The sequence below is a fragment of the Calypte anna genome, chromosome 2 (assembly GCF_003957555.1).
Source record: "Calypte anna isolate BGI_N300 chromosome 2, bCalAnn1_v1.p, whole genome shotgun sequence".
Taxonomy (NCBI): Eukaryota; Metazoa; Chordata; class Aves; order Apodiformes; family Trochilidae; genus Calypte; species Calypte anna.
The window spans coordinates 87,441,932-87,514,020 of record NC_044245.1 but is presented as its reverse complement, the minus strand read 5'-3'; the positions used below and the strand labels follow the sequence as shown (position 1 = coordinate 87,514,020).

General features: G+C 36.6%; 2 long non-coding RNA genes across 2 annotated transcripts; one reads left to right on the top strand and one right to left on the bottom strand.

Moving 5' to 3' along the window:
• Positions 1–35,111: 35,111 nt before the first annotated feature.
• Positions 35,112–44,132, top strand: LOC115597868. Its single transcript, XR_003987210.1, has 3 exons — positions 35,112–35,315; positions 42,657–42,760; positions 43,856–44,132. It is a non-coding gene; the product is annotated as an uncharacterized LOC115597868 (long non-coding RNA).
• On the bottom strand, positions 37,314–44,934 carry LOC115597869. The gene is made up of 3 exons (XR_003987211.1): positions 44,854–44,934; positions 37,544–37,634; positions 37,314–37,385 (listed from the first exon to the last, which is right to left on the bottom strand). It is a non-coding gene; the product is annotated as an uncharacterized LOC115597869 (long non-coding RNA).
• Between the last annotated feature and the right edge of the window lie 27,155 nt (positions 44,935–72,089).

Sequence of the window (72,089 nt, the reverse complement as noted above, 5' to 3'; positions counted from 1 at the left end):
GCATATATTTGAAAATGAGAGAACCTGTAAAAAAAATATCAGTAGGCAGAGAAAAAGAGCCAAAAAGAAGACCACAGAAAAGATTAAAACCAGCAACAAATGAAAGTGTGTTTTCTTCCCTTTGCAGTAGTGTTGGTTCAGAGAGATGAATGAATGAACAAAAATATATCCCAATCTTTACCTGTTCTCTGTATCTGACCTCACTTTTCAAGGTACAAGTAGAAAGGAGACAAAACTTTCAGTGTTAGCTTCTCGCTCTCAAAAGGTAATTTTCAACAGCATCTGCATGCAAAGATGTGTGAGGACTTTATATCTTCATGAGCATCTGACTGGACAGTATGTGCAGAGTCAGGTTCTGAATTGCACACAAGTCTAGTATTTCAGAAGTTATTTTATAAACTTATTGTATTAGTGAAAGGATGCAATAAAGCTCTGAAAAGCAAAGTTCTCATAGTGGTAATCTTCAGTAGCCAGAGTCAGGAGATTCCTTCTTTGGCTGCCCTTGAGGGTAATGGTTTCAGTGACAATTGCAAGAGTGTGGACCCTGTTGTCAAAAAAAAAAAAAAAAAAAAAAAAAAAAAAAAGAGCTATTTTATACTGGTCATTAAATAAATTTCACATTGATACCAGCTTCTATGTTTCGGCTATCTTTCGTTGTCTTAATATTATCTTTTAAAACCACAAAAATAAACATTTACAGCTGATACACAATTTGTAGCAGTATATTCTACCAGTACAAAGTCCATGAAGCTGAAAAATTTAAGTATTCCATGTAACAGTTGTGAAAAAGTTAGAAAAATGTGTTTATCTAGGACAGTTAATGATTCTTATTTCGTGCAGATTAGTAATCAAAGCTATCTTTGAGGAGCAAGAAAAGTATTTATAAAAATGAATGAGACAATTTTTAATTGTTTTAAACTTGTAGACATCTAAAAGAATTAATGTCCTACTCACATACATTTTGATATAATTTTATAGCTGCATTCACTAAAATGTCTTGAGAGATCTAGTCACATACGCTTACAAATTATAATAAATATTATAAATTGAAAAAATTATTATTATTATGTGAAAACAACAAAATTTCTAAACACAAATTTCAAAGAATTACTTTCCTATACCTATAATCCAAATATTTGGACTAGCACTCAGGATGCAATCAGTGTGACCTAAGAGCATATTTAAAAAATAAGAATATAGACTCAACAATAACACATCTATAAATGGTCTAAATATAGACCAATCAAAGTAATGTACATTATTTCCTAGCTATTGTACATTCCTTTGAAATTTATATAAATGTATGCTATGCTTTTACTTGTAATAATCTTATCAAATAATTTTATTCCTCCTCAGTGAGAAAATTTGGAGATGGTTATTCATACTTTAACCTGTATATAACCCTGAAAAGCAGGGTTTGAATGTCCCGATCTGTGCTGTCTTCAAGACAGTAATCTTACCTGTCGCTTCATGTTCTGATCCTGCTATGAGGATCAGTGACAACTTGGTGACCTAGGTCACTGATTTCTCCTGAAATAAAACTATTGCTCCCAGTAAAGAAAATCTATCCTTTCTCTTTTTGTTTAGAATTTCCATTGGTAATAAAAATTGCACAGCGATTAAAAGCAGTGATTGTATCTGCTGTGCTCTGCATGGGTACTTCTTCATGCATTAGTTATACAGGTATTCAATAAACCCCTCATCTGCTTTCAACTGACAATTGTTTAACTTTTCTTTACACAGAGGCTCATGTTCTTTTTGCAGTATGACAAAGCTTAATGGAGGTGTTGTGAAATGCTTTCATTGAAGATCTTCTTTAATTATAGATGTCCTGCGTGACAAGTTCTTCTTTAGCATATGTTTCTTCACTCCAAGAACATCAGTTTAAGTCAGTGATCAAAGTGTAGTTGAGAGAAAATCAGTATATTAATAAATCCAACCCCACTCTTCATTAACTTCTCCCTTTCCCTGAAATTCAGCCCCAGCTCACCTGAATCAATCAGCATAATTGAAGCTGCCATTCATACCAGGCACAGCCCATTGAAACACCACAGAAATCAAAACTAAGTTCAAATCAAATTCTTACAACTTAATAAGTAAGTAATTCTTCTAAGTTCTATGGAGAAAAAGTGAATCTTGTATAACTGCTCACTTTAAAATTAAAAATTTCAGTTTAAATATTTTCAATGCATCTGTATATATTTGGTTCTTTGCAATCCATTTTTCTTCAGATTCAGAATGACTTTTTAAAACGAGGTGAAATCTGAAAATCTTTTCTACATTTTTCACGCAGCTAAATATAAATGAATTTAAAGTCTGCGTAGCTGTTTTTACAATGTTCATGAAGTTAAGTATTGAATGCAGAGACACTGGAAAATGTTTCAAACATGTTTATTCCAATTGAGAAAGGTTTATTCATTCACCATGGTAGAATCAACTAAGTATAGTGTGACTTAAATGGATCACATAAATCTGCATTTTTGCCTTACATTTGCATCACATAAGTGATTTATGTGAAAGTAAGGGAATGCTGTCCTAATGAGTATTCAGTCAACCTGAGTAAGAAAATAGTTCTGAGAGTATTAAATTGCCTCTGCCCGTTTTTATCAACAAGTTATCAATCTAAAGGGAAAAGGAAGAAACATCCTCTTAAATATGTGTATGGTTAGTTCACATGTTAGAAGGGCTATGTAGGTAATGATAAAGAATAATTGCAGATGCAAAAGACATGCTGGTTCACTTTATCAAGTAATATGGCTGAGCTTACATGTGGTTAGAAACTGATCTGAGTTTGGGAATTGTTTTGGGTTTTATTTCCAGTGCTTTGCAGCTTTTAGTGCTGACAGTAAGCTTTGCAGAATGTCATAAAAGGTCAGTGGTGGAGTTAGACCTCACCCGTAACTGTATCTTAATGATGATGTAGAGGTTGCAGGAACATGTACATGCAATTTTTAATGTCAATATAATTTTATTACCTCTCTGGTTATTAGGAGGAATATGTATTACCTAGAGATGGTTACACTTCTCACCTAAGAAGTTATATATGATACATTCTCTAAACACACTCTTGTGAAAGTTCTTGTATTATTTGCTTCCAAATCCAAAGATACATTATACTCTACCAGCAGTCTGAAATCTTCACAGAAGTTCAGTTAAAGACTTAGATTTTGAAGAGATAGGGTTAAGGTTTATTTCCAAATCCTTGAATGATAATGAGTCAGAATTCCCTATATGTTTCATCTATAGATATACAGTCTGTTCTGAACAGTGTCAGCTAGTCAATAAAGGAACCCAACAAAATGAACTTTCACTGCAAATATATTTTTTATTTAATTTATATGCTTAATTTTCAACACAACTATGCTTAACTGTTTGGCAGAAAAATGTTTGAATAGTGAAAGTAACAAAACTATTACAAAAAAGATTATCTCTCTTTTACCCAGTTAAATTCTTACAGAAAGTATAGTGAAGTCACAGGTAGAAAAACACCTCATATTTATTGATCACATTTGTGTAAATTAATCACAGATTTATATGAAAATAAAGTATTAGTATTAAATTTAACATTAATTTTAATTTTATTAATTTAATATTTAATGGTATTAATATTTGAATTTAATTGGTAATTAAAGCATAATATAATTATATAAAAGCTGAAAATTATTAACTTAACTGGGCAAATATTTACTGTTATTTTAAAAAGCAGTGAGTATCCTTAGTATGAAAGTGATGTTGCTCACCTGACTTTGGCAGATACATACAGGTTTCAAAAACTGATGCTGCAGATTAATGCATTAAAAGAAAAGATGTCTTTTAACAAACATTTGATATACTTTAACATCAATTTATTTTAACTTTAGCAGGATGTATTCCATCTTGTCTTGCCTTGAATGTATTTCATATTGAAAGACAGCTTTACTGTCCAATGGGAAGTCCACTAAGTGAACATTTTTAATAATTTTTCTCACCAAATAAAATAGAAACTTAAGGTGGAAAATCAAGCCTTTTGGCAGAATAAAAGGCTGTGAGAAAATTCAAATCAGAAATGCTTAGATGTTTATCACAGTATTTTTTATTTACACAGCATTTTTTTTTCATGCTTAAGCTGAAACACTTTCACAAAACATCCATAATATCCTCAGGAACAAGTATATGTGGTCAAGGGCAACTGTTCAATTTTAGATGGGAATATGGGTAAACTGGAGGAGGTCCAAAGGGCAATTTCTTTTACAAGATCCTAAGCAGACTTTAGCACTCTTGAGGTTTTTTTCTTTTACTTCTTTTTTTGTTATACTTTTTTAGACTCAGGTCATTCCTCTTTCTATGTGAAACAGTTTGTATACGTAATTTTGGACCTTAGGTTTATAAACTTTATTTCTTCTTTTTTTCATTCGAAGTCCGTTCACTCCCTTTTTACTAACAAATGTTCTTAGAACACATCTGAAACCTCTGCATTTTACTCATCCTCACCAGAAAACAGAAAGAACTATTGTATTTTGTCTATTTTTTTAAGCTCTTGTAAGAAGAGGTGGAGATTTAAACAAGGGCAGAATTGTCATTATAATAATAAAAGATAGATGGTCACAAGACACTGGCCCATGTGAAAAGTTCACAGGAGAAAAAGACAGACAGGTTCAGTTCCTTTTCTTTGTTAGCCCTGTCTTCCTTCCTCCAGACAGTTTACTTTAAAAAACAGAGAAAAAAATATGCCAGGTTTACCTGATTTGGAAGTGTAGTCAGTAAAGTGGTTACTAAATAAGGTGTCAATGTGAAGTTGCAGGTTATATAGTTTACCAGACCTGTTGAACCATTCTTTCCCATTGATTAAAATCTCATGCCTTTTCCACAAATAGTTATTTTCTGTCCTGTAACAGCAGCCCTCAGTTTGTTCAGGAGGTCTGGTTGAGTCCACTCTGTTAAACCAGATAAAGTTTAAATATTTGACCTGATGAAGTTTTCTAAACTCTGTAACAAAAGTGGCAGAGAGAAATATCTCCAGAGGTGAAACCTCAACAAACCAAGGTGGAATGTGTAGAACTTGCACTAGTAGATGTCTTTTAGTGGAATAACAATAGTGAAGACCACATTTATTTTTCATACAGCTACAGCTGGGCTGATGAACACCTATACTGATTATCTGAATGAATCATAAGGTAATAATGCAAAAAAAAACCCAAAAAATAATAAAAAAAATTATACATTCTTTGGCTGTTTTGAAGAGAAAATGACCTGTGTGAACTTCTTCAGATGGCACGCTACTCTCCAGTTCCTCTCTGTCCCACAAGAACAGACAGGAGAATGTGAATGCTTCATGTTTCCCATAAAATTTGTATGTTACATATGCAATTTTGTGTTGCATTTTGGATTTGAAGAAACAAGATTAATTAAAGTAATTAATCAAAGTTAACTTTTAGTGACATACTTCACAGAACTGTGGTTAGTCATCATAATGCTTATTTTTCTCTGAGTAGACATTTTTTTCTAAGACAAATCCAGTTGAGCCATATTTTTATTCTTCTGTTGCATTAGCAAAGTTAAGATAGATTGATTATTTCAACTACATATTTTTAATTTTTGAATGGATTCCAGCTGTAACTTTTATAATGAGCAATTGTCAAAATCTATTCTTTTCACTCTTGATGTGAATTTAGTTTGATTCATTTTTCACTTATGTGTGTAATATGTCAATATATTTGCTTACAAAAAAAAGCCCTCCATGTCTCTCCTCTGTTTTAGATCAGTGCAGACCCAGTGAATGTGGGTATTTTGGCTCTAAAATGAAAAAAGAATCGTTTCTTATGTGTTTACTCCAGAATTTAAAGCTTTGAAATTTTTACAGTGTGTTGCAGTAGAATTCAGACTGCTCTCTGTCCTGTTCTAATGGTTTTTGTAAACAGCAGCATCCTGATATGCCCTGATAGTCTTCAGCACAATGTTCAAATATCTGAAAGAATAAAAACTTCATATTGTGCATATGTTTTTGTTGTCTGTGTTTTTCATATTTCTCATGTCTGATAGTTATATTAATACTAATGTGTTAACTTCAAAGGAAAAAATGCTATATTAATAATATTTAATATGGATAATTAGCTTACTTAGCACTATAATATTAGGAAATTTGGTGAGTGATTTGTTTGCATGCGTTGATTACAAATTTAAATATTTTTCCTTCCAGCTCAAATACTTTATTAAAGCTGCTCTACATTTTTTCCAAGTTTAATTTTATTTTGTTTGATGAGCAATTATTACTTCTAATGCACTTGCAAAATGTTGTCATTAAGTACATGATGAAAATATTGTATCTGCTTTGATGTAGCATTTGATTCCCCAGCTGAAGAATCACCATTTAAATGTGTTAAACTATATGTACTTAATGCAAAGGAAAAATGTAAATATGAACAAGAAAGAAGGATTGGCTGTCTAAAATGGAATAAAAACCTGCCTACTTATTTTACACATAAAAGCATTAGCACAGATTAGTATTTAAATAATTTGGTTCTGATTTACAGGAAAGTATAAGCAAGGAGGCTTTAATAGTTTAATGATACATCTTTTCCATGAGCCACTTTTTTGCCTTGACAGCTGTGTGCTGTACATGCATGACAAACTCCAGTGTAGATATTAATGATAAATTGCTTATACACATGAAAACTTAAGGCCTCCTGAAAATTAGGTCAGTGTGAACAAACAAATGCTGGGTGTTAGAGTGAAAACTTTGACACATTTCTCTGAATAAGGATGCCTTAATATGACAAAAGCTTCACCTGCCTTCAGTTCCATCTTTGTTTATCTTCTAACTTGCTATGAGTTTTAAAACATAGCAAATAGTTTGGGGTTTTGTTTGGTTGGGGTTTCTTCTGTTTTTTGTTTGTGTTTGGTTTTGGTTTTGGTTTTCCACCGAAGATGCTGATAAAAACCAACATTCTTTTAGATCTAAAAAATGGAGGTCTCCTTTGGTCAGTTGGTTTCCTTTTACACTGTCCTGCAGTCTCTTTCTACACTCCCTTACCCTTTTTTTACCACTGGAAAAGTCTTAAGGAGAATGCTTTATTTTTTCTCCATGTGATCAGTGTTTTTCAGAAAGTTGATCTCTCTCATCTTTTAATTTTTCTTGTACCTTTTGTCTGACTCTATTCAGTTTCCTTCATCCAAGAAGTGGTTCACCAAAACTGCTGACTGCCTGAAGCCAGTGTAAGAACAAGTGCCTCACTTACTGAGTTTCCAGTCAAATGAAATGACTCTTCCCTTAAGAAGACCAAAAAAGCTTTCCAAGTCTGAAAGCAATCTTTTATATGAAGAAGAATGACAGCAGTTCCCTGTTAAAACCAGAGAATACTCAGCAGAAAGCAAAATGTATGCAAAGAAATCTTGCTCTGCTCCTTGTGTCCTTGCACAGAAGGTTCTTGCTTCCAGGTCAGCTTTCATTCAACACAGTGGCTTTCTCAGCTGTGGCAAATTCTGCATAATTCCTTCATTCCCTAGGAACTTCTTTTTTTTTCTGTCACTCTTCAAATTGTGCTTGCTCCTTTATCCTCTGAGATATTTTGGTCTTGAGCTGCACACACTAATATTCTCATGAGTTTTTCAGGATTTTCCTCTTTTTTGGAAATATACGTTGCTCCAAGAATAAACAGAATCAATCCCTCTCATCAAATGCCATCTTACCTAGTGACTTCCTCTTTTAAGGACGTGCAAGTCACAAACAAAGAACAGATTCAGCAAACAGGTGATCTTTCTCACACATAATTTTTAACAACATTGAATATGTTCATTATTAGTGGAAGAATAATATAGTTTGTAATCCATGGTGATTGCCTTCCACATCCACTTCCTTGCCATTTTTGCCTCCAGTACGAACAGAGAATCAAGGTTTCAGGAAAAGCTTGCATAAAAAGGGGTAAGGAGTTTGGAAGGAAGGAAGAAAGCTTTTAAATAGTTTTTGTTTGTTCTTGAGTCAATGAATATTTCCCTCTACTTCAACTGGTTAAAATACTTTTAATAATTACTTAGATTATGCTGGAGTTATTTTTCACTATATATATTCTACCTTAGAGACAAGGAAACATTCTGCTACTATTTTGTTTCAACAAATTGCAACCTACAAGGCAAAGTACTTCAGTTGTTGGGTGTGATGGACCATCTAAATAACATAACATGCTGTTGTATATCTTCCTTGACAGGTAAAATGTAAAGCCTGGCAAGCAGAAAATTTTAAATACTAAAAAGCAAACTTCTGTACATTCCTATTCAGTATTTGAACGTGGTGGTTATGAAGGCATCCAGAGTCTGGAACTGGAAATGCTATGACTTTGTCTTTGAATTAAGTGTATCAGAAAAAACAAACAAGGTCCTGTTTCTCTCCAGCTACCTTTTATTATAATAAACTTATGCTGTCTGCAGTCTGCTCACATAGTGGATGGCTCCCTACTCCACTCTAGCTTCTGTAAACCAACCTCAGCCCTTTCCTGGATTCAACCAACTCCACAACATCTGTAGTGCTTTCCCAGATTCAGCTCTGCTGCCTGCTTCTCCCTGACCTGTTCTTTCCAGTCTTCTAGCTCCCACAGCATGGCAGACCCTATACCAGATTTTTCTCTCTCCACCTTGCCTCCTCCACCCAGAAAACTCCCTCCCCATGGGTCCATTGAGTTTTCCTGATGAAGAAGCATTCTGCCTCTCCTTTCAGAGGTTCAACAGGGCACTACAACCAGAGATAGGAAGTAATCTTCTTGCTGCCTAGACAAAGCATATTTAATAAAATATATGATCTACGATATTTACAGAGTAAACATAAGCCAAACAGTTATGCCTGCCTTTACAGATTTATTTATGTAAAGGTAGTAGAAAGAAGAGTAACTGGGGGTTTCGCTCCATACTTATGCTTAACTTTTTTCTGAAGGACAAGCCACAGTTTTCTCTTTTCAGGAAATTTTTGGAAAAGGTTCAGACTTAAGCCTCAAGATAAGCATGTGTAAAAGCACACAAAGTGGATGTTTCTGTTTCCCAGGCATATCATACAGAGACTATGTTAAGAATAGCAATAAAAGGGACATATGCCATTGTAATTACTATAGGACACTGAGGAGTGTAAGATATTTTATGGATATGCTTTAAATAGGAGCTATTACGCTACGTGTGTTCTTCTTAGGCTGCTAGTGTTAATACTTTTAAAGGGTAGAGTTTCAATGCAAGAATCTGTGGAAGAAATCACAGGTATAGTAAAAGGGGCAAGTTCCAAAATGAAAGGGAACTGCTGGGATAAAATTCTCAAAAAATTCATAATGTAAGAATTAAAACTAAAAGTCTGAAGGAAAAGTCAAGAGCATGAAATGAGATACCCAACAAAGACGCTCGTATTACAGTTTCTATAAGAAACTACACTCCCTTGTAAGGTAAATAACTGCACAGTAAAGTAGTCAAATTTGAAAATTCACTATGTGACCTGTTTCCCATGATTTCCAGGTTCTTTTCAGATTAACTGCCTTCTTTCCTTTATATATGAATGGAACTTAATCTCTTCCTAGATAAAGGGCACTGTGAAAATACCATTTGCTTGTATGTGCTGCTCAGATTATTCTTTACAAGGGCATATATGTGAAGCACAGTGGAGATGTGTTGGTGTCATGACATGACATGTTCCTACTAACTCTAAGAAGTAAAGACACATATACACAACTTTTAGTCATTAATGAATCTCCTGCAGTAGTGTCCTGTGGCACATAACATGAATGTTAATGCATGCTGAAGTTTGCACCACTGCTTTACAGTGTTTTCCATATCAGTTGTCAGTATGTTACTCATCAATAGTGCAACATATTCTTAACATATTTAATCATAATGAGCCTAAGAGAAGTGAAGTTGTCTTTCACCCACAGCTGTCCTTCAGTAGGCTATCTATGGGTTCCTTTCAGCATGTTAAAATGGATGAATTCACAGGTTTCTATCCCTGTGAGAGACATCAATCCGCCATCAATGAGAGGTATGAGGAAAATATTTATTGAAAGTTACAGCTAAATGGAACAATTGCTATAAATGCAGACAGTTTTGAAGATGAAGAAAAACAGCATATGGCAGCAAGAGTATTGCTAGATCTGAAAACTGTAAGAACTTTTCTAATGAACTGATTTTTCTTCTTTTTTGTCTTGTGATTCTCCATTCAATATGCTGTTTTGCCAGGATGTATGTCAGGCTGGTCTCACTTTATATCCTGTACATGAAGATGGTGCCACATGGTGCAAATCAATTCTGAAGAAGGTTTCAGACAGGAAAATACAGCTCAGGAATTTGTTGTTGGATGCTTGGAAGGATTATCAGCTGCCAGGCAAAATAGCCTGAGTTCTACAAGCAATGTAGGCAAGCTGCCAACACATCCCAAAGTGAAACCAAGCTCCAGCATATTCACTTGCTCTGTCTCCTGTACTGATACAATCGAGACCTGGCTAAAGGATTTGCTGTAAGCGACAACTAAATGATACATCATTGGAGATATGATCTAGCTAAATTGATTTTTTCATGATTTATTAATTCATAATGAGTAAATCTCTAATAATTTAAACCTACAATGCTTCAGTTTGCATCATGGAACTCTCTAAAAATACATGAACTAGATTTGTTTTCACTGATGTTAAATGGAGAAACAAAATACAGGAGCTCACCTAGTATTTTCCATCTGGTAAAAGGTACTTTTTTTCCTTTTAAATTTACCTAGAAATGAGTCAGAATTAGAGCTTAAAATGCAGAGAGTGTGGATTTTACATCCTGAATCCAACTGTTTACTTGAAGTCATCTTATTAGAGTAAATTAAATTTCTATCCTTGAAAAATTTAGGAATGACATTGCACATCAGCTGTTCTAATACTTCTTCCAAGGTATGGTGTCAGACCCTCTCTCCTGTAAGTATTTGGGCTATTTTTACCCCTTTAGAACATTGACACCATATTGGTTCTGCTCCTGATAACCATTAAAAGCAACACTAAACATGGAAAGAGTATTCTTTGGTCAACCCTATGAAGCTCTTGTCCAGGCTGCTTGTGTCTGCTTCTGTTGCAGCTGGATCTCCAAAACCTTAGGCTGGACTGGGCACATCTTGTTCAGCTATGTTACAAATACAAAAGAGCTCCCAAGTCCAAGCTTGGTCCAAGAGCTACCTAACAACAGCACTGCCTTTGGTCAGCCAGGAACAAGAAGGTAGAGTAATTGGAAGAAAATCTACTCTAGTGACTTAGAGTAATAGTTCTCTTATTCATATAGTTTGTAACAATCGCCGAAATATTCAGATTATTCCTTGGATGAATACTGAGTTACATAACTGAAAAGTGGATCTTTCTTCTACTCGATCTGATGAAAACTACATCTTGTAAGTCCTTGTAGATTCTGGACATGGAGTTACATACATATACGTACAAATATATACCTGTAGAGTGTACACACAGTGAGTGTAATAAGTGATGTTTTTAAAGTTCTGAATCTTTATATAAGCATCTCAGACATTCAGACATTGAACTACATTAAACATTGGGACAGTGCAGCCTGATAATACCTCAGCTGCACGACTGACATTTTTTAATGGTTGTTTTTACTGCTTGGTCAAATCTTGTTGATACTTTCAACAGCACTTTAAAGACTCCTTTGTAGAAGTTTCAAATCTTGCATCTGGGTAACTTACTGAAAATGTAACCTGACAGCAGAGTGGAATCTGTCTTAGCTTCTTTTCGTAAAGGGATCAATAGCACTTTACACCTCATCTTTATTTCAGCTTTTAGGCTTTTAATGCATTTGCTCTCTTTTGACACATAGGGAGAAAAAAGTGCTACAAAACAACAATATAATTTTTCTGTCAATGTAATTGACAGGAAACTTTTTATTTATCTCTGTGGAAAGAAAAATCTAAGAGTTAGGGTCACAGAAAACATTTATTTTGTTTTTCAGAAGACTAGGCATAGGAAATGACTTTTCAATCAATATAAAGCTAGTCAATCAGAGAAAAAAGACAAAAAACAAAAAAACAGTGCAGAGGAAATTGAAGGGCCTTTTGCACTCTATGCACAAGGGTGAAGAAAGCATTTTCCCTAGACTATGCATGAGCAACTGCTCTGCTAGTTGTCTTCCCCCATCTGAATCAGCAGGAGCCAACATGGGGAGAAAGGGAGACAAAAGATGCTGTGGGTCATTGAGTTAACCAAGCTTGTCATCATTAAAGACTTCTGTTTAGGGTCTCCCTGTGTTCCTGCATGCCACCCTGACCACAGTGGAAGGGATTCTTGACATTTGAACTACGAAAGGAAGTCATGGTCTGGGAATTTTTGTCAAATAAAAGAGTCATAGTGAATATTTTATTCAGACATGTTCTAGCTTTCCACTAGGCCTGGTAGGGAGAGGATTTTTTTTTTTTTTTCTGATTTTGTAAAGGTATGTGAGGGTAGGAATGTGGCCAATTATTCACATTACAAACATACCTAGATGACCTCTAAGTTACTTAGCACACTTTGGAATTTTGCAACACAACAAAACACTGTTAAACTTGTGACTGGTGAAGTCAAAATTTTCTTTATAAACAAAATTGAAGGCAGGAAGAAACCAGAACTGTTTCTGCAGCAGGCAACTAGTTGAGAACATTATCAGGTGTAGCTCAAAAAACATCCAACCCTTTGAACTATGTGAGAGTTCTTAAGTTCATTTAGGTCTTAATTTATTATTTTCAAATACAAGAAATTCAATGCATGAAATCAAAGAATACAGAGCAAAAATAGCACAACATCACAGAGACTATATGAGAAAATGAATGGTGCTAGAGAAAAATGAGAAACTATCACTGCTGAAATAATGTAACTAGCATTTTTTGATGCTTCTCTTAATTTTTATGGAATTATTTTACTCATATGGTAATAGAAATCCAAGGCATTGAAATCTAAGTCCCATTTTTTACTTTTCATATAATTCACTGTGGTAAAGATGGTTTTCAACCACCATTCCTGAAGGGCTGGTTCATTTCCCCAGTAGTCAGACTTGAAATCCTTGATAGCATGTGTTTGGAATTAGAGGACTTCGGATAAAGCAAATTGCCCTTAAGTGTGACAGACTCATTTTTCTCCAAGAGTTTGAGAGTAATTTGGAAGTCCTTAAGTATCATCCTTATCTCTACCTTGCTGGTATTAATCAACTTTCACCTTTTTTCCTCAAGTAGTGAGGAGATGGAATAAACCACTGCTTCAGTCCAGGGCAGGTATTCCATTCCCTAACTAACACACTTATGTCAGTGTACCCTTTCAGATTGACTGTGCTTCTGGACCATCCCACCACAGCTCCTGCTTTTCCACTGTCTAGTCTGCAGGTAGGATTTCCACTGGTGCAATCCAACAGGAGCTGCACACCTGCCTTGCATCTCCTTTGCTGGCATCTTCTGAGGCTGTATGGTACAAACCGTCAATGCACATAGTGTGAAAAGAGAGATGTTATAAAATGCTTCCACATAACAAGTTTTCCATACTCTGTGGAAAAGAAATGTGTTTCTTTTTAGTGCTCACAAGGTGGTGGAAGGTGGACTGTGGGCAGCCAGGTCACAGCTACCACTGAAATCCACCTCATCTGGTGCATCTCACATACAGTGAGCAATGATTTAAAGTTTCATGGTCTTGTTAGAGCCTTTAGAAATATGCATGGCTGCTCAAAGCAACTTTGCTAACAGGGAAAGGAAACACTGTACACCACAAAATGTGTGTGTGGGGTGTTCAGTTACTTCATTTAACTGGAAAACTTAGGTAAGTTCAGGAAAAGGTTATGCAAATGCTGATCAACCCTCTATCCCCTTGCAAGGCATTGTGTCCTGGATTAATTTGCTGAGAAGAAAAGTCTGAATGGAACCTCAGAGAATTTACTCAATTTTACTTAATCTAGGAAGTTGAACTGAAGAATTCCAGATAAGATACAACTAAAAAATGAGCTAATATAGATTTTAAAACAGGAATGGGGAATATGACCCAGAGAGGGCAAATTTAAGAATATATATGCCAATATTTCAGTATAAATGCTTACCATTAAGCAGACTTTCTAGCCCAATGCAAAAATCAGATAAAAGCTATAATTTGAAATACATTACTAAGGAAGAGGTGAGAAGTTAAACAGTGCAAATAAAAAAATGTAAATAAGCAAACCAAGGAGACGGAAGGAGATTCTTCATGAATCCTGATTTAAGCCCACCCTTACAGACTCTTATATTTTTGCATTGACCTGCTTGTTTGGGCATGTGTTATTAAGAGTTTTAAGCAGTTTTGATAGACTGAGATGATCAGCTTCAAAGAAATGGTCATGACTACAAAGTGTCCCCTTTAGGCATCTTTGAAAGTATTGGCTTAAACCAGGATTCATGAGGAATGTCCTTCCATCTCCTAGATTTGCTTATTTACATTTATTAACCATCTGAATCCAGAAAATCTGCAACTGTTATAATCTGCCTAAGGATTTGCTTTCCAGCCTGGAAAGTAAAGGTGACACAGGGGGTGCATATTGTGTAGCCTTTTTTCATATGTTTCAGTTCTTCCCCAGAAAAGAAAGATTTGAAATTATAGATGTTGGATTAGTCATTAGGTTTTCTGGTTGTCCTTCCAGATTGCCAGCAACAGTCCTTCAGGCTGTTCCTAAGGCAGCATTTATTCACAGTTCCTCCTTGTGTCTTCCCTGGTTATGTTGTTTGGTGAAGACGAGGGCCTTGCCTTTACTCAGATACATTGACTGGCAGGGAAGACCTTGTGCAGGTTGCACAGTAAAGAACATTCCAGCCATCAAGTATCTCTGCATTATTTCCTTATCCTTATATCCTTCATTATATCCTTATCTTTATTTTTCCTTATTTTTTTTTCCACTGCCATTTTTCACACACTGTAATAGTAGACAACATGTCACCAGGCTGGAAGATTTTTTTTAAAGGGCTTGAGTACAATGTTCTTCTGTGAGTACACAAATCACAGCACTAACTACAGGGCAAGAGTATACAGAACAGAGAAGTAATTTCCACAGAAAAAAAGAATTTCTCCAAATGACTTATGACAAAATTATTTCCTACAAGTACAGGTCCTAGAATTATGTTTATGTCCAGGTAGTTAAAAACTGCATGCACAAATGTGTCTGTGTGCACAAAAAGAGGGCCTTTAACAAAAATGCATCACTGTATTTCTACAGCCTCTATAATTGATAGTGTTCAGACTCATTTCTAAAGAGGACTAAATAACTTCTGTATCATTGAGTGATTTATAGGCTTTATCAGTGCTGATAAAGATGTGTGTGAATTAAAATCCTTCCGTTTGATGTTTGTAGACAGAGGAGGTCCTGAACTTCGTTGTTTATATAATTACATTTTAAAGCATTATCTTTTGAAGCCATTGGTTACTTCTTAAAATAAATTGATTGAAAAGGAAACAAACTCTTCCAGGACAAAAAGTATAGAAAATAGATAGAATATCAATCTTAAAACAAAAGTTATTTTTTCTAACTCTAAATGATTAAAATTTCTGTGAAAACTTGTCATGAAGTAGAATACACATTGAAAGGCTTGTCATATTCTCAGTGCTAAAGAGCATTCTTTCCAGCATTGTCATACATATGAGAGACTAATTGTTGTAATCTAATTGATCCTGAACCTTACTTCCTTAAATACTTTTTACCTTTGAAAATTATAATCTATAAATAATTGTATAAATAGATTAAAATCTTTTTTGTGTATCATAGTTTGTACTTCGTAGATAATGATTGATTGTGAAAAATGAAGACTAGATAGGTAGACTCTAGAATGTCCCAGTACTTGAGTTTTGCAGTGAGGCAGTGTATGCAAAATTATAAGTAGACAAACTTATAATTTAAATAATAAAGGAAAACCAGAATTACTATCCTGACAATCAGCAGAAGTTTATCCATTTGTTAAGGTGGTCATTATCCAGCCAAAACCTACAGGAAAATTTAGCAACACAATTGCAATGGGAAGTCTGAGAAATAAAAGGGAGCTACAGGAGATGGTTTTCAACTGGATTCTGGAGCATTGGTGAACCAAAATAGATTATACATGTCAAGAAAAAGAAAATCTATTTCCAGATCGGGTCTCTTCAGTAGAGAATGTTTTTATACATTGTTCAATTACAGATGTTTACCTTAGCAATCTAAGGTGGGAATAACACTGAGAAAGTTGGAGAAAAGAGTGCTTCTGTGACAGGCAGTCACAGAACAGGGACACAGAATCACAGAATAATCAAGTCTTGAAAACATCTCTAAGATCATCAAGTCCAACCATGCACCTTAAACCCCTAACCCTGAACCATCCTCATCTGCCTGTTTTTTTAACACCTCCAGGGATGATGCCTCTACTACCTCCCTGGGCAGCCTGTTTCAAAGTTTAACCACTCTTTCTGTAAATAAGTTTTTCCTAATATCCAGCCTTAACCTCCCCTGAGGGAGAAGAAGCCAACATCTGTCTCACTACAACTTCCTTTCAGGTAGTTGTAGAGAGCAATGAAGTCTCCCCTCATCCTCCTCTTCTGCAAGCTGACCAGCCCACTTCTTCAGCCTGTCCTCATAAATCCTGTTCTCCAGTCCTAAGTTCCTGCTGGAGCCATCAGACAGTCTCATGGAAATGTTAAACAATTTGGATATCTTTTTAGTTTCCTATACGGAATTTGCAGTATTCTGGGTTTCTAGCAGCAGACTTCTGAATACTATAGTTGCACATGTATTCCAGTTATCCTGATAAAGTCAATGCTGGTTTCTCACTTTCTGTAGCAGTAGATTCCCTGGGTTCCCTATATTTAGGTACACAACAATTTGATATTCAAAACCACAGCACTACTACACAAATGGGCAACACTAAATAATGTCAGTGTGAATGTATCACTGCATATAAGCCACTGTAAAGTTTGTCTCAAAATCTCATAAAGTTCTTTTGATTTCAGTGTATTTAAGTGTTTCACTTCCTATTTTACTCCTTTCATGTAATTCCTGAAATATCTAGGCTGAACCGTGGGACTGTAATGAAATGTATATATATTACAGAGTACTGCTGCTGCAAAAAGGGTTTTTTGTTGATATTTTGGGGTTGTTTTTTATTTGTTGGTTGGCTTTTTTTCTTCCTCAGCCTACTGAATTTTATAAAATGTTTACTGAGAGATGCCCAGTACTCTCACTTCAAATAAAGCAATCAGTTCTAAACTGCATTGACTCAGGGGATAGCCCTCAGCGATAAGCACTAGTCTATTTAGACTGTTCTCTATTCTGTTTAGGCATTTCTTCATTTCAGACTACATGGGGTAAGGGCAGGAGTGAGCACAATGATGTGGCCTCTGTGCTAGGCCTCAGAGCACACCCTGTGACATGGCCCCAGGCTCTTTTCTATTAAGCTGACCTTATGTCTCAAAGCCTTATGACCTGTGACACCACTCAATTGTTATTTAATCAATTCAGTCAAAATTAAAAAGGTGTATTTTTATTTGCCTTAACACCTTTTCTTTCTGGTATTTGTTTTGGTGACCTTTGAGTATTGGATTTCAGCTGTCGATAACACAGCACATGCCAGATTGGTTTTTCTAATAAATAATGAAGCAACTTCTGAGGATTATTTGGATTGCATTGATGTGGGCTAGAAATAGTCCGCAAACATAGCCCAAAAAGAACAATGCAACTGCATATTCTGAGACCATCTAACAGGACACACAGCAGGAGAAAAAGGCTGTAGACACCATCTAATATCAAAACTCCTCAACTTTCATACAATAACCTGTATATTTTTTGCAGCTTGAGCTTGGGTCTCTTGCTTGTTAAAATACAAAGACAGGAGAGATCAGATATAAGCAGCAAAACCAATGCATTTAGTCATATAGCTCATTATGTAGAGAGGCTAAAAAAAATGTGGTATCTCCAATAAATATTGATGGTTTTACACAACTCTTCTGGGGACAAAACCATAACTATCTTTCTCTTTGTGTTTTAGTGTACTACATTTTTTAAAAATGCAGTTTTTCAGCTATATTTTATACTTAGGTCCTGGTTTAGAGTTGTATTTATGGCAATTGTTATAAATGTGTGCTAAACACTGTATCAATATGTGATAATTTCTTGCCTCAGAAATGTCCAGTCTTTAAAGAATAAATTAAAATGAACCATGATTTTTAGAAATTTCGTAGCAATGGCTGTGGAACAGATGAAGTCACAAAAAACATTTACATAGTGCTGCATCTTGTTGACTTTCCCCACACATACACTGATAAGGCTTGAGACCAATCCAGACATCAGTGTCTATTTTTTTAAATTTCATCTGGTGACACTTTCTCTTTTTAGGCATTTCTATGCCATATTACCCTCTCACCCTGAGTTGCAATGTGGAATTAAATTCATGCATTAACTCCAATTAACTGTGATTTAAGTGACATATAATCTTCATTTCATTGATCTGGTAACTGTGACTCTGAATTTAAAACCTTCCTGTCCTGCAGTTCCTCACATACAGAAATACATATTGTCTGCCTAGCATGAACTCTAAGCTTTGGAAAAGCATCAGGGATATGGCTTGTGAGAAAAATTATGATTCTGGTGCACCTGATGCACCTGAACCTTTTTGCTCTCCTTATTTAGAGAAAACCTCAATTTTATAACAGTGGCAGCAAATAGTAAGTTCCAGAGCTGCTCTTTTCTGATCCTAGACTGTATTGCACTGTGAATGGTAAGTAATAGCTGCATGTCCTGGGATTTGGCAAGAGCAAGTTTCAATCTCTTTGAGCATCCCCAGGAGCTACAAATGGGAGTGGGAAGAGAGAGGATTGCACCCCTGTTGCCCTTTCCCCTTCACAGTCTGTGCTCCCCAGGGTAGCACAAGTATTTATAAATTAGTGACATTTATTTATAAAATGCCTGAGACATGCAGCACTTTAATGTATTAAAAAATTACATTAATGTAAACTCAGCTTCATACATCACTGAACATTATTAATTGGGTGTGGGGATGTGTGAAGGGGGATGGGATAATTAGGACTGACTGTCTTTTGAATACCTGCAGTGTAAGCAGAGGAAGTAACACAGACTGAGCTCCTACAAATGTTTCTTGCTAAAAAGGAAAGAATTGAAGCAATAGAACAAGTAGTGTGATCTTCTGTGTGTAGCTCCGGAGGTGTCTATGTATCTTTTACTCAGAGGAAAACCAGAGCCTGAAGATTAACTGGGTCAAAGATTTTTCTATAGTCTATGTAAAAAAAAATGCTTAGAGTCATAACATGGCACAAATATGATAATTTTTTTTTTTTTTTTTAGTGTAACACAGCTCGAATATTAGGTTAGGGAATTTGTAGTAAGTGAAGTAAAATTTGACCCAGCGTGGATATGATCATTCTTTGCACTACAAATGATTGACATGCAGACTCTTCAGGGCAAGTCTTCCTGCCCTGAATATTCAGTCTGTACAACTCTGGGTTATGAAAAACTATGTGAAATGATAGCAGCTTTTGACCTAAAAATATTCATTTTATTCTGGGCTTTTGACAGGAGGCTGGCATATTGGTATGCCTAACAACTTAAAGTCTGAAAATAATGCATTCTTTTTTTTGGCACATATTGGAGTCAGTCTTTTGTTCACTTCAGCACCTGTGTTTTTTTTCACTGCTGTGTCTCAGATGAGACAAAGCTGCAATCCCACCAACCACTTTCCTCTCCAGGACAGTTCCATAAATGTCCAGATCCACATTCTTAGAAAGAGCTATCTGAGGCACTTCTGTAAGTCACTTATCTGGAAATCAGGTGTCAGGGAACAGCTACAAAAGAACACAAGAATCCACCCTACCATCATACAAATGAAAGATATTCAGATATCAAACATCAAAACCGTGGTGCGAATAAGCAGACCAGTAAAACTGGTAAAGCTGGAGAAGCTGAAGATTGTTGGACAAGATACATAATATGGGTAAAAGGCTGACTGAAGAGAGTGGTGAGTAGACTGTGTAAGTAGGGGACTATCAGTCTGGAGTACGGCAACAGTTTAGCCTGGTCAAGTTGTGAGATATTTCAGTAAGGCAGTGGCTGTGTTTTTCTGTTAGGGTTTTTACAGTGCACAGAAGTATTGATAACATCAGTGCCAGGATGCATCATCAGTAGAGAGGAGGATCGGAATATCGCAATGCAAGAATCAGATAGCCTTGAGATCGACAGGAATAGAAGTAAGATGAAATTCAATAGCACAAAGTACAAGGTCAGTCACTCAGGGACTAATAACACAAATACTCTGCTATAAAGCTGAGAGCTCATCTGTCAGAAATCACCAAGAGGAGAGTGACCTAAGCTCTCTAGTTGATCACAGTATGACTGTGAGCTGCCAATATGCTTTAGCTGTGAAAAAAGGCAAGTATGTTCCTGAGGTATAGCATGAAGCTATTTCCAGAAAGGACAGGAAAGCATTTGAAGCACTGTGCAACACCCTAATAAAACCTGATCTCAGGGACCACGTGCACATTAAAAGAAAGATGGACTCTTACTGGAAACAACACAGAGAAGCACTAGTAAGATGATTAGGTACATGAATATCAAAAAGACACCAGAGTAATTTGGCATGTTTAGCTAGCAAACCAGAGCCTAAAGGAGATTTGATTGTTGTCTATAAATACATATAAAGATAAACACAAGGGAGAGAGGGGGTTATATTACCTAAATGCCAGTTTTGGCATGAAAAGAAATTGGTAATTAAATTTATGCTGGAAATTAGAAAAAAGGATCTTATCTAGCACAGCAATCCTTCCCTGGAAGAGCTTCCCAAGCACAGTAAGGGTGTAGAGGATGAAGAACAAAAACCTAATTGCTTTAAGGGTGGAGTTTGATAAGTGGAAAAAGATTATATGATATGGTTGCTTGCAAGAGCATGGAATTAGACTTAGTCCCGGCATTCCCTTCCAGCCCTAGATTCCAAAGTTATGCCACATATTCTCAGAGATATAAAAGGGACACTTATACCAGTAAGAAAGACAGATTACAAAGCTGTACAGACTTTTACTAATGAGGAGACAATTATTAAAATCTTCTTTCTGATAAAATGCCCTATATTTGTTCCTGTTACATGTTCCTGTTACAAGGTCCTGTTATAAGAGCATCAGATACAACTAAAGGGGAAAAAAAGCAAACACCGTCTTGCCTTACAGTATTCTCCTGATAGTAAAATCAGTATGAACTCTGTTTAGTTATTCAGTTAATTGCTGTCACTGTTTAAAAAAAATGTAAAGATCTTATGTCTAACTCAAATGCCTCAGAATTCCAGGGACCATTATTGACACCAGTTTGCTGCAATGAATTCTCTCACTTATTGTGTCTGTATATTTTTATTCATATTTCTTTTTATTTACTATAGGATTAATTGCACAAAAATATCCTGCTTATTTCGCAGGCTTACAGGATGGAAAGACCAAATCTTTTCCCAGGCATGGTGTTCAGTATTTGTTCTTTTAATGATGGAGGTTTAATTGCTACTGGGAGTTGATGCAACAAGCATGCAAGAACAGCATTACTCACATATAACACTGGATGGTATTAGACATTGGTAATCATTACTTAGCTGTTCTTCCATTTATAGGACTGTTGACACACAAGGCAAGAGTAGTGATAAAATTGTCAGAGTATGAGGGGTGTGTAAAGCTCTTGTGAATGTAACTACTGATCACTGCTGCTTGATGAGTGCAACAAGAAACCTGCTTCTTACAAAATTTTCATAACCAGTCAAAAAATTTGTTTGTTTTTGTTCTTGGATTTTAAAGACCAGCCAAGATTAAGAAAAAAAACATTTCCAATGACTGCCAGAAGGGCCTCTAGTGTTGTCATAGGTGTGGTACAAGACCAGTAAGTGTGAATGTTACTCATTGAAGATAAAGTAATGCTTTATTCTTATTTTTGTGATGGATATTCTGCAGGTAAGAACTGTGGTTTCAGTGTCTGCAGTGTCTGTGTCTTCCTTATTGAACCTCTGTGCTCTCTTGATTAGTTGGGATGTGAGCTACAATGGAGACCACATTGTCCATCTTAGGAACAGAGCAGACTGTCAGATCATGACCATCCACCATTGCAGATGCACTTAGTGGAATTAGTAGCTGCTCTCCAAAAAAAAAAAAAAATTAGCTACATTTATGAATCCCAGAGGCACTTACCTTGAGAGGAACTACCTTAGTCCAAAGCAACAAGGGATAGGTCACTGTCGCATAAGCATGAGCAGTAGTCTAACTGAATAGACTGGGTTTTACTAAGTCCTATGTATGACATTTTTCAGCAGAATTACCTTAATTGCATGCATGAAATTTCCTGAAAAGGTTAGATGGCAGTGGACCAGATCATCTTGGCGTTATTGTCCCCTAAGCCTTAGCAAAGCTTCTCTTTGCTGAGGTGCCTCAGAACAAACCTCAAAAATCCCCTAGAAGACATGGTTTACGTGGTTTTATGGCACTCAAGGATTATCTATTCTGAGATGTCTAAGGAAGGCCTCTTTTCCTTTTTTCACAATGAAGAAAAGATTTAAGGTTGCTAGTATTGCCTATCATGTTTTAGAAGAGGATAAATAACCTGTTTTTAATGATCAGGAATTTTGAGCAAACACTGACTTTCTAGAGACTAAAAAGTACAAGTGTAGAAATTGGCTTGTGTTAGGAAGAAATTTGTTACTGCCCTGACTAGATTAACCATGGTAATTGGCACTGGCTTTTTTTAACATATTGTGCAGTGCTTTGCAGGCGGTAGTAATAAATAATGTGCACTTAGCTGCACTATTGGTCATTCGCAGTCCTATCACAGCAACCTCCCCCCATTCAGGGAAGATAAATGTGATTTAAATTAATAGCCAGTCCTAAATAACTCCTCAGCTGGTAAACGATGCATTTATCAGGCTCAGACAGGCAGTGTCCTTTGATTCATGGTCCCCCCTTACAATGTGAAGGGTGCGTACAAAAATTGTTATTACTTTTTAATAAAGTGTAGCAGTCAGTCTTCAGTCATTTATCAGAAATGGAGGCATTCTGACAAACAGAAATATCTTAGCAGTGGATGAATGAGAGGGATAAAGGACACATTTCTCAACAAAAATAATCACTGCCTAAATAATCTCATAAAAGTCAGCTTCTAAGTACCTTGAAATAAATGTATCCAGCTGAAAGATACAGACTTCATGTGCTGTTAAACTAAAGCCTAGACCAATCATTACAATATTCACCTGCACAATGAAGACAAAAAAAAAATTATTTTTATCATCATTCTGTGTGGCAGCAATTCAAATACAAATAGCATTCACCAAAATAGCAAACTTCACAGTATATTTTCCTCTTTGTTTCCCAGCAGCTAGATCAACATTATTCCCCATTTAAAATTTTTAAATTAATTGTGCTCACAAATCAATAAAGTAAGTTTGAATTGAAAAAACCTATCAAGTGAATGAAGCAACTTATAAGCAAATGTAATTTAAAATGTTTTATAGCTTATGCATTTTTTAGCATACTTTAAGTATTTTAAACATTATTGTTCTTTCAGTTGAGGTAGCTGATCAAGATAAGGCAGTGCAAAGATTTCTTGTGCAAGAAGAATGCCTTAGGAGACTTAGAAGATGCAGATCTTTTCAGGTGAGCATCCATTTTTGACATAGGTGAGCTGGGGGCAGGGTGTTTAACCTGCCATTCATCCTCATGTGTCGCCCATGTGTGGCCTCCAACTCCCAGGGTTGCTCAGGCAATGGTGTGTGACAGCTCAAACCAGGATGTGTTGCTAAGGCCAAATCTCATACTTTTAACACAAACATTTGTAGAATCGTTGTGTTAACATGGAGCTTGGGTTCTTCTGAGCTCCATGAAGTTTGGTGGGGTATTAGTGCTGTAAAGTGGGGCAGAGCTTATCCTCTTAGAAACAAAACACAAAGAGTATTTAGCTGAAATGGTCTGACTACAATCAGCTTCAGTAGAAGAAGCTTCTACTTCTTCTAGTAGTATGTCTAGGACGTAGTTTCCTAATCATTGCTTAGTGCTGTTCAGCTCCCTCCTTGCTGCTGAACTTTGGACACACAGCACTACCCCTGAAGAAGATGAAACACAAGGTATTGCCAACACTGTCATCTTGCTGTGCTCACCTCACATATGCCCATCCCTCTCCACCACTGCATCCCATCTATCTCCTTACAAATCCTGCAGGAGAGTGACAGGATGGGTTTGCTGACACAGGAGGTCTCTCTCTTGCTTGGCACCATATTTTCTCTAACCTTGAGCTATGGGGGTTTTGAGCATTTGTAGGCTTCCTAGAAGCTAATGTAGGAAAACTTTAAAATCTGTTCAAGATGGATCTGGTACATCAGCTTAAATTTCTGTTCCTCTTCCTCTGATGAACTTTTAACATCAGTCTGGGTGATGTCACCCTTTAAAAAAGAGTTGAATTAAAAGTCATTTGGTAATACACAACAAAAAATGAGACCTGGTCATTGGTACGTCTGCCCATATTTCAGTGAAAGAAGATCACTCTTTGTACCTGGTCATGAGTATAGAGCAGTCTCCTCTCCTTACACCCTGTTCCTTTGTTAGAGGGAAGAGACATTATTGGGAATGACCTGCTAGCCATATATTTCACTTGTATGGAAAAATCCCCTTCATGTCTTGTGCTGACTTCGGCGCATTCAGGAATATAAAGTGCTGCTTTTCAGAAACACTCTGTTGCCTTCAAAATTTCATTTAATGTTTGGAGCACCCAAAACTGTACTACTGCTCTGTGACCAAAAGCAAAAAGCAACCCTTCACTGGAGCCCTGAAGACCACAAGAAGAGCCTCAGATTGTGTAAACAAGTTCCAAAATAAATAAAAAAACCCCACCAAAAACAAACCAAAACAAAACATCAAAAAACAACATTGAGCATTCATTTTTTATTAACTATACTACTTCATCCTTTTACAGTAGGGAAATAGTTACACAGCTTTTTATATTACATTATTTGAGTCTCGTCCAACAATCTGTGTCTGGGCCAAATGCCATAGACTTAAATGAAAAAAAAGGAGTTTCGTCGTTAATTTCACAGTATTAGCTGAGAATATATGGCAGTTTTCTGTGCTTATTAAGCAAATATTTAAGAAATAAATATGCTTATAAATAATAAAAAGTAGTCTAAGGAAGTTATAATTATAACTCATAAGGATTGAAGTCTTCTAGTGGGAAGAATTGCTCTTAATGCAATCTTACCAGCTGCTGGTGGTTTAAATGTGTGAGGATATAACCCAGTCTTCGTGCTGAAAAACATTTGAAATAAGAGAAAGTGTGTAGCAATGAATACTGGAAAAGAAGTTCTGGGCAATAGAATATCTTAAGCTTCAGAATAGTCTTCCATGAGAAATGCTGGAATTCACCTGAGAAATTAAAAAGAAATTTGGACAAATATACCCAAAAATTAATGGCAGGGAATGATTCAACATGGGCAAGGAAGCAGAATGGCAGGTCATATTTTAAGAAAGATATTAACAAGCTATATAAAAAAATGTCAGTTGTTTAAATGTTATTATTCCAATGCATTAAAATATTGCTGTTTACTCTTGGTGATCCAAGTAATTATGATTTGGAATTCTGTTATGTATTGCTTTTGGTGAGCCTCCGTCCCAAAATTACAGGCAAGTGGGAAAATGATTTAAGTTTTAGATGGCAGTTTCTGAATATTTGGCCAATTTGTCTCTTTCTTCTCTTCTAGCTTTCATGCTTCTTTTTAATGTTTAGTTTTTCCCTGAAAAACTATGATTTCCCTGAAAACATGATTTAATCAAGTGGAAGGTGGTGTTTAGGAGAAAGCCTAGATAATGAAATTGATCATGATGAAACAGCCTCTACAAAGTTCAAAATCCACAGATGGCCTAAACCAGATAATAGTTGTTTTCCTTTCATTTTAAATACATTTGTCTTCTGTCACTGTTGACCAAGAATATTTTACTTAAATTCACTCAAAGAAAGAAGACAATGCTATAATTCTATTCCATAATCTTGACAGTAATAAAAACATTAAAAATACAAAATAGTTTTGCATGTTCAAGACGGCATAACTGAAAAAAATAACATGGAATACTTCAGCCTGTACTGGGTTATCCTGGAATTAGGACTCAGATAATCTGTTTTTACTGTATAGACAGTGGTTTGACTGAGTAATTTACTCAGGAGGAATACCTTTCTCAATTTACGTTAACTCTTCATATACCAGTTATATGCTGATCTGCTTGCTTGAAACTCTTCTAAAAATTTGCCCACACTGAGGTTTAACATTTATTTTACAAATAATACAGAGCTGAATTTTAAATATGAAAAACAGATATCTGGAGGAAATACTGAATAATTTTTCTCTTCCGCTCCTGAAAAAATGCCACTCTCTTTTTTTTTTTTTTTTTTGATGTGCACAATTTTAAACCCCACTTTCTGCATTTAAAATATAATATATCTATCAAACTATTATTATGAACTCTTTCTAGTTTCCTTGACTAACATTAAAATTCTTCCATTGAGGATTCCAGGGACTGTCTCTAGCCAAGTATGTCATTTTCTTCCTATAGCACACTGTGATGGAAATAAACAGCAAACAGTTTGAATTGAAAATGTGTCCTTGTGTATTAAAACAAGAACAACTACAGCATCATCTCACTCTTTTATGCTGGAATAAATTAGCCCTTTAATTTAGTTCCATGAAAAAAATACAATGTAGAGGCAATTCTCTTGTGTATAGACCAACATTAAGCCTCATACACAGGTAACAGTCAATCCATTAACCTTTGCTTTGAGCTTAACCTGTGTGTCCCTCACATCACAGTTGTTCCTCCTTTTAATACCTTTTCCTTAATAGTTGCTCACCCACAACTGAAAAGGGCAGAGCAGCTTCTCATGACATTGACTGTGCCACTGCAATAATAAGCTTCTCTTTTCTTTTTTTCCCACCTCCTGCCTCACCATGGTGTCAGCAACCATTTTTTGGGGGGGAAGGTAATCTAAAAAGAGCTGTAGAGGCAGAGGTCATGTTAAACTGTAACGCAAATGTTATTCCTCGATTATCTAGCTGGGGTAAATGTCAACTGCTTCGGGCTAAAGCAATTGGAAAAGCAGAGTGTGTGAATCTAACAAAGGGAGAGAGAGAGAGAGACAAGGCGGGTGAGCTGGGGGAGGGGGAATTTAAACTGGGCCTAGTTTGATGGCTGGTATGTTAAACCAGCACTTTTCCCTATTTCTTTTCTCCAGCGGACAGTGGATCAGCTACACGTGGTCTGAGCAGAGCTTTCCTTGCCCATTATTCTGTAATAAGTGTGTCTGTAACAGAAAATGTTGTGTGCTGAGGCAGCAGCTTAAATGGCATTTAAACACTTGAGGGATCAGTGCTTTTTCCACTTACTAAAGAAATAAGTAATAAATAATGTGGAAATAAAGATATAGTTAATCCTGTAGAACAATAAGATATTTTTAAATTCTTTAATATACTATGCACTTTGAAGTATGGTGTGGCATTAGTTATTGTTATTGCTATATTTAATACAGTTTGAAAAAATGAATGTTAAGGTGAACATCATTCTTGATATGACTAAAGAGCAGGCATGCTTATTATTATTCTTGTGTAAGTATATATTTATTAACCATTGGTGAATACATTGAGTATTGAGCATCGCATATTCTTTTCTCACTTTTCCATCATTTTGTATCATTATTACTTGTGACACTGATTCCTACAACTTATGACAAAAGAAGAAATTCAAGAAAAATACTGTATATTAATTCAAAATGAATATTGGAATGATAAATATAGTGGGTCACAAATTTTGACAGTTTCTGGAAATGCGTGAAAGAAACCACCAGATCTTTCTTTACTTTCACACCCATTTTCCCTCTGGATGTGGTGATTTCAATTCTGCTGTCAAGGAGGGGTTGCAGTTGGTATAATAAACTGGAGGCAGTCTGATAGCATTGCTGAACAGTTGTGGCAAGTTTAAGGAATATATTATTATCAGACAAGATGCAGAAACCAGTAGCATGTTTGGTCATGACCCATTCAACACAATGTAGAGGGCTTTAAAACACCGCTGGAAAATTTCTGTTTTAATAGCCAGCTAGAGAAGATAATTCTTAAAGTACTGAAGCACAGTCCTTAAAATGCATCTGCTACACTTACGTATCTCAAGGCCCCGAGTCTTACCAGGACCTGGATGGAGGGACAGGTTTATAGGTAACTGGTTCCCTAAACATTAACAACATCCTTATATTGAATTGAAAAACTATTCCAAATTCCTGGAACTGCCCCCAGCAATGGAGATTACACTACAGCTTGTGTTCATTTATATAACATATTTTTGTACTGCTGCTCAAAACAATTCTATGCTATGAAAGTCCTCCACCAAGTGTAGTTGTGATCCCAAAATGTCCAAGTCAATGCTGTTTCAGTCACCAGGAGCTCTTGTTCATTTAGGAGACACTAGATCAGGAATATTTCCTTATGCATGGCACTGCTAAACTGCATCTATCCTCCCTGTGTAAGAAAATTATTTATAAACTGTACTAAGTTCAGCAGAGGTCCACCAAGACTTCTGGAACATTTAACCAGTGTGAAAAGGATGAGGTAAAAGGGATTGTTCATCCTGGTGAGGAGAGAACTTTTTCAGGGAAGAAAGAAGCTTTTCAACACAAAGTGATGTTATGAAGAAGATGAAGAGAGGCTTTTGATTGAGTTGCATGGTGGAAGAACAAGTTACAATGGCTGTAAATTGAAACAGGGAACAGAGACGTTCTCAAAAAGGAAAAATATTTTTCAGCTAGGGTACATTCAAGCACTAGAAGAGGTTGCCCAGAAATTACTGAGAGGCTGTGCACTCTCTCTCCTTGAAGGTTTAGAAGACTGAATAAACCCCTGGTCAACCTGGTTTCATAGCTTACCCTGCTTTGAACAAGCAGCTGACCTGGAGACCTCTGAAGGTCCCTTCCAACCTGATAATTCTACTTTGTGATTTTAATCAGGGGTTTTGGAAACAAAGAGTTGTAAAAAACCATGCAAACAAACAAAAAAACCAAATTCCCAGGAGAAAAAAGTACCAAAAAGCCCAACCCAGACAAGCCAAAAGCCTTCTGCTTTACATTTATCTTCCTCTTGACCCACATAAGTAGTATGAGAAAGTCACATCAACAGACTATGTGGCATTTACAGTATGCCAACAGCAATTACGGATCTGAGTAATTTCACAAAAATGACTTCAATCATTTCACAGAAACGCTCTTAGCATTTCAATGGTCTTCTGGAGCTGTGCTTTATCTTTAGCACATTGAAACACAGTGGGAAACAAGAGACCTTGAGTGATGTTAACTTGATGTGAATGCACAACTAGCTGTGAGACAGAGAGCACATCTGAATATAACCAAATATTTTGGACATCTGGAGGGAGAGGAAGCCTGGGATAGTGTCACGGCTACCATGGAAGCCAAGAAACCACTAGCAAATAGTATTTTTAGGAAGTGTCAAATCTGTCTAAATTTCTTCTGAAGAATGATGCTGGGAGGGCAAGAGGAAGGAACAGGTAAGTGATAAAGTCACACTTTAAGTTAGATCTGGTGTGTGTTTTTAGAGTAAAAAAATAACCTTGGACTCAGCTTTAAAATCTAGTTTTATACCGTGGCTTTCTTTCCCAGATTATTTTGATTGGATGAGTTGTTGAATCACTTGCCTGCACAAAGCATGCCTGATAGTTGCTTTAGGTTTTTCAGATTAAGTGATGAGCTCATTTCCTGGTGGTGACAGAAGTTAACAAAACAAATACAGAGAAATCCATTAGAACTAATTCACCCAAACAACTTGAGTGAATCACTCAATGCCTTTCTCTCACTGGGGAAAAAAATCAATGACTTGATGATAAAATTAAAGATTTTTTTAAACAAAGGAATGTTTTTTTAATGATCATAATAGTATGATGAAAACCGTGCAGTAGTATCTATCAGCCTCCTAATCTGTTTCCAGTAAGTACATCATTAACTTCGCTCATCTAAGGTCATCCCTATGAAAATGAATGGATATTTCCATATGCTTTAAGAAAAGATCACACTTGTAACAAGCACTACCCTAAAAGATTTAAGAAAATCACAAAGAAAATCAGGATTTTTTTTTTTTAAATTTATTTGATCTTTATGTTCAGAAACTTTGGGTGGAAAAATAAACGTATGGCAGTACTTTTTTCAATGGTAATTTGTTGCCCAAACCAGGACATAATTATTTTTAAAGTTATTGCAGTTTAGGAAAGCAGTGCTGTTGCAAACAGAAGATTATGTGTAATAAAGTAGCTAGGATTAGGTCTTCCAGATTTAATACCTTTTAATTCATTAATTAACCCAAAAAAATGGAAAAGTGAGTAGTGAAAAAACGATTTTAGAACTTTTGTATTTTAAAACCTGAGGAAAAAACATTATATAGTGGTAGAAGTTTGTAGTGTTCCTGACATGAGCATCTCTATCAGTGGAAGATCTCTGATTTTTCATGACTCCTTAATTTGGAAGTGGAAGTTAAGCTGGAAAAACTGAAAGCTAAATTTTGATAAATATTAGTGAGAAATAAGGTACACTTTTGCTGTCTAATAAATATATTCTAATCCAACTAAGAGATTTGAACCTGATTTAGGAATCACCTGGTAGAATGAACCAGAAATTCTAAAAGTAACTCTAAAGTTTATTGAATCCGTGAATCAGAGGTGTGAGTAGTTGTATTTCCACTGAATGCAATGCAGCAAACCTGCTTTACAAAACCTAGGGGCTGAGCCTTAACATGTTTCGATGTAACACTATGACTGAATTCTTCAGTATAGCAATTGGCATGAAAAAACTTGCACACCATAAACTGTTATCATTAATATTGTGGACTTCACAAACAGGACACTAGAAATATTTATGAAACTCAGACATCAAAGTAGTTTCTTTTTATCTCTCCCTTCACCCAACCCTAGTAAAGCCTAATTGAAATACAATAATTATAAATGAGCTTAGCTTCTCAATTTAATTTCCTTGTGAGTAGTTTCATTTATTTTTCTTAGGCTTTGTTAACATGTTTTAATTAAAAGATTTAACAACGCTCAAGATGCAGTGTGCCATCAGGTATAGGAACATAATGGGACACATTTACAGAGAACTGGTGAACCTCTTTTTATGAGTTTGCTTGTTTGTGCAATTGTGGGAGTAAAGTTCCTCATGAATCTGAGGAATATTATTGTGTAGGAAGCCAGGTCCCAGAAACAAGTTTTTCCAAAAAAGTCACAAAACGATATACGCACAAAGGCTAACCCCATATTCGTCAAATACCCACCGAGATTAATTTATGGTTAAAACCAGCATAAAATGTCAACCATTTAGTTTGAGGCACTACGGGGGAGATGAATAATTTCAAACATCAACACCTGTGTCCTGCAGTTGTCTCAGTCTTTTTACCCATTGCTGGAAAATAGAAAAATGAAGCACAGCCACAAGTTTACAGGGAAGCTATTTAAGGTGAAAAGACAGAAGTAGGTTGGAACTCCTAGTTTGGGGGACCAATTGAATGTATCAGTATCAAAATACTGGGAGGACTGGCCTGACAAGAAAACAAAGGAGGGTCTCAGACCGTTTTTTTGAAATTATTACAGGTAAAATTGTTTTATGCAAATAAATGCTCTTACTTTGCAAGACACAGAGAAAACTTTATTATACAACCCATCATTAAAGTTTGAACATACAGTAGCAACAGGCTTATACAAGCCATTACAACTTCTGTAACTTTCCTATTGATAAAATTATTTCAGGATTATGTTGCTTAGAAGCATGCATCCAATGAAGGAATTTGTGGTCTAAGACTAAAGAGGTAAGTTTGCCCCAGTTCCCCTACAAACACACTATCCAACACACTCAATTTCCTTTTGTATCCAAATCAAAATAATAATAATTCAGGCAGCGCATCATAAAAGAAAGCATTATTATAAAAATGTGGATTAACCATTCTTATTTAAAATGTAATACTATATTTCTAGAGGGTCACATTCTTGTGAACACTTTCTTGTTTTGAAGATCCATTGAAAAGTCTTGAATGTGTAAAAATATCCATGCATTTATGATGTTTAATGTGTGCTTTGTAGAAAATTGGATTGAAGAAAAAGAATTAGGATACTATAACACATGACTCATTCAAAATGTGCAGAAATACTAATCTTTCCATTTGTTAAGCATCTTTGTTTGTTTGAAATCATACATGCATTCCAAAGAGAAGAACAGCAGCCTTTAGCTCATATCAGGCTTTTACGTGTTCAAAACTATGACAAGGAGACCAAAGGAATCTCCCTTCGTTCCTCATGCTCAGCGTTTTCTTTTTTTAAATCCTGCTTTGTCCTATCTCCAATTTCAACTAAAATAGAAACAATCTACTTGAAATTTTTGCCAGAGTATTTTTCTCTGAAACCTTGTGCTTACACCCTAGAATGCTTTCCAGGCACATGTAAGGAAAAATGAGGTAATTTAAATTTTTAAGGTTTTATTGATTTACTTTGTTTTTAAATTCTCCAAAATGTTTGGACCTCAATTTTTTTATTTTTTATTTTTATTATTATTTCAGTTTTTTATTACTTCATCAGTGTAGGCATGGTCCTCTATGTCAGCTGCATAGACAGAGGAAAGATGTTACTCAGAGAAAATCTGCAGTGTAGCAAAGCAAAGTGAATACAGAGGCAATGCATTCTGTGTGACATGGTAGATCTCTGCCTCCTTTAAGGGTCATCTGATGTAGTACAAACTAAAAGGACTCTGTACAGATCATAGATGCACAGTGAAATAAGGGAAAATCTGACAAAACTCTTTTGCCTGAGAAAATGCAAAGGAAGAAGGATTATTTACAGCTGGGAAAAAACCTGGTGAAGCCTAGTAAAAAGCTTGTGTAACCTACAGAGCCTCCATTTGTTCCTCTAAATAGGTGACAGGCACAGTCCTGAGGGACTTTACTTGCTACTGAAATTTTTTCTAGCTGCTACTCTATCTTATGTAGAGTGTTACCCTTTTCAAAAGCTTTTGGAAAACAGAAAAATGGAAACAAGGATAAACAAATCATAAGCCCCAGAGGTCTTCTCTGACAGCTCATAATCAGTTTTGATGAAATAAGTTTTTTCACTATAGTCTCCAACAAGAGCAATAAAACAAACAAGCAAACCACAATATTTTTATTCTCCATTTACGAGGTTTGGAGCAGAGTCCCTCTGGTTGTTTCAAAGAAACCCTTCCCACCTTGGGTAAAGCAAAGATGGTGCTTAATCTCTCTGTGTGCTGGAATTTGCTGCTCCTGAACTTCTGCTGGCAGATGCTCCCCAGGCTTCAGCATGCTCAGCACCTTCCTTCTCACAATGCAGAGTTCTGTTTGGGAGGAGCAGTCAGCAGTGGCCCTGCTGCCTGTCTTCCAAAGAACTTAATGTGGGAGACATTTTCACATAATCAGCTCTTCACAAAGGCTCCTTTCCAAATTGTGGCAAAAGTAAAAGCCCCTATAAAGCAAGAAAAACTTCTTGTAGTTCATAAGTGGTTAGAGAAATTGGTATGCCTATGTGTAGTTCTCAGCTCAAAGCAGCTAAAAGCCATTTCTCTCCCCAAAACTCTCCTTTACCACTGCTAGGCAGGAAAAAGAAAAAATTTTTTTTTCACAATGAGATTTCTACTTTATATCTAAAAACACATTTGTTGAAAGAAGGCCAGGTTTGAAAGCTATTCACTAGCCTTGTGTTTTGTGCTTTCACTCAGAAAAGCAGGGAATGGGGGGAAAAGAGCTGGCCTCCAGATTCTGCTTCATGGCCTTTAGGTAAGAGCTTTGGAACAAGTTCACATCGTTTTAGAACAAGAGTTTGAAATGAACTCTCTCAACTTTCAAGAACCTCTGCACTACTAGCATGAAGAAAAGGTTAGAGCTTGAATGGATGGTTAAATCTTGCAGGTTGAGTTGAGGTTTTATTGTGGACTCCAGGTATGTATTAATAAACAGTTTTAACTTTGTGTTTCTAGATTTGTCATGTATGAAGCAGAGCTTGTATTGCTTTTGAAAAGAAAACATGATTTATATGTTCATATAGTCATATTTGATTTAGATTAAGGATCTTGACAGAAAGGGTCAGGTGCCTGTTACATAAATGCTAGTATGTCTAAGCAAAGGCACAAGCACTTCAGTGCTGGGTCAATGTTTTGAAAGAGAAGTCTGTGAGAAGACAACAAACCCTCCTGACTGCACATAAGTATGTGTTTGCCCCCCTGTATGATAACATCCAGCTTTATGACTAATACTCTGCTTGGGCTTCTGAGACAACTAATTGACTTTACTGAGTAAGAATATGTCTGTCATTCAGACAGATTTTTCAGCAATGCTCCCTGAGCATGAAATCAATGAATTTGCAATCTGCCAGCATCATTGGTTTTATCTCCCTTGGTGCTAAGGATGACAGTGTCAGTCAGGGTATGTGAAGCTCAGTGAGTTTCCAAACAGCTCTTCTGGCCTGTAGCACTACTCATAGCATTATTCAGAGTGTGAACTACTCTGTAGTTGCACAAGCTGCTTTACCTTAAGTAATTTTTCCTTTGTTGTTCTGAAGAAAAGATTTGTGCTTCCCTCTCCTGGGTGCTTTCTCACTGTGTCTTTGGATCCAAGCTGTTAACCTGCACTGAGTAAGAGTGCCTGTAGCATGTCCCAGGGGGGGTTTCTGGGGAGCAATATTTTTATCCTGGTCATCCTCTTTATTCAAAACCAAAATTGCCTGGACAATTGTTCACTGTCTGCTCTACCTAAACACCATATCTGGAAGGTGGGGAGTTGCATCTGTGGAAAATGAAAGTGCATCAGGTGAAATCACCTCACCTATGGAGGCATGCTCTGGTTTGAAACAGCTCCACGATGAACATCAACACTAGGTGAAGGTTAATGGATATCTAGCCCACCTCTTCTCCTCTCTTAGGTATTCTTAACTAAGCAATTTGCACTGGTTTCTGTTGTCCTGTTTGCTACCTTGGTATAAAGTACAGAGTAAGATTTTGTTTTGGACAGTGCAAGAGTTATTTGCTAGCTCATGAGCTACCCTGACAGCTGCAGGTTGGGCGTATGGAAACATTTGCAGGCTGGTGACTGTGCAGTAGTGGCTGCTGCCAAGCCAGGTCTTTAAGTACTGTGAGATCCTTTAACTACTTCTGCAACCAGTTTCATTTTAAATATGAGTGTGAAGAAAAAATAATTATGGAAAAAATAGCATTTGGAAGGGAGGATACAACCGCAACAGGAGTTGACATGCCTAGAGTGAATTTTGCACAGTTTTGCTAACATGGATTCCTAGGTAAGTCTCTCATGTCTAGAAAGCTAATGTGATCTACAATGTGGTTAGTATGAACAGACTCTACTTCTCCAGCTGACTAAAAGTGCACAGTTGTGCTTTTCACTGTGGTGTGAAATCTGAGACTGGAAGCTTCACAAAGCATTAATAGAACGTCCTGTACATGTAGCAGTCTGAATATGATTACTTTTACAGCTATAAAAAAAGTTAGGTTTGTATTTATCTCAGATGCTAAATATATTCATTAGAAAAAAATTACATATACCTTTTTTTTTTGGTTTACAGATGAAAAATTGAACAATAAGAGGCAGACTTAAGGGTGCTTAATTCTTCAGTTTAATGGTGGAATTAAGAATAATAATAATAATTATACTTACAACTAGATGGTTTACTACAAAGGGAATATAGGTACAAAAATGTATCTATTGAAAAAACTAGATATAAGATATTAATCTTCAGTAGAGAATAATTTAAATTGCATAGGAAAAAGAACATCCTGCACATCATATCCTGTAATAAAGGAGTTTTGGATACATTCAAAGAGAAAATTTCACCAGAATTAGGAAACATGGATGCTTATGATTCGTCCACAGTATAATTTTCATTCTTATTCTTGAACCATAAAAAAAAGATGTATGCATAAAATAATCAGGAAAACATACTAGTAGGTTGCATCATAATAAAGAAGAAAAAATAATAAATCCATTCTCATCTTCTTGGTATACATTTCTTGCATCTCATCTTGTTTTGGTTGTATTCTATTCTCTCTTAGGCTGTGTTTATCCTATTGGCTATTGCAAAACATTCTTGTACTTCACTGAAAAGGACATGGTGTGTGTCTGTTTCAGGTTGCTGGCAACGTCCCCTTCAAGACTTTACTGGATTCATAGTTTATTAGTCCCACAAGGACTACTTTGGTTACCTGATCCGCACTCTTTGAGTAAAGGATATGAAAACTTACATCAGAAGTATTTGAATTAATTCTTTAAACATGGTGCAGGACCAATTATACTGTGAAAAGTTAGTGAATCATGTCATCCATGTGCTATTTTGAAAATGTGTGTTATGGAATGTTTCCAGATAACATAATAAGAGAAACATAAAAAATTGCAGTTGCTGGTTTCAGCAATAGCCTAGGTTATTTTGTACATCACTTTTCAAAAATAAAAACTATTGCTGTATTTTGAACTTGTGTAGGCAGACAGTTTAGTTACAAACAGAAATATATCCACCTTAGACAGGGACAAAATAATAGATAAAAATAAATCCCATGAGCTGTGTCACACTGAAAGCACAAAGTTTCTCAGTTATTTTATTGCAATACAGTTCCAAACATTTTTGAACTATGAACCAGATTTAAAACCACATATAAACATCTAATAACAGCGTTCTTTTTCCCCAAAGGGGAAATATCTGTATTTTAAACTTTGTGAATCTGCTCAGTCAAAAATTTCAAGTCTGTATCTATGAGAGCTCAGAATACTGAATTTGGTGCTGCACAACCAGATGAATATGAATCAACAGTCATGATATCAGATGTGTTCAGATATGAAGCAGGATAAAATCTGCTTCCTGCTTTTTTATGTTTCAAAAGGATAAGCACCTGGTTGTTTATCAGTGAGAGTAAATATACAGAGGATTAAAGTGTATACATACTTTTTAAAATAGTAGTATGCAGCTGCAATGCTTTGTCTTGAACTCGGCTTCATAGCGTTGGGTACAGTGTATTTAATGAAAAGGGTTGGCTTGAATGACAGCTGAATACAGCAAAGAAAAGGGCAGCCCTGCATGGGTCATGACTGAAATTGGCTTCTGCTGTGATTTAGTAAGAGCTTTTCAGTTGGGAAGTGGATATTGTAACTTACAAAAGGTAACTTACAGCAACAAATTGAGCTGAATAGAGCTCTGAACTAATTCATGGTTTATTGAGTTTCCCTCTTGTCAGTGATAGCCAACAGTTAACTGAAGTGATTAGTTCAATATTCAGTCACAATGATGTACAGCCAACTCTCCAGCTTACAGAAATCCTGAAAGGTTTGTTTTTCTTTTTTAAATCAGGGTGAATAAAACAATCTGAAAAAGAAAGAAGAAAGAAAAAAAAAAAAAAAAGGAATAAACCACCCAAAATTTGCATTGTGGGGGAGGTCAGTTCAGCACAAACCAGCAGGTGAGAGTATTTTTGAATTGTACTATAAAACACACAGCAGCAATTTAGAGATTTCAGTGCTTACCTCCATAAAAGTTTTAGACATTTCTTGCTGCTGTCCATCTCTACTGGATGCACTAAGGAAACTCCACTATTCTGAGTCTGTTACCTACAAACTTGTGAAAATAAATATTAATTAGTAAAATATTAAGTAGCAAAATATATAGCGCATAGGCTAACTCTGAAACAAATGTTCTGAGTCAGAACATTTTCCTGGTGTAGAGTTAAAATATCAATAAGTCCATGTAACTTTATCATGATGGATAAAAAATAAACCAGCTAATAATCAGAGGGTAGCTTTGCAACAACAGAATTTATAAACACGCACTGTAAGTCCAGATGTCACGCAATAAGAGTCTTCATTGTCATCACAAGTTGCAATGAGGTTCAGCTCTGCTGCCCCTGTCCATTTCCAGGTATCTTGGTTCTGAAGGCAAATAGGTGGCTAATTCCTGTGAAGTAGGGTATATTTTCCAGCAGAAGTACGGTATATTTGTGTGTTTTTTCAAGGTGAACTTACCATTGCTTATCCATATTATGTAATGAAGTAGGTAAAGTCACACTCTAAAGCATGGAAGGCCCCTAAAAGTACTTAGCAATATGATTAAAACATCTGCTCCATAAATACTTCCAATTAGCAAGATTTTAAACCAAGAGTTATGACAGATAATGTGTGCTTTAAAGAATGTGAAGAAGGTTTGAAGGAAATTGACCTTTTAGTCCTGCTTTTTGAAAATTTTATGTGATGCTTTTGGGCCAACCTGAAGGAAATGGGTTCCTGCCTTTGACTAAGGGCAAGACAGTACAGACAGCACCTGCTGGTATTGAGAAGGGTAATTGTTAAAAGGAACCATTTAACTGTAGCCTCATAGGGTCCTAGATGGGGGTGCTCCAAGAAAAAGTCAAAGGCAAAGAAAGTGGGCAGCCAAAAGATTGAGGAGAAAAAGAATTTCAACTTGAGGGTTCAAAAAACACCTTAGTAATATTACCAGCATGATTGGAAGTTACACCAGGAGGTTGCAGAAACATATTAAAGAACAGTTTGAGTAGGTTGATATTAAAGCCTTATTAATCGATGTTTTTCTCCAGTTGTTTATTTGCCTGTGCATCTCTGAGGGTATCTGAATCACCACATGTGACATCTCCCAGATGGGGAAAACAAATCTTCACTAGGGCATTGCTAGGATTGCCATGAGCTTCCCTGTCATGGTTGCAAAGCAGATGTACTGGTGGCTGTCCAAAGAACTGTGTAAAACTTACCACTGAGCTGTGGATGTAAACTAGCAGGGAATTTAAAAATGGCAACCCAAGATGGATTTAACAGACATTTTAACCTCCGAAGTATACAGAGTTATTATTAATCCCACAGATGTCCTTTAGAGCTGTATGAGATGCATATACACTGTCACTGTAGTTTGGATGAGGAGTGTTTATAGAAGTGAATCCTTCTAATAGCATCTTCTATTATGGTGGTTTCATTCACCCTGAGGAGTGTCCAGAAGCACAAACAGTATTACTTTCAGATGAAACTCAGCAAGAAAGAATGCTTCAAAAGGGAACCTGACTAACCTTTAGCTTCTGACAGGCTCAGTTCACAGCACCATGTTAGACCTAGTCCATGGGAGTCTCTCATGCTTAGAGTACCTATTGGCATCTGATGGACCCACTCCTAATATACCATTCTATTCTTAGTTTAGTTATAGCTCAGGGTATCTAAATTACTCCAGTTCACTATAGACAGTAATGTGAACTGTTTTTTTTTTCTAAAGTCTAACCTGCCAGCATAAGGGTCTTTTAATTCAAGATAAATGTATGACACATAATAGGCAAAGATTCATTGATTTTTTTTCTAATATTATTGAATTGCAGTCCCCTATTAAGTTAGCATTTGTAACACTTTAAATGTGTGGAAGAGTTTTAACCAGATTCTCTTATTTTTGATAGTCATGAAACCAGCTTTATAAAAGGAAGGGGAATGTGTAATCATTTCAACATTATCTCTTAGGTACAAAGAATGAGTTTAATCATTTCATTAATCAGCCATCTTCATAGATCAAACTATATTCAGTCTTCCCTGAAGATTTTATTCTGTGATCACTGTATGAAAAACTAAAATGGTGAACAGGAAATTGAAACTGTTATTATACAGGAAATAACAGCACTCTGTCAAAATCTACAGGAGCAACATATGTTCAAAGTTACTGTCAACATCTAACATATCAGATCAGATAGAGAGAAAAACCAAAATTACAAGAATCATTATAATATCAATTCAGGGCAAAGTTCTGTGGGTAAATAAATCCTTTCCATGAAAAGGAGCTGAACACAGAGTATCTGATGGAGCAAAGATCCTGTCATAATTTCATATACAGATCATATGGCAGAAGTCTCACTTCCCTCTCACATCCTTCCAGACTTCATACAGTCACAGCTGTAAGATCTGATATGTTCAATCAACTCTACCTTTGTTATCTATGCCTCACTTGCAAGAACTTCTGTGGTCTTCATTACCAGTCAGTAATTAGGTGTTTAATCGCTATTGTCTCTAATTCAGTCCTGCTAAAATGTATTTGGATTTATCTGTAAATTAAAATATTTTTTGATGAAAGGTGTTAGGAAGTGTTGGGATAGAAAAGAAAGTCAGCTAAAATACACCAGGTTTTGAAGACTGAAGATTGTGAACTTTTGTAAATGAACTGAGAAAAAAGTGCTCTGATAATAATTACTGCCTCAGTACTTAATTGCTATGTTATCCATATTTGTTCAAGCAATCTACTGTTTGTAATAACACATCACATTAAAAAATGTTTTGCTTTCTGAAGGAAGCTTTTGTATGACAACAGGTGGGATAAAAAACCTCCATCTAGGTGGCATGCTGCATTTAACCACCAACTGTAATGTGTATTTTTAACATTCATTTCATCTCAAACTCAAAGGGAAATTAGGGACAAAAAAAAAAATACCTTGGATTTACCAGCCACAGAGCTTACAGTTTATAGACTCGCCTTTCTTAGGACTTACCCATTGCAGCTGGTAGAATGAAGTTTTTAGTCAGAGCAATGCTCAAGATGTTCAGTACAGCACAGGTAGAGCAGCAATGCACATGCCTACAGGTGAACACTATTCAAACTAGACACAGTTTGGTAAAGTTCTGAGCTATGGGATCAGAATGGCTACAAATGCATGTATCATAAGAGATCTGACCAGCAATATTTGAGTAGGCTCTTGTTAAACACCTTGTGAGACGAGGTTGTCTTCTCTCCCCCAAGATATGTGAAACAGTAGGCCTGAAGCTCCTCAAGTTCTCAAGTTGTCTCACATCTGAACTACGTAACATGAGAACATTAAGCAGTACCCAAAGCAAACAAGATGCTCAAAATTGCAAAGCTAGACAGAAGCTGCACTAAAGATATAGGAGAGGGCTTCTAATAGCTTCTGATTCTTCTGATAAGAACCCATCACTATCAGTCTTGAACAGCAAATGATAAAACTGTATCAAACAGATCATCACCCTTGACTATTTCCAGTGATTCTCATTACTTGAAAGCTAAATTTTGCCTCATCTTTTTAAATCAGATTTTCTACTTTAGGGAAAACAACTATGTTCTTTGTATCATATTAAAAACCAAATTCTTTCTTTCTTTTTTCTTCAGTTTCTAGGCCTGAAGTTGGCTCCAATAGGCTTGTCTAGACAGCCAGGTGTGTATGTATCATGTCAATAGCTAATTCCTAGTGTTTGATAACTTCTAAAAACTGATAATAGGCTTAGAAAATTGCTTTTTTCTATTAATTGTCCTGGTTTGGGCCAGGATAAAGGTGATTTTCTGTTTTGTACTTTTACTTTTAGCTAAGTCTCTTGTAAGTAGTTGCACTTGCTGAAATTAACAGCAAGTTTCTCAGACAGTGTGTGCTTCTAGGATTGATAACACTTGATGTTTATAGTTACTGCTAGAGACTGGTATGCAGAGCCAAGGACACTGCTCAGCTCTGAGGAATATATTTTACCCTCCAGAAGGAGTAAAGAAGTCCCACCTGAACCCTCCTTTAGGGAGGAACAGACAAGATAGATGCCAGAATTGACCAAACAGAGTATTCCATCCCATATACGTCACACTCAGTATAAATTTGAGACATCACGAGGGTCAAGCCGGATTTCCGGATTTCCTGATTTCCTGCTTCCCTTCCTTCTCGGCATCCTGGAAGGATCCCGTCCGTTCGTTTGCCTGTGGTCCTGATCCGTGCCAGCCCATATCTGTGTGTTCCTGCCTCCAGTTCCCGACTGCTGCCGACTCCAGGAGTCCAGCCTGGACTTTCCCAGGGCTGCCCTGCAGCCTCGGTGGTGACGTGAGAGTTATTGGGGGAAAGGAGGGGGGAGGAATGTGGTATCCATTTTCCTGTATATTTGTATATATTTAGTAATTTTTCCTATTTATCACTACTGTTTTATTAAAGTTGTGTAGTTTAGTTTCCAACCCATAAGTCTCTCTCCCTTATTCTCTCTCCTTTCTCTATCAAGGAGAGAGAGATTAATAGAGAGCGTCTGTTATTCGGTTTAATCGCCGGGCCAGTGTTAAACCGTGACAATCATATTAAAAACCAAATTCTTTCTTTCTTTTTTCTTCAGTTTCTAGGCCTGAAGTTGGCTCCAATAGGCTTGTCTAGACAGCCAGGTGTTTATGTATCATGTCAATAGCTAATTCCTAGTGTTTGATACCTTCTAAAAACTGATAATAGGCTTAGAAAATTGCTTTTTTCTATTAATTGTGGTCTAGCCTGTTTGAGCATATTACAGTTACTCTATCAGGGAAACTGAAAAGCTTAGTACCTCTCTCTTCCCACTGTGTGAAGCAGGTAGCCATGAAAAGTAGTGCTGGGTTTTAAACCATATGAATGCAAAAACTAATGTGTAAAAAGACATATTCAAATGGATTTTTATAGACACAGGCAGACCAGATTTTTTAAATTTTCAGAACAATTTATCAGAGCTGCTGTAAAATCTACTTTTCCTACTCATACCATGGTAAGTGCAGTACTGGACAAATGTCAAAAAAACCAATTAGGATAAAAAGATAAAACCACCCTGTGACTTCTGTGAGACTCTCAGACTTCAGATCATAAAATAATTATGAACTGTTTAGGTCAATCCCAACTTCATGGTTTGGGATCCCACTTGGACTCCATCAGGAGACCATGCCTGTACTACTTTCTTGATGCCAGAGCAAGACTGTTCCACTACTGTCTGGTATGTAGATTAATAACATCAGCCATTGTATATAATAATTATTTCAGGTAAAAGTAATGGAAAAATATGTATTACTCAGCTGTAGTGGAACAAAGCAATCGGACGCCTCAGATTACTCTGTGGAGTCTTGAACCCGGGGCTTTCGGCATTGCAGTACTGGGTCTTAACCAGCTGCACCACGAGAGCCTCACCTTGGAGGTGATGAGCGCTAGTGGTACAATAAAGGTAATACAGTGTTCAGGAGTGAGCTAGTCTGTGGCTGTGAGTTTCACCTTTTATTGGCCCCCTGGTCTTGCACATGCTCAATAGGGGGTCTGCCCTAATTGGGCACAGGTGGATTTGATACCGGCTCACACCCACTTCTCGGTAATCAGAGGCAGCTGATTGCTTTGTTCCACTACACTCAGCTCCATTCCTACTATCACTCTCTATCTCCAGGATGAATATGGTCACTAATATTACAGGCTGGAAGGTGTTGCAGAGGCGTGGAAAGGAAATAGGAAAAAACAATGTCGAATAAGTAGAAGCCCTTCCAAAAGACAGAAGGGATATTTAGTTTCACAGTCCTTTATGGCTGGATTTACAGAGACAGTATGGACTCTATATTATTTTAAAAATCATGGTTTTCCATGATTCAGAATAAATTTATTAAAACTTTGCACAGATACTCACTATATTAGCAGTAACTATGTTGCTGCAAGTAATTGACTTGCTCATGTTGATAAAACACTTGGTAAGTCAAATTTTGCTTTGCTGGACAACGCTACAGTGACTTGCAATAACTTACATTGAGACAAGGAAAATGTGGCATTGATTTCACCTTGAACACAACATCCACAGGAGAGATGTCTACTGTTACACACTGCACCGTAGAAAATTACAGGATTATCAATACCATGTTTCTTTTGGTTCACTTCTGGAATCCCTCTCTAATTTTGACATGTGATATACTATGTCACCTCCATGTGTGGTAGACTTACTCCTTTCATCTAGCTTTCAAGGTAGAGGACCTGAACTTAATTTTTTCTTTTTTTTTTTTTTTTTTCTTTTTTCTTTTTTTTTTCTTTTTTTTTCTTTTTTTTTTTTCTTTTTCAGCCTGGTAAAGGCATTCTGTAGTTAAGCCATAATACAAAGCAGTGGCTTGTGCACCACTTAAATAAGGAATCATAAAAAGAAAACTGGAATTCATAGAATCTGCTGGAATTTATGTTCGTTCTTTCTTGACTGCAATCTGTGCAAAAAAAAAAATGAATATTACTATCTTTGGATTGATTGTTCTGATATACATCAAGCTCCAGTTCTTCAGAGTCTGACCACCTTGAGTGATATATGTTAATAACTTGCTTTAGAATTACACCCAATATAAATATTGCTGTCATTGATGAAAGAAATAAAAGTTTTATTTGTTAATGAAATACGATATCGTCTTTCTGGTGCTCTATTTAAACATCACCTAGGAGTAGATCATGTTTTTAGAAGTCAGGAGTAGCCCCAGGCCTTCCATAATTCTAATTGATGTAAATGAAGAAAATAATGAAAGCTTGTGTGTGCTGACCCTGTTATACAGGGTGGTTTCACCTCAATTAATCAAAGAACCTTTAGAGATGTTGCAAGCATCTGGCCTGAATAGAGAGTACTTCAGAATCTGATACTGAACTGACCTCACTCAGTTTAGATACTGTGCCTAGATTTCTGGTGAAACTGCTTAGTTTCCAAACACTGACAGGTTTAAAGGAACAACCATATTAAAACCAAAACTGAACTGCTCTCCCCAGAAAACATTATCTTTTGGATAAATATGAGATGGGTGGATAAATCTGAGAACAGATCCCCTTGGAGTTTGTGTTCATGATATGAAGGTGATAGCACAGAGAAAGTTCTCATTTTGTGTTTGAAATGTCAGTTGCCTCATCTGACAAAATTAATAATATGTAGAACAAAACGTAACAATAATGCTTGCTTTTCAGTTACTATCTTCATACTATCTGTCATTTGTAAAAGCTAATGCAATTCAGAATTTTTATTTCTTTTTACTCTGCAGTAGCTTATTCTAGCGTTTTTCTGGAAACACAGATACTCCTGTAGCACATTACCTTTGTCACATCTGATATGTGTTCCTTCCATAAAATGACCTTCATGCCGTGCAGCCGATAATGTTTGCAAGTAAAACCTGAAGACAAATGAAGGTCTATAATAACACACTGGAGGGTTATGTTTATTGATTACAAGACTGAATATTTTTACAGTGATATTCCTTTGTCATAAAACTCAGGCATGCAGGCATTTCTAGACATTGTTTTGTTTGTTGTTGTTTTTTTACAAATAGAAGTATTTGCACATGTTTTACTGATGTGGTTATTTAATTTTTCAGTCAATTCATAGACTGTTCAGTAGCAAAGCAGTAGTTTTAAATACTGATTATGTGCAGAATGAATTAAAAACCGAAAAAGAACCAAAAAAACCAAAACCATCCCCAAAACAAAACAGGAGAATTTTCACCCATATGCTGTGCATACAAATTTAAAAGCTGCCTAGCTTCTTGAATTACAAACACTGGATTATGAAATTTCTATAAGTGTAATGTATTTCAAATTTTTAAACATGGGCTTATTTTTGAAATTGTAAAAAGTGCTTTTAGACAAAAATAGAAGAGGGAGGGCAGGAAAGATATGAGGGTATGGTGAAAATAAAAATAAGAAAAAGAATAGAATAGGAAGATAAAGTTCTGATTGAAAAGTGAAGGAGCAGTTGAGTCATTTAGTACTCTTTGAAAGTGTTTTTGTTTCTCAGGCACAATTGCCTCTTAATATCACCAAAACTGTACAAAAAGTATCTTATTTTCCCTGAGTCTACCTTCTCTCAAAAAAGTGTGTCTGAAAGACAAAAAAAATCTGTTTTCAAATTTATTTATTGCAACCTTTGTCATTTTTTAACTTGTCATAATCTCTGAAGAAGTTCCTTCAATTACAAGTCTGAAAAAACCTGAAGACTGAGGTGAAAAAGCCAGATAAGCAGAAAGTAGCACTTTGATGTGCTTTCCTAGCCTTCTTGTCAAAAGGGCCCCTGCACTAATGTGAAGCTAAACTACAAATCCTCATGTATCCACACAGATCAAAATATGGGGAGTACCATCCTTTTCTATTGAAACTCAAACAAAAGGTGAAATTGAGTAGGGAACCCACGCAACATTGTCAGGAAAGCCCAGATGGGCTGAACACCCCTCTGCATATCTCTTACTAGCAATTGTATATGCTTTTCTGCAAGAGAAATTAGAAGACTGAACATAATTGATTCTTATCATTCACATTTTCTCCCTGAATGGAGATTGTCTTCCTAAAGCTATAAAGTATTTTCTGAATAAGAGAAATAAGTAAAATTTCAGCAGCAAGAAAAGGGCCTCTCTTTATCTAAAAGAAGCCATGAACCCAGAACAAGGATGAAATTTTTTACATGATATTTTACATGAGAACCAAAGCTTATGAATATACCCTATTTTTCCTATGAAGTTAATCTTCCATTGGGTCACTTACCTGAGGTATTATGGTTTCACTACACTCAATTTCAGTGAAGAAAACAAAACTATTTCCTTGCACAATACTAAAGTTTTTAAACTGCTATAGGCTGAACATAGTGAGGAGCAAACTAAAAAGAATCAGTGACAGCCTTCTTCCTTCCACCTCTTAAAACAAATGCAAAAAAAATTACGTGTTTTTCTAATATAATTTTTTTTTTTTACAAAATTGTGGCTCCAAGGGCCTTTTGGTTTTGTAGAAACTGTAGGATGAAATGGTATCTGTGTGGAAAGTGCAGGTTATAAATACAACCCATGTGCAACAACGATGCCAAACATAAAAGTCGGATGGGTTTCTGATTTCTCCACTGACCTTTGAGTGCAATTGCCATATTAATACATGACATTAATATTGACGAAGGTCCCAGGAGACATTTTTGACTGTAAAGGAAAGCAAAGATTGTTCCCTGAGGAGAAAAGTGAACCACAACTTGAGAAGGTGCAGTGCCCAGAGGTGTTGGAAGTGAAGTGAAGTGGTGTGATGCGTCAGGAGGCGCCTGAAGGGTCTCCGGGTTCTGACTGCTCCTTCTGGCCAAGGTGAGGGATAAGGAGTGAGGCATCTTGTGTCCCATACAGTGACTTGTCCAAACAACTCTCTGTTGCCAGGTGTGGGCTTTTTATGACACCTCTTGTTCAGACTTAACAAGTTACAGTAGTTAATAATTTAAAACAGTAGTAGATGGTGTACTAAAAGACTCCTTGGGGTTACAGTTCCATGCTTCTTGCACCAGCAGAGTGTTCTCTTATGCAAGAAAATCTAGTGTTTGTTGTGAGGGCCAAAACTGAGCCCTTCTTACTTTCTGAATAATATGTACCGGTTGTTATCGGGTACTCCATCTTGCACTAAGTATATTGGTTGCTGCACATTTCTATGTTTTTACAGATAACCCATACAAAGAAGAAGCACCTGGCTCCTCTTTTCAAAGGGTTAAGCTTAAATCCTAGCCACATGCAGTGTCACACTTGCACATTATAATTAAGATAAGATCATTATCCTATTCAAAGAAAAAAGAAACAAAACTTAAAATTTTCAAACAGGAAGAAAGCTTTAACCAAAGCCTCTGAAGTACTAGAGATCATTTATGTCTTACAAGATGAATCGCAGTTTATACAAGATCATAATTTACTACTTCAAATTCTTCCATAAACAGAAGTATGGTTTGCATCACACTACATGAAACGCCCACTTTTTGTTTTTTAATAAAATGGAGCTGTCACACGAGACATGTTTGTTTTGGCCAGAAGCATGCTTCTACTTGATTTAAGCAATTTATTCTTATCTACTCTAGTACATTTGCTGCCTTGTATTTTTCCAGTGGAGAATGCAAGATCTTCTACGATGCTGCATATTTAGTTTCAAAATGACTGTATGGCTCTTTCTGCTGAAGTGGAAAATACAAAAAGATAGTACATGACAGTGTGGGAGACTAAACTGGAAGAATAAAGTAGAAAAAAAAATAGTCATTCACAATTTAAAAATAGATGCTAATATTTTGCATTAACTGAATATCTGCTAACTTATGACATATCATTCTATACAAATAAAAATGTTACCTTGCAAAGCATTTTTTTTTCCAAAGAACTGAGTTTTCTTGTCTTCTAAATTAGTCTGAACTTAGAGACCTGTCATATTCATTTCCACACCACTAATGACCACTTTAAAGCACTACCTTGTTTTCATAGCATAGATCTATGAGCAGAAATAAAACCAATGTAAATGAATAACAAATGTCTGTTTAATTTGTGCCTATACCAATGACCACCATGCTGTGGAAGACCCACAAACTTCCGTGCTGCCATGAGAATACCTCAGGGATTATTGTTTTCCCAGCCTCCATAGAAATTTGGTCACATTTTTCTTTCAAAGGTTAGTATACTAAATTCCCAGCCTAATTTATGTGTGTTTTCTATTATAGTTGTTTTCCTCATATCTGAATCAAAACACACCTCTCTCCTATCCTTACTGCACTTCCCTGGAGAAGTAGACTGAAAGATAGACAGGACTTACATAGGTGTTAAACTTGAGAACATCAAGGACCCATTGTGATTGTACTTTTCTGGATTTTTGGAAATTTTTATACAGTAATAACAGGATCCTTCCATGACAGCATCTGTAATACTCTATACACAAAAACTTTGGGGTAAATGAATGGCCAGGTTAGACCTATTTGCTTTTTCTTGAGTAAGAAATGCTACACAATATATTGCAGGAACTTTCCAATCTATTTCATGTGATTTAATATTTGCTACTGTGCTAGTCAACTGACTTTTTTTCTCAAGACTACCTAAATATCATCAGGTACTAAAACTCACTTGGTGTTGCCTCTACCCAGGCAAGCTTGTTGTAGAAATAGGAATAGAAACAGTAGGAATTAAAGGCTCTGCTATCCTAAGCTTACTAACCACTGAATAACAACACAGGAAGGAACAATGACATCTGAATATTTCATGACAACAAAAATATATCATAGTACTACTATGTGTGATGATATGATTCAATAAAATATTATGATAGGCTAATTGGTGGTTAGTATGGAGAAGGGAGGTCAGAGTGTTGTACAACATCTGGTTTTAGTACTTGCTGTTGATTGCAAGGTGTCTGGAAAAGCTTTTAAGTAGAAGCCCAGCTCTCAAGAGATGAGGGACAATACAAGCCTGTGAAGACACTGGTGTAGACTGATGCCAGAGTCATTTAGACACACTGCTGCCTTACCAAGTATGCTACCCATCACTATTACACAGCCATGCTCCTCTTCCTTTTCTGTCTTTCCAACTTATGAATCTTTCATTCCTTTGTGCAGTCAGCTGAGTGTTAACAGGAGCATTGAAGGAGTGAGAGAAGTAAAAGATATTTTGTAGAAAATACTCATGTCATTGTGGCTTTTTAATTAAAATAATGATGAAATTTATTATTAACACAATTGATATACATTAGATGTCCTCACAACCTGAACCCAGAATCAGGACTCTCAGAGGGCTGAAGTACTTCACTGACCAGATGGCTCTTTCTCCTTCCATACATTTGTCAAATGGAAGTGGCAAACAGTCTCATCCCAAGTTTGTCACATGATCAGGTTCTCTGCTAATGGCAGAAGTCTATGTTGGTATCATAGCTGAGGTATATGCCTGAGAATGAAATTTTCCTGATTTACCTTTTATAATGTAAGCCTTCCATATTTTATTATACACAATTTTTGTCCAAGTAACTGTCACAGCATTCAAGTTTGGAATTAAAGGTGATGTGATCTACACAGAATGAAACAGCTGTAGGTGATCAGATCAGGATCTCCAGTACTTATCAGAATCTTCTAAGGTAGCAAAAGTGGAACAAAATATTTCTTAGTCACTTCCAAAGTTTAGTAGATATACTGAAATATTAATTTTTAATTTGGTAATGACTTTTATGTGAGGATGTTTATCATTCTATGTTTTTTTCATCAGAATTACTCACTAGGCCATTTCTCAATGCCATTTCTTTCTCTCCACACTGGTCACTGGAGCAGGTCATTAACTTCGAAAGTGAGTTTTTCACCTCTGGTGTAAAACATTTCCTCTCCCTTAAGTTCTCAGCATCTCTGAAGCATGGCTGTAGAGTAAAGACACTGTCAACAATTATTTACATTTCAGTTAAAGTTAGAATGATTTTTCCACAAGCTGTTGCCATGATCATACATTTTGTCTATCGGTCTATTGATGGGAATGACCCCGTATTGGAGGTATGTGCATGTTGCACAGACATTAAAGCTTTCTCTATATGTATTAAATTTTATACTTCGATTTCTCCCTTTAAACTCTCCTAAAGTCCCATTACAAATCACAAATGCTAAAGCAGTTTAATTAAATGGATATAATTTGAACACTAATTTTCAAGAAAACATTGGTTTAATCTTTGCACTACTGACCCAGTCAGAATCACCCACTGACCATGTTATATGAACCAGCAATTGATGCTGCTACTGCTGTTCAGAGGCTTGCTAGTGTGTTTTATTTTGATCACATATTTTAGGATTTGTTTCTGGTTGTATGGCTAGTGCACACTTCCTATATTTTTCATGCCACAAAACATTAAAAAAATGTATTACTCCTATGGAAGATATCTGTGTTATTTCATAGGACTTTACAAAACTATCTCAATAAAATTTAACCCAAATAGAATGACAAATTAGGTCCGTAATAAGCAGCTGCTGCAAAACAGGCAGCAAAATGGTACTAAATAGCATGTATAAATCCTGGTGAAAAGCATATACTCCTAATCAAATTAACATTCAGAGTATAGCAGAGAACAGAGTAAGGAAAGAGGTGAGAGGGAGGGGAAGAGAGGGGGAGGAAGGGTAGGGGAGGGACGTTTGTCTCTGGCTTGAGTTAAAAAGGAGTGTAGGGTTACTCCAGGGTGCCTTTGCTAATAATGACAAGATCGTTTGCTTCTCACATCTGTAGCAAAAAATGAGAGGAGAAGATGGAAAAGAGGTCCTGGGATGTACCAGCTGTTGATGTTGGGCCTCCCTGCTGAGCCCAGAGCCTTGTGCCCCAACCGGAAGGCATCACAATCTGTTGACATCTCCAGCTCTCTGCTACTTCGGGACACTCAGCTGAATCTAAGACGACAATCATCTGGCTGAGTGAACAAAAATCAGTACCTACAGTGAAAAAGCAGGGCTAACACACAAAGCAGATGGCTGGAGGCCTGCTCATTCCTGTTTCTGGAGCTGTTTACACTCTTAAGCGACTAATTTTGGCATGTTATACTACTAATGGAGTTTTTTTGTGTGACCCAGTATACTGCTTACAGTGCAGTCTAGGATCACTCTAATTTGACTTCAGCAGCTCAGTGCTATTGATGATCAAGAGGCAGTCAGTTACAATTGCATGAGCCTGACTAATTGTGGTCAGTGAGAATCAAAGCTGAATTTCAAAATGAGAGCTTTCTTCCCTATATAATAGTCAAAACCTACAGCTTCAGATTTTCTTAGCTGAAATACCTTGAAAATGTGTAACATCAGTCTAAAGTTTGTCTGTATGGGGCTAAGACCAAAGTCACAGACTAAAAGAGATGCACAGAACTCCAAGTCCTTAACTGACATAATTGTTCAGAAATTTGAAATTTTATTCAGCCTTTCCTATATTAATGCAGGCAGACCCCAGAACAGCAACAGAATGTTCTGTGATGGAATATGATAACATTTCAAAAGCACTGTTCAAATGATGTTGGTTATTTTACCATCTAACTCTTCCTTACTGAGCTAGAGGCTGCTGAGTTTATTTTGACTGGGGTAAAAAATGTAGAAGTGACACAGACTCAAGACTTTTAAATATTCGAAGACAAGGTAGAGTTTAATTGAGTATCATGGAGAGGTTTAAATGAAAAATTATTTCATACCAATCTATAGTTTTTGGTGGGTTTTTTATATATATATTTTTTTTCCCAGAAGACTGTGAAAGATGTTAAGCATGGCAGTCTCAGATTTGCTACAGTTATCCAACTTGAACACCACACACACACCTGGCCTAGTCTTAAAATAGCTCTTTTGCCTGTGTCTTAAATTCATTCATGGTTTCACAATGGTGGTTCAATGGGCAATAAGGATAGGTAAATTATTATGCATGTAAGCAGTCAAAGCTAAAGAGCTGTTTGAGGTTATTTTAGGGCTGTTAAGGGCAAGGAATTTACTAATAGTAATGGTTGAATGACAATTTGCCCAGTCAAAAACTAAGGAGCCTACCTAGTCTGGAAACATTTTTCAAAGGCCTTGAATTACTATGAAGAAAGAAGAAACTGCAGGTTTTTTCCTGAGTCTGAATGTGGACTTATCATTTGACCATTAGCTGCAATGTCCAATTCCTTGACAGTTCTTGGCTCCCTGGCTAGAGAGGCTTCTCTATTTTAATCAGGGCCATAGCAGTTCAGCCATTTCCTAGAGGTTAGGGCCACTGGGTTTCTTAAGGCTCAGAAGGGTTTTTATTTGTCCTGTACTATTCACTATAATTTCAGATTTGGATAATCCAAATTGTCTATTATGGTAGTCCCTCCACCTAATGGAAGGAAGGTCTATACTGTGGCATCTGTTCGTCCTATCTTTAGGAAAAATCCCTAGTCCATGGAACTGATCTCATGAATGGTGGCCTATGGACAGTCTCAATATAAGTCCTAAAGGCTGTACTACTAAAATATCACAGTAACTGATCATTCAATTTTTTTTTTCATGGAGAATACTATTAAATTTTGCCATAATGAATCCCAGAAATGTTTCCCCTTAGCCCAACATAACAGCCTAGAAAAGAGGCCCCAGTAATTTGATATCCACCCATGCGCTCACTGTGTGCTCAAAACCTCTCTGACATCCACCAGTTGTCAGGCATCATGACCACCACAGGACACTTTTACTATATAACCTTTATGTATTGCTTCCTGTTGACAAATAAATCTTTTGTGCTGATATTTAACATATAAACAGTATTTAGCATGATAATTTCAAATATATTCAATATTGGGCTTTTAGTGATGTGTCACCTAACTGTCTTATTGGAATAAGGTCTAGCTGGAATCATTATGAAGAACCAAGTATTTTTGATGGAAGGCAACTAAGGCATGGCATACAAAATAAAATTAATGATTCCCCCAAAAGTCTTGATGGAGTCATCCATAAAACCTATAATCCTCACAGAGACATTTGCCTTCAGTTATAAAATGTACTAAAGACAAAACCCGGTATTTATCTGTCCTTGTTTGCATAAAACTTTTTATTTCATTTGGTTTGCTTTAATCCTCTCATGTTTCCCTTTCTCACAGTCAGCTAAAAAAGTACTACTTTTGCTGTGCAGTGCTCACCAGTATGTAATTATTCAAACATTACTTTGTATGGAAATTTTTAAGATTTCCTCACTTAAACCAATGCATATCTTGGTTCTTCACATCCTTCCTTTGATCATAGGAAACTGCAGAAACTCTGTTTTCTCATTTTAAACCCCGAAGAAGAGATCAAAATAAAAAACAAATAACAAAACCCACAAAACAACCCTCCCCCCAAATTTTTATTGCTTATTTTTGGGGATTAGAGGAAGGCAGTGGCTGCCTTCTATTCTGCCACCACTCAGACATTAGTTTCTGTCTTCTGAGCAATGGTTTCCACTGAAGCAGATACATGCACTTGAGTCATTGTCCTCTACCATTTTAATTTGCCTTTTCCACATACTCCCCACCCATCTCTAAAACTTGACTGTAACACTCAAAAACTTTACTTATCCATAACTTGGAGTTAGTCTTGAATTTCCATTGTCCCTCCATTGTAAGGAATTTCAAGTAAGAAACTTTTTCATGTGAGGACATTTTGCAGTGACTTTGCAATAATTAGTCACAGCTGTGAAGGTTTCCAACAAACCACAGGAGGACATGACTTTTTGCATAAGAAATTCAAATTACCAGATCTTCTGTCCCCACTTGTATACAAGCAATGGAGTAAAGAAGGGATTAAAATATTAGAGATTTTAGACCATCTGAAGACAATATTGCTGCCACATCTCTTTGCAAAGGAGCAGCAATATAAATGTCATTGTTCTTCTAAAGAGGAAAATGAAATTTCTCTTGCATTTGTTAGAAGCAATATCTAATGCTGAAAGAAGTTTTAACCCAAGTTAGATAAATGGGATGAAATTCCCAGACCTGATAAGACGGTAACTTTCTGATGAGCTGCCAGGCATATATGAAGGATGAAGTTTCCACCCCCTCACCACACACACATAGGTTTATCACAACCTATTAATTCGTATGAACACTTCAAAGTGCCTCACCTTCTATAGGACTTTAACTCCAATTATCCCGCTCAAATTAATAACTCAGTCTTATTTTATTTCTCACTGTGAAGAGAACGGAAAAGATAAATAAGAGTAACTTTAAGAGTATATGATCTAAGAACAGTGGCAGGAGTGATGTTTGCTGGGCTCCGACAGGCTTTTGTGAGCTTAACAGCTTTTAGAAGACTTTTCAGCCTCAGGGTCTGTCTAACATCCTCTGGAGACAGAGCTGGCCATGAACTGTTCCCAAAGAGGAAAATTAGGGACATTTGTTCTTTAAATATGCTTCATAATTGTGTTTGATGTTGTTAAATGCTTGATATCCTGTAGATATTAATTAAGTACAAAAACTATTTTTTCTACTTTGTTCAGGCAAAAAAAATCAACCCTGGTAGGTTACACAATCAAAACTATAATCTTCCTCAAGCATGCAAATTAACAATTAGAACATCTCAACAATGGAGTTCTGCTAATCCCTCCACAGGAGAAAATTGGTTATCTGCCTAGGGCACCAATTAACCAAACAAAAGCTGTTTAAAGCAGAAAAATAGACAGAAAATTTACTAGGATTCAGTTGTTTTACACTCAATATAGACAGACCCTCCCACTGTGGAACTGGATTTAGTTTATTTTTGTGTGAGTAATCTGCTGCAAAAGGTGTTGAGTTCGGACCAGTGGGAAATTGGAGTTCACTGTTTGAGGAGGTAGAGCATGGCCACTGCAAACTTGATTCCCACAGCCCACTCTGCCCATGAACTTCAGTGTAAGATGATTATAAAATTACAGTCCTCTGAAATGTTTCTTGCACTTTGCTTTGCAGTGCCTCATCCCATTCAGTGTTAGAGGCAGAATAATCAACTAGCTGGACTACTGGTCTCATCCAGCTTTCCATTCCCTTGGTCTCATTGTGGGATTCTTTACCACATGGTACCACATGGTACGGTTCTGGAAATCTCTGTGTAAAAGAATTAGCTACCCCGACATCCAGTAACAAACACAGCTATGCAAAATTCAAAAAATAACTAACACAGATCACTATGTCATATTTGGCCAGCACAACCATTGTCAAAAAAAAAAAAAAAAAAGAAGAAAAAAAGAAAAGAAAAAAAAAAAGAAAAAAGCAGTATATTATCTATAGGTGTGGCCAATCTGAGTACTAACATGTTTTAAATTGTGACCTACCTGAAGGGAACACCCAGATCATTGAAGCAGGTGGTGCTGGGAAGAGGCGTGTGAAAAAGCTCTGCAACTACAGAAATGCTGTACAACTTGGCTGTCTTCCAGTTTCATAAAATAAGGGAAACATCATTCGTGCAGGTGCAATAAAACTCATTTTGGCTGTGTGTGAAAATAAAACTTTCATTCAGAAAGCATTGCTTGCTCTAACATGATTTTTCTTGGGGTTGGAGTCTAGCTGAAGGAGAAGATATTAGCATTGTTGAGGAAGCCTACAATAAGGAAAAAAACATGAAATATTTCTTGAAAATTTAAAAAAATAAATATAGCTTTTTGAAGTCTTTAATTGAATACAAAAGAAGTTTTAAAAAAAACTTTAACTGATGATTTTGGAAATTGAAACCTGCTGTCTGTGGAATGAATGTAAAGCAAAGAACAGTTATGCCTCTTCCTCCTCTTCTTCGTCCTTATTGTACTCCTCTCAGTGTGCCTGATCTGTCCTAATTGAGCTGCCTTTACCCTTCATCCAAGTGAAATAGTAATATTCTTGTTTGGATTACACATTGTGACTCCATATATTTGCAGAGGCTATTGTTACAGCAGGACCTATGGCACATTGGCTTTATTGTGAATTTATAGCTAGGATCTCTGTAATATATGGCTTTTTCCAAAAAAAAAAAAAAATAAAAAAAAAAATTAAAAAAATTGTTTAATGTAAATAGAGATTCCAGAGTCTTCTAGGTATACCATATATTTCCAGGGGAACAGAGATTAAGACATAGGCAAATTGAACAGTAGCATTGCAAACTCTGAATAATATTGGGTAAATGTTTCTGTAATTCAGAGGATCGTTTTTCTTTCTAATCCAGATGCTCAGTTTTGAAAGTGCCAAAGTTCACCAATTGGTCCCAGTTATAAGAATATATTATTTAGACTTTCTTGACTAGAAAGGCAGTCTTGATAGAATGGAACATTTCTTTACCCACATGTTTTAAAAAAACAGGTTATTGTTAATCGTGAATTGTGTTAACTAATCTGTGCATGAAAGAAAGCCATTGAAGGCTGAAGCCCAGTTCTACCTGCCCAGATCACTGAGGTGACCCATTTACAGGACACATTAGTGCTTCTCTTGAATCGCTGTTAATTTTCTTATTTCTCCTTATGATTTGGAAGTCAAAAAATCTTCTTGTTCCCCCTCCCCACTCCCCCACATAACCCACTTGATGTGTTTTGAAGTTATGGTTGAATCATTATATTTTTAAAGGAAGTCCAGCTGCAATGCCTACAACTAAATCTTACAGTTAAAATTCCATTAAACAATGAAGTGCATTTAGGAAGCCAGAGAGAGAAAGCACATTTAATAACCTAGAGGCTGGGTGCAACTTCATGTTGCTTCAAAGTAGTTCCTATTTTAAATCTTAGTATTGCTTGAGGCCAAAAACTGACTTTATTACATTTCAAAATGAAAAAAAACCCCATGCACCTGCTTTTGTAACAGACTTCTAAAAAAAAAATACTGATACTTATAGAAGGAATACATTGTGTAGATCATATATGTCATCAGTTTAACAACAAAAAACTTGATAATTCATTCTCTGAGCAAGAAAACATAGAGCCTCAGCTGAAACGATAATACATTAAAAGCTGTTTAAACTCTACACTATGAAGTGGAACATCTGGGTAATCTTTCTAGCACTGGCTGGCCTGCTCTGTCACTTCAGGACAAATCCCCAAACATTTTGTTATTAAAATGTAAACTATAATAAAGGTTAAATATCGAGGGCCAGGTCTGGAAGAACCTCAAGTACACTCAAGTGTATAAAGTCACAATCATATCAGATTTAGATTCTTAACTGCAAGACCTTTAAATCTATTCCAAAATGAACCCAATCTATTTGCAGATAATTTCATGATGAAAATAATCTGAAAAATGTGTGTCATTATTAGGACTATACACTACTGTCCCATGCAAGATTGCAAAGCTAGGTCAGAAGAGGCAAACTCATTTAGCTTCTAGGAAAACTTAGCCTTTAGGATAGCATGATTTCTGTGTGCAGAGAAAAAGAAAGGTATTTTGTCTTGTCTATGCTACACAGTTGTGTAGAGCTGGCAGAAATGATGAGTCTTTTCTATTTGCTAAAATGATGGGAATGACTGAGGTTTTGTATCAGTGAAACTCTGGTAAAAAACATCTAAATACTGTCATTTGGGATTTTATTTTCTCTTATTTGTAATTTAGGCCACAGATCTGACATTTATTTTTTTTTTCAGACTGAAAATAATTGAATAGGAGCCCGAATGTGAAATACATACACACACACAAACACATATGCTATACTAACAGATACTGTTACTTTGAGACAGCAATATAGTACATACTGCTGGGGAATTCCTACAGTACAGTTGTGTCTTCTTACAATTCAGTGAAAAGCATTTATATCTAACCAAGGTGCAAATTTTTCAGTGCGGAGATTTATCAATTAAATGTAAATTACCATTTTTTTTTAAACTCCATTAACACTCCTGGTTGGAATACCCTTGTACATGATTTTTTTATATACAAGGGGAATGAAAATTCTGATTCTGAGATTTGTTATTTTCAAAGAGGTGTACGTAAGAAATACAGGGATTTTTTTATTTGCCAACCCTGAAATGTGATCTGTGAGGATCAAATAAAATACCTAGGTCATATGACATGTACATACTTAAATATACACATAGTTTAAACAGAAATCATATTTCTTTTACTAGAGAAACAGATATCGCACAATATTAAACAGAAATCACATTTATGTTAGGGTACTAATCCTTCCAGTAAGAAGTAGGCATAATGCCTCTAAATACATCCAGGATACTCTTACAATCTGTGAATAAAACCCACATACTTCTAGAATTTTTTTTGCCCCATTTTGCATGGCTAGAACAACCACAGTGCCAAGCAGCCATTCTTCAGCTTATACATTTGATAAAGCCACTGTGAGAAGACAGTCAAAGGGGAAAGTAATGGTAGGCAAAGTTGTGACCTGCTGTGAGCTGGCACAGACTCTAGGCTCCATTTTCTATGGAGAATAGACACTCCACAGTACTGTATGATCTCCCATGCTCAAAAATACCAGCAGAGTCACACAGAAAGCACAAAGGTTCTGAGGTCAAGGATAATAGTTAATTTTTTTTACTCTAAATAGACAGGGTTTTTGGTTGAGAAATTATTGAGGTTTTTTGGTTGGGGTTTTTTTTTTTTTTTTTTGGTAATTGTATATGTTACTTTTCCAGCAAGCACACAGTTAAATTGACAGGACTCCATTTGTAATCCACAGGACAATAGATGACCTGAGTAAAACTGTGCGCTATCCTCCAGATGTTGTGTACACTGAAACACCTGGAAGAGCCACAGGAGAGGAGGAAGAATGACCGCTGCATTTGCTAAAGGAGCAGCTGTATATTCAGCAGGCAGAACACATTGCCCTATCAGCACCTTCAGCACCTATCAGTTTCACACTTTTTGAATTTATTAAACACTTAACTTAGTCCATACATACCAGCAGATTCCATTCCTAATGGAAAAAAATCCTAGTGGCACTTCCTTTTCCTTGCATAAAGAAATCGTGGGAAGAATCCCTGAGCATAGGAAAAAATCTGTCATTCATAGCTATATTGAGTGAATTATTATATATCATTACCTTTTTCACTGACACCCATGAATATTAGGATTTACCAGCGGATATGAGAAGGAAAATTAGATTGTAGAAACTGAAAAGTAGATAAGTGTCAACCATGTACTCTACTCCCAGTGCAATTACCATTTCAGTTTTTGCTCTATTCAGGTATGTTCAAAGACTACAATCTATTCAAATTTTCTCATTGAAATTATTATTTTTCAATAAAAGGCCGTTAGAATTCAGCCTTTGTTTAGTGGTTTTATTCTGCCCAGTTGAACAAGTTGCCACTAAAACAACAAAAACACCACAAAGATACTAACTGCTAGAATCATAGAATCGTAGAATCATAGAATTGGCTGGGTTGGAAGGGACCTCAGAGATCATCGAGTCCAACCCTTTTACCACCGTTGCGGTTGCTAGACTGTGGCACTGAGTGCCACATCCAGGCTGGTTAATTCTTCAAAACTCAAAGAAAAAAAATTGTTTAGGGTTTTCTTGAACCCAAACTACTCTGATTCAAGGTAAAATTCTGCAAACTGAGAAGAAATTTAGGGAAGTATGCAACTTCCATTTTAACTTCTCAGGAAAAAGTTCTTTCCACTTTCTTCCTATAAACTTCACTTATTTAGAAATTATTGTAAATTTAAAAACAGAAGAAAGTGCTCCATGAAAGCAAGAACTGATTTCTCAACAGAATTGAATACTTTGTTCTCCATACCCTCTAGTGTCAGATTGCCTTCATCTCCTTTATCACTCTTACCTGGAAAGGTAGCAGCAGCATTGTGGCTGGTCTGCAGTCATGCATGTGCACTTTGATCTTGCATATACAGACTGATAAGAATCCTGGTTATTAAGCAAAATGTATAATGGGTGAGATCTGTTCCCTTGTCTTCAAGCAGTAGCCCTAATTTGAGGTCTCCTTCCTCCACCTGGATAACCATTTTCACAGAGCTTGTAAACCATATATCCTTCTTTCAGACCTCCTTGATATAGGCATATGACTTATTGCTGCAGTAGGTAATAAAAAACAGAAATAGAGGTTAGATTCCCTGATCTTGTATCCTTTGTTTCAGTATTTTTAAAATATACTGTTTGGTTTTTTTTAAATACAAATGTTGTCACACTTTTCTAGCTTGCCTGAGAAACTAATACCTGTATAAATATATGTTGGAACACTTTCTGGCACCCTATCTGAGACATTCTTTGGAATCCACTGAAGCTTCATCTGAAAGGCCAGTAGCTGAACAAAAGCAGGAATGAGCTGAACATTTTCTTGAGAATCGTTACCCTCCAGGTGTTTTTCAGAAGAGGAAGGTTAAGAGAGGAAGGTAAAAAAACCAACTGCTCACGTTCTACTGTTCTTGTTCAGGCTAAGCCTAACCTGTAGCTAAAAGGAAAACCTTCCTGTGATGGATTGTCAGTCAGTTACCTTTGGCAAGCTGCAAATAAAGTTATAAATATGTGAAAGGAAAAGAAAAAAACAAAAGCAAAAAAAAAACCTTACAAATAAAACATAGATAAAACAAAAAACTCTCGGAATTTTGGTGTTTCAGTGTCTTTTTATTTGAATAATGTAGATATTTTAAGAGTATAAAATATCATAAAGAGATGTACGTACACTAGAGGAATGTTTGTACATGATAACACTGCTAAGGTTTTATATGACTTTAGAAGTGTTTCTAGCATTGCTCTTAAAAAACTTAACATCCTTTTCATTTACAGAGTAGATTTTAGAAATATCCCCAGCAGAGGGAGTGGCTCATCTGTATGAGATAAAGCCTTAAAGATTAGCAAAAGCAAATTTTTAACTATGTTTTACACATGAAAAATACTGTTAAATATAAAAATTTACCTAACCGCCTATCAAAAAAGCATTTTCACTCTTTCTTATTAGTATGAGAGAAGGGCATGGTGGTGTTTGTGCAAGAATAACACAGAGAGACATAAAAAGTTCTGTTACTATATTAGTGATTTTCAGAAAAAAAGTCTTAATTTGTCCCTGCTATGAACCTCACTTTATCATTGCATTTCAATGCATACAATGTAGGCTGAAAATACCTGAATATCAATATTTTTATCTTACTTATTCTAGTATGTAGTCATTCAGACATAATTTTCAAACAAAAACATACACAAACTGAAAATCACTGGAAAATTAAACCTCTAGTCCCAAACTTTCTGGGTATAAATCAGGATTCCCCAGTGAGCTTTAGTAGACTTATTTTAATTTATAACTGCTGAGTATTTAACCTGCGAGCTTTAAATAAGAAGCATAATTTGAGTGAAAAACTATGTTTGAAGAAAAAGCATGTTTTATTTAGTATTAAATCTACTGCTTTCCCCAGTATAAAACTGATGTCAATAGCACAACATAGGGAAAGTTAATCGACTAAAAGACAAAGGTGCAACTGCAACAGTTGTTCTGTTTAAGCCAAAGAGAAGCTTCCAGTAGTTTTAATTTCCCAATCTCATGGTCAAAATTTTCCTTTGAGTCTTAAACAACATGAGAGGCGTTTCCTATTCCTTCTGACACTTGAAAATCCATGTGGTAAAACAACACCTCAGTATTTAATAGCAGCATTCTGCTTCACTCCTGTGTGAATGTGAAGGGCCTGTTCTGATTGTTGTGAGCTACTGAAACAGGGGCCAGTAGCCAGTGAGTTACCCCACAGGGGTTTTGCCAGTGTAAAATACCTCTTGGATGATGATTCAGGAGTCTCTTTCCCCATTTCCCTTGGGGAAGCAAGAATGAGCATACAGTCACATTAGAATTGGAGAATGTTTGCACAGTGTTTGGTTGCAGCTAATTTACACTGAGCACCCTAAAGCCATTTTAAGATACGGATATAAATAGGGGCTCAGGTCCCCAGTTTCAAGGGCCTCAAAAGCCCTTCAGTCTGTTAGTAGCATGGTTTTCATGGCAACCAGTTCTTTTCCAAATACTCAGCTCGTTGGGCATCTGGAAGAATCAGTAAGTAATTACATAAATTCTTAAAGAAATCATCCCTGTGCCCACTACATCCAGTGTCAGCAAATCTACACAATGCTTTGAGTTTACTACAATGTGCAGAGTGAAATTATTTCCCATGTGCTGTCAACATGAGCTGGGAGCTTGATTTATCTGTGTGGAACTATGGCATCTCCATGGTAGTATGGCTGGAAAAAAACTAAGATCACTTGTTCTATTTAGTCATTTAACCTAGTCATTGCAACACAGTCTCACACCACAGCCTATGCACCAAGGAAGAGCATAAGGCATACAAAGACAGTAGTAAACACAGAGAATCTTTATATAACAATAATGGAAACTGATCTCCAAACTTGGCCATTTCCTCAGTCTACTGGAACAGTATTTAATCAGAAGTGTTCTGATATGTCCATTCTTTAATTTTCTGATTTAATCAATTCCATTTTCTGGAGCAATAAGTTTTGTGGGTGTGACTTAACACAATTTCTTAAAATTATATTTTCAATTTTTTATTAAAAAAAAACCTTCCTAAAGTAGTAGGACTAGGATTGTAGTGCCTTTCCACATGATGGACAAATATACTCTAGATTTTTAAGAGTTTTCAAAAAGACTTCTATCCACTTAACTAATTTAAAAAAACAAAGAAACAAAACAAAACACTCATGATCAAGTTAGCTGCTTGTTCTTAGTATCCCTATGGGATAACCATGGCTGCAATAGGACTCTTATGTAGATCAGGAAGCATGTAAAGTGCACTGTGGTTTGAAAGGAAAACACTGACACTGAAGATGTTAAGAGCCAACGCCTGGGCTAAAGCTGAGGAGCATGAGATCAAACAGGAGGAAACTCTCAACAATAACATTTGTGTTTCCTCAGACCTGGGGCCACCCTTCATATCTAGCTTTCTGGCAGACAGTAGTGGGTGTTTATAGCACTGGTGAAAAGGTTTTCTAGCCCACCACCAACCTGGTGCACGTCTGGACTATAGAGGATCCTGGGCCATGCCCATCTTTCCCTCTTCACAATACCACTGTCCCCTCTTCACCCAAACAGTAGAGACAGGTTGTGAGAAGATATATGCCTGAAAAATCATAGGAGGGCAGAGGGACCCTGCCATGATTACAGTTTGTGAAACAGGAAAAAAAGAAAAAAAAAATTGTCTCTGACACATTAGAAATATCCTATGTTGTAAACAGGTGCTCTGATGTAGAGGACAGTAATGTGAGCTTTACAGACTCAAACATATAAAGATGTAAATGACAGAAAAGAAATCTACATACACCTTTCCAAATGCAAGATGTTAAGAAAAATTCCACTAAACCCTACATACAATCTTGATGTATGTGTTTTTCATTCTAGATCTTGAGACGATTCTTCAACTCCAGTTCCCTAGAGACCCTTTTTCTTTCAGACTCTTCCATATCCATGTTTCTTCTCCCATATTCATGGGACTACTCTTATTTCTCCTGACCATAATATAAGACAGATCAAAACATCTTTGCTTGATACCTGCCATTTTGAGTCACAAAACAGAGAAGATAGAAGGGTATCAGTCTCCTCATTACACAATTCTACAACAGTAATCTTTTCCAAAATAAGATAAAAAGTGTCTGCAGACGAAAGAAGACAACATTTTCAAGTTTACATAGTTAGTCACATTGGGGTTTTTTGTGGCTTTTTTTTTTTTAAGCATCAGGTATTTTCTTCTGGGGTCACAGCACTGGATATCAGAAAAAATGTTTTATAACAGAGTCATGGTAGCTCTGGCACGAATGTGTCTGTAGCCCCAAATACTCAAGTTGGCCACATCAGTCAGGAAGAGAAAGCATTTCAGCATGAAATAGGCAAGCATAGGGTCCTTTATCTCCCATCCTGCTCAACCTCTGTCAGTATCCTATGAATCACCAATTGCTTTCTGCTAATATATCTGTGTTCGTAAGCAACATTAAGGAAACAGCAAGCATTGGCAGGGCAGATGAAAACCCTATGAAAGGCAACCATAAGGAACAATTACATTGACGACACTGAGTGATGACAGTATTGACACTGATGCACATTATTGATTTTGGTCAGACAGGGATACAATATTTAGGGAAAGGGACTGCAAAGTTCCCACTGATGTAATGCCTATACTGAAAGACAGCCAGCAGCTAGAAAAGCTGACAACCATTTGGTGTGGTTGTTGAGAGAAATCACTGTCAACAGTGGGGGAGTGCATCAGTATTCATGACCCAACATGTTTGCAAACTTTCCCAGTGACTCCATGAGGTGGATACACTCCTCTCCAGCACTTCTGTGGGACTCAGAACTTGCAAGCACCATTATTTTTTATTTTTTATTCTCCCCAAACTCACTCCTCTTCCTTACCAGAACTACTCGTCTATTCAGAAATAGCGCCAAGAGCCTGCAGGGCTCTTTTGCACCCAAACACAGCATTACAGTGTCCTCTTGAGAGCCTGCTTAGCAGTCATTCAGGCAGAAGGCTCATGAAGGATAGAAAACTTAAACCCTTAAAAGGTTCACAGTTCCTGACTGCTGTAGATATATGGACACCACCTGCTCTCTTGCTCTCAATGAACCATGTTGTTAAGGATTTTGGAATCAAAGAACAGACAGAGAGTTGACAGCTTGCTTCTCTCCTGCAGTTTATGGCTTAGGCCTGTATCTACAGCTGCCGTAGCAATCAAAGCATTTTGAGAACTTCCAAAAAATGCAGCAGGTCCTCTTAGCCCTTAAGCAAAACTCAAAACTACATTTTTGGTTGATTTTATCTCCAGCCTATCAGAGTATTTTGATTCAATTATCATACTCTTGTTGAACAAGCTCATGTAACCAACGGAGATAGTATTTCCACCTACTGTGCAAAAATAGCTGCTTTTACCAGCTTTAAACATTCTGACATCCTAGCATGAAACTTTTTTTTGCTATGTTAAGAACAGACACATAGACCTTTCCTCCTTGGTGAGTTCAAGTTCTGTGAAGACTTTCCCAAGCAGAACCACATAAACTCAAATTTCACAGTCAAAAAAAGGGCAGGCTAGCCTTTATTACCAATTACAATACCTTTGATGACTCCATAGTAGTCACAGATAAAATCAGGTTAGGGAAAACAAGTTCATGTCTTTTGAACTGGAAAGCGCTTAACAATTACTTACCAAACAATTAAAAATTATTAATTATGCCACTGGATGTAGGCCTTGCAGGGCCTAAAGATTATGCACTGCTTACACTTGTATATGCTCATTAATCACAGTCTGTTACTGTAATTTTAATGAATGTTTATCTTATTTTCTTTGTGTAATCCAATTACTTTTGTTTTTTTTTAACCATCATCAGGGATCTCTTTGACTCCGGCATCCTGCCAATCAGCCCCCTTTAGATGTGAACAATTCAATTCATTATCATTAAGTTTCTACTTTTAATCCCACTTCTGGGGGAACCATTGAAAGAAAATCCAAGAACAGAAGTCCTCGCACAGCAGGGGGAATGAAATGTGTTCAGAACACCTGAGCAATTACGTGCAACAGTTCTCCAGAATGGTACTATAATGTCTTTCTAAACTTGTACCACATTAACAATTAGATCATCTGTCAATTCTGCCTTAGTATTAAATTAATTGCAAATTGACTTTAGGATTGGGAAAAAATTAAACTGCTGGAGTGAATCTAAGCATTTTCTGTTTGTTTATTGTTGATTGGCACATTGCACCTGTCCAAATTATTTCTGTGATGCAGGTGCAATTACTGCAATCCCAGTTGATTATGACAACCTCTCACACTAAAGACAGAAAAAGTCAACCCACTAAATTATCAGATTCAGTGAACAAGGTATTTCTAGCACCTGCAGACATTTGCATGGCAGATGCATATAACTATGTACTGAGTCAAAGACCAGTTAACAAACAGCAGTATATTTCTTTTAGCCAGAAATCTAGGATGGTAAGTCCTTAACTACAATAATTCCCCAAAACTGTCAGAGTAAACATGAGCAAATTGATAAACATAAGAGTATGATGAAGGACTCTTTGTTAACAGAGATAAAGGAACAAAAGCAAGTATTACCACCAGCTTTGCAGGCTCAGGTCCTGGAATCAGAACAGCCACAGTAATGTGTTTCTAGACTCAGGCCAGATCCACTGCCCTGCTTTGCTGATAAAGCCAAGCTAGTTCTGCTGCTGTCACTTCAAAGTGGCTCAGGGATCCCATAATTGAGCAGCCAAGATAGGAGTAAGAGGGTGTCTATCACCCAGTGACACAACAAAAGTCTGACAAACAGAACTTTTTTTTCCCAGGATGACACATGCTTTCCTTCAAGTTATTATCTTTTCAAATTTTCAGCATGCTTCTCCTTAAAATAAAGCTAAATTATATTAAATGTTTTATAGGGCAACCTATTAGAAATTCTTTGCAACAGTACAAGACACCATATTTGAACCTGATGATGCCTGTATCTATAGGTAGCAAGTTAGGAAAGGTGTTTTTATGTGAGCTGTGGATTGCAGCAAAGACAGTTTGGAGTCCTTGCTGAAAGATCAGAAGCAGCAATTGCAGCATGACACTAGGAAACAAAATAATGGAATTTTCCTGTATACAGATGGAGAGAAGCTGAAGAATTCCCTAACCTGATTAGGTTGGTCTAGGAGCTAGGCTTTGGACTCATGCCCCTTGGTCTATATGACCAATTTTCACCTTCTTTGAAGTATAGCAGCATCAGTGCTTATCATTTAGTTATCTGCACAAGCTGAGTTATTATGGGCAGCCAAGATCCTCACACTTCTCACATCACTGGTTCCACCTGCAGGTACAAATTGCCAATGTATGCTACCCATGGGCATTTTCCACAGTAAATGTGCTCTGCTTGACCTGTCCATCCTCCTTCTAGGGTGTGAGGAAGGATACTTTATTGTTGATTTTTCCTAAAAACAAGCAGAAAATCTGATTAAGTCATCAGTTTCTCATTGCAAACAAAAAAATTATTTTATTTAAAGACCAATTTTTTTAAACAATGCACAAGCCATGACTATTTTTTAATCCAGACCTTTGATTCCATACTGTTGCAGTGTACAAACTCTTTTTTATTTCACTGAGTATAAAAGTAATTCAGTGGAAGATTCCTCATCAGGATGGGTTGTGCAAGACAGTTAAGTCAAAAGTCAGTGAGCAGATAAAAAGAAGAAAAAAAAAGAATTGCTGTCCCTAACTGGTTAAGAAACAAGACATTGTGAAATATATCTGTTTCAGCAATAAAGCTAGGTTAGCATTTTGGCAAACTATAACTTCTACTGATTTTGGAAAAAGTTTTAGGAAAGGGGATCCTTTAGGATCCAGAAAAATGGTTATGTTTGTGCACAAACAGATCACACACACCAGTCCAAAGACTTCTATACTAAAACTAGAGTGAGATAGAACCAAATCATTAACAAATTTCTCGGGAAACTGTTCTGTGAGTATGACACTTGACAAACAAGCCAAGGCAGAAAAATTGTTTTCTCCACAGATGCAGTTATGTGAATATTGGGGAAAAAAAAAATGTCCCAGACACAGTGCGACAAATGGTAAGTAGAACTTTAAAATGTTTTATTCTCAATTTTTCATCTGAAGAAACAAAGAAACAAACAAAAAAAAAAACAAAACAAAAAAAAAGTGAGGGATTGGGAAGAACTGAGATATGCTTTTTGCACAGCTTCCCTCAGATTGCTGATCTACTTGTTGGCAACTTCCTCTCAGATCTGTGGCCTCTAAAAGATGACTTTTAATTTGCTTTTAAGATTTAAAAATAAGTTTATCTTTGCCTTTCCCCATGACAGTAAAAATATATCTATTTAGAAACATATCCTGAACATTGCCTCCAAGTATACCTAAGAATATATATAGTTCAAAAAAGAAATAAATCATGTAAAGCTTACTGTTGCAGGATGTTTTACATTTCAAGAGTCTATGCAAGTTAAAATGCAATTAGAAAACTTAGTGGGAGAAGAAGTCAACAGCTATTAAGTCAAACAACTCAGCTTCTCTCTGGAAGTCAGAAGTAGAAATGGGCAACAGTTATGGCACACTTTGTCCTCTTTTATTCTCTTCCTAAGTGCTTCTCTCAGATAATATTGAGTGGGAGATAGTTATGCTACGTGGACAACTGAGGTAATCCAAATGAAGTGCTATAAGGTTAGTCTCCAAAAAAACTGTTGTGGTAAATACTGATTTGATATTGTCAGCAGACTTAATACCTTTTCTTGTGAGTAAAAGATTCTGAAACAAAATGTTCTTTTTTTTCAGTTCTTAGAAACATGGTCTTTCTGATTCTGATATGCCTTTAGAATTAACAGCTTCATGACCTCACTAAATGACAAAGTTACAGTAGCTTGAGTGTCCAAACCACATATTCATATTTTAAGATTTTTGTTAAATATCTTAAAGTTTATGCTTAAATACTTTTAGACTGGAGAATTCATAAAGAGTTTTGTCAAAAGGTCTTGATTATGTCAACATTTTACTTCAAGCTGTGTTTTCAAAAATCATGCTACTTCACTGCATATGTGAGGGAAGGAGTATGAAAAAGAAGCCAAGCTGTGGAAAAAAATATACAATTTGACATTCATGAACCTTTGCAAATGCTTGTACCTTAACCCGAGTGATTTCCAGACTCCTTAATATACAAGATTTTCTGTGGTGCTTTACAGAAACAGCTGATCATGCAGTATTTGGAGACAACAGCTAACCCAATACTGATGGCCAGATGTGGTGCAATCTTGGCTGGGATTAATGAGAATTCAGAACAGCTCTTGGCCTTGCTGAAATCAGGTCAGGGAAGGCCAGGTGAAAACAAAAGAGGAGTCCTCCATAAGGAAAGTTGAAACGGTCTATTTGTGAAGGTAATTGCATGAAACCAAAGTTAGGAAGTAGCTGAGCAAAGTAAGATATGACTAAAAATAGAACACGTGTGTATGAGGAGTGGTACAAGTAGGGCTACATAAATGCATTAAGATTGCTTGAAAATATCAAAGAAGTAGCAGATAAAGGAGAGTGGTTTGATGCAGTGTGGGAGAACCTTCACAAAGTCTTTGGGAAAGTGTCTCTTGCTGGAGACAGAGGGAATAGACAGTAAGTTTTATGTTAGGAAAAGAGTGAAATACAAGATGCCCCAACCTTCTGCCTGAAGAGCACCATTCCTCATTTGTATTATAATGATCTGGAAAAGGACAGAAGCATGATACCACAGTTATTTCAGGGTTATCCTTACAGTGATCTCTGAACTTGAATATTTGGAACAACTTTATCAGATCACTGGTAAAGTGATCAGGCACAATGCACTGGAAAATCTAAATCAGCCTCAATGACTGCAATATAATTTACCTTACAGAAAAATGTAACTATTCTTATGTTAATAAATTCTTAATTAATTGTGTCAGGACAAGAAAAGATGTGTTTTAATTTGGGTAGCTCAAGAAGCATTTAGCTCAGAGTTCAGTAATGGCTAAGTTACCCAGCAAAATACTTGCATGTGAATGGAATGTGAAAATACCAAAAATGTACAGATTTTTTCTATACTCCGAAGGGATAGTTTTCACTGATAGCTGTATACTCAACCTTATCACACATGAAAGTAAAGATGCAGCAGAATTAGAGGATTAAAGAGCTTCATGCTGTTTGTGCAGATGTAGTATGTTTGAACTGGAAGAAAAAAAAAAGCCAGTGTGAATTTCAAGGCCTTAATCTGCCAGACAGGAAAAGTAGTATATACTCTGCAGCAAAACTGGAAAGAAAAAGAAACGTGTTGAACATGAAAAGAGACACAAAATGAAAACTCCAGTAAAGGCAAAGTATAGAGAGAAAATTCTGAGCCTCCAGGAAAAGAGAACATGAAATACTGCTGGCTGATTTACAGGAAATAGCATCAATTTTTAATATTTTTAAAAAATTTTATTTAATACTTTATTTTATTTGTTTTTAATAAAATATCTTTTATTGGAAAGTCTAGCTTTTGTTTAAATAAAAAGAAAAATCTAAGTATGAAAGAAGTATACAAATACACTTGAATATAGTAATGGATACAGAGCCATCTACAGCCAGCTGTCAGAATGGGGAACAGAATATACTACAGAAAATATGAGAAACTTTGTTGAATTAATTAACATAGAAAGCTGTAGGCAATCCAGAATGGTCCTGGAGTGCCTCAATGATAATTTTCTCAGGCAAGAAATAGACACTTCTGCCTAAGGAGATGCAATCTGGATCTAATGGTCACCAGTGCAGGCGAGCTCATCAGGATCTCAAGACTGGAGGCAGCCTGGGCTCCAGTGACTGTGAACTGCTGGATTTCATGGTACTTGGGGTCATGGATTAGTCAAGGAACACATGCAGGACCCTGAACTTTAGAAAAACAAAATTCCAGCTCTTCAAGGAGTTAGTCAGAAGGACACTCTGGGAAATGGTCCTCAGGGACAAGGGAGAACAGAGCTGGGAGATCTTTAAGGAAGCTCTCACTAGAATACCAGAGATCTCCGTCCCCTGGTGTAAGAAATCTAACAAGGAAGGGAATAAACCAGCGTGGCTGAGCTGTGAACTGCTGGCCAAATTAAAATGCAAGAGGGAACCGTACAGGTGATGGGGCAGGGATGGATAACTTGGGAAGAGTACAGAGATACAGCTTGATTGTGTAGGGATGATGTCAGGAAGGCCAGTGAACAGCTGGAGCTGAACTTGGCAAGGGATGTGAAGAATAACAAGGAATTCTACAAGTGCATCAAGGAAAAAAGGAAGGTTAAAGAAAACATACCTCCCCAAAGAGCAAGTCTGGTGAGCTAGTAACAACAGATGAGAAGAAGGTTGAGGTTTTTTGCCCAGTTTTCACTGGCAACCTCACTCCCAACACCTCCCAAATTAAAATATCATAAGGTGAAGAGGGCAGAGGAATCCCTCTCATTATATATGAAGATCTGTTCTCTGACCACTTGGGGAACCTGTAAATACATACGCCTATGGGACCTGATGAGATGCATCCTGGAGTCCTGAGAGAATTGGTGAATATAGTCACAAAGCCACTCCATGATATTACAGAATTCCTGGCAGGTGAAGTCCCTGGTGACTAGAAGAAGGGACATTTACACTCATTTTTAGAAAGGGAAGTAAGGAGGAACCTGTGAACTACTGACCTGTCAGCTTCACCTCTGGTCTGGGAAGATCATGGATCAAATTCTCCCAGAAGATCTGTTAAGAGGACAAGAAGGTGATCCAAAATGGCCAGCATGGCTTCAGTAAGGGCAAATCCATCCTGACAAACCTAGTGGCTTTCTGTGATAAGGTAATTACATCAGTGGACAAGGGACAACCTATCCACGTGATCTATCTGGACTTCTGCAAAGCCTTTGACACAGTCCCCCACAGTATCCTACTTGCCATGTTGGAGATTTGATGGGTGGACTTTTCTGTGGATATGGAATCTGCTGGATGGTCATATCCAGAGTGTAGCGATCAATGGATCGATGTCCAGATGGAGACCAGGGACAAGTGGTGTCTCTCAGGAGTCTGTATTGGGACCTATACAGTTTAATATTTTTATCAACAACATAGTGAGATCGAGTGCACCATCAGCAAGTCTGAAGATGACACGAAGCTGTGTGCTGCTGTCAATAAGACAGAGGGATGGGATGTCATCCAGAAGGACCTGGACAAACTGGAGAGATTAATCCAAATGAACCTCACAATGTTCAACAACACCAAGTACAGGGTCCTGCACCTGGGTCAGAGCAGCCCACACTATCACTAGAGCCTTGGGGATGAGGTTTTAGAAAGCATCCCTGCAGATAAGGACTTGGAGGTGCTGGTGGATGAAAAGCTGGACATGAGCCAAGAATGAGGGCTTTCAGGACAGAAGGCCAAAATCCCATCTTGAGCTGCATCAAAAGAATCATGGTCAGCAGATGGAGAGAGGTGATTCTGCCACTTTGCTCTGGTAAGACCTCACCTGGAGTATTGTGTCCAGCTCTGGAACACAGGGACAACATAGACCTGATGGAGCAGGTCCAGAGGAGGCCCACAGAAATGATTAGGGGGCTGGAACATCTCTTATGTGAAGAAAGGCTGAGGGAGCTGGGGTTGTTCAGCCCAGAGAAGAGAAGGCTCTAGGTAGACCAAAGAACTACCTCCTAGTATCTGAAGGGGCCCTACAGGA